General features: G+C 44.5%; 5 protein-coding genes across 5 annotated transcripts; 3 read left to right on the forward strand and 2 right to left on the reverse strand.

The window, feature by feature from the left end:
• Positions 1-6,731: 6,731 nt before the first annotated feature.
• Positions 6,732-17,656, reverse strand: LOC133626819 (cell surface glycoprotein CD200 receptor 1-B-like). Its single transcript, XM_062008138.1, has 7 exons — positions 17,521-17,656; positions 11,722-12,030; positions 10,712-10,963; positions 10,412-10,507; positions 9,305-9,474; positions 8,543-8,569; positions 6,732-6,773 (listed from the first exon to the last, which is right to left on the reverse strand). Exons 1-7 carry the CDS (start codon positions 17,654-17,656, stop codon positions 6,732-6,734), a joined length of 1,032 nt encoding a protein of 343 aa, XP_061864122.1.
• Positions 17,657-25,052: 7,396 nt separating this feature from the next.
• Positions 25,053-30,050, forward strand: GTPBP8 (GTP binding protein 8 (putative)). The gene is made up of 7 exons (XM_010206614.2): positions 25,053-25,404; positions 26,096-26,194; positions 26,698-26,828; positions 27,122-27,221; positions 27,644-27,762; positions 28,210-28,336; positions 28,928-30,050. The coding sequence occupies exons 1-6, from the start codon at positions 25,096-25,098 to the stop codon at positions 28,292-28,294; spliced, it is 843 nt and encodes a 280-aa protein (XP_010204916.2). The 5' UTR covers positions 25,053-25,095; the 3' UTR covers positions 28,295-28,336; positions 28,928-30,050.
• Positions 30,051-33,496: 3,446 nt separating this feature from the next.
• On the forward strand, positions 33,497-36,126 carry TAF13 (TATA-box binding protein associated factor 13). The gene is made up of 4 exons (XM_061988705.1): positions 33,497-33,652; positions 33,843-33,921; positions 34,435-34,532; positions 35,440-36,126. The coding sequence occupies exons 1-4, from the start codon at positions 33,626-33,628 to the stop codon at positions 35,608-35,610; spliced, it is 375 nt and encodes a 124-aa protein (XP_061844689.1). The 5' UTR covers positions 33,497-33,625; the 3' UTR covers positions 35,611-36,126.
• Positions 36,127-37,032: 906 nt separating this feature from the next.
• Positions 37,033-41,953, reverse strand: NEPRO (nucleolus and neural progenitor protein). The gene is made up of 9 exons (XM_061988706.1): positions 41,862-41,953; positions 41,517-41,671; positions 40,768-40,844; positions 40,529-40,660; positions 40,112-40,189; positions 38,854-39,215; positions 38,424-38,485; positions 37,904-38,154; positions 37,033-37,427 (listed from the first exon to the last, which is right to left on the reverse strand). Exons 1-9 carry the CDS (start codon positions 41,950-41,952, stop codon positions 37,052-37,054), a joined length of 1,584 nt encoding a protein of 527 aa, XP_061844690.1. The 5' UTR covers position 41,953; the 3' UTR covers positions 37,033-37,051.
• Positions 41,954-44,194: 2,241 nt separating this feature from the next.
• Positions 44,195-60,705, forward strand: LOC104552499 (protein spire homolog 1). Its single transcript, XM_062008272.1, has 16 exons — positions 44,195-44,435; positions 45,207-45,238; positions 45,686-45,850; positions 46,581-46,706; positions 46,992-47,057; positions 49,821-49,982; positions 52,034-52,102; positions 52,691-52,820; positions 53,260-53,384; positions 54,717-54,792; positions 55,180-55,331; positions 56,458-56,589; positions 57,920-57,984; positions 58,803-58,830; positions 59,236-59,378; positions 60,449-60,705. The coding sequence occupies exons 1-16, from the start codon at positions 44,195-44,197 to the stop codon at positions 60,618-60,620; spliced, it is 1,884 nt and encodes a 627-aa protein (XP_061864256.1). The 3' UTR covers positions 60,621-60,705.
• Positions 60,706-60,948: the final 243 nt, after the last annotated feature.

The following is a 60,948-nucleotide window of genomic DNA, read 5'->3' on the forward strand; positions in this document are numbered from 1 at the left end:
GGTGCTGAATAATCATGCATCCAGATGAATGTGAGGGGAAAAGTGCTCTTCCCTTCACCTCTAGACTTTGCGATGATTCAAATGTGGACTGAAAGTGCTATTTCTCGTACATTCCCTGGGAATACATTTATTGACATGAATCCAGATTTTTTTAACTGGTTATTCATATCCTGGTGCATGAGACTATGTGGGCTTGATAATGGTCTTTCTGGTGTGTTTAATGTGTAAAAACCAAGGTAACGGTTCTAAAAGATACTATCTGCTCTTTAATCTCCATCTCGTGTGTTAAGCAAGTCATAACACATTTTAGGGTGGAAGGGGTTTGAACAGTAAAACAGTAAATGAGTTTTAACTAAGCCAAAACAACACTTGATTAATTGTGGGGATTTTTTCGTGTTGTTAGACTTCAGGGAAGACTTTAATCTGAATGTTGAATCTGAATATTTGATTCTAAGGCATTTTATCTGAAGCAAGTTGAAGCATTCAAAAATAATCAATCATAAACATATTGCCAGCTTTGCCTTTGTTACAGGATTCTTTTCTGGTCTCCTCTGCACTGTGTTTTCAGTTTTAACCCTGGATAAGTTTGAAGTGGATGAATAGCTGCTTTCTCTGATGCCCTGAGTTTGTGCACAAAGATGGAGCATTGCAACAGATTTATCAGCATTGCTGTGGAAACCACAGTGCACCCAGCTTCTTTTTAGCCAGTCTCTTCAAAACACAGGAACAATCCAGCTCCTAAACATGTGAGATTTGGTGGTGGATTCTTTTTTTTTGTTACTGTTTGGAAGTCACAGTGACCAGTAGTGTTTTAAATGCTTCAGGGAAGGTAATGAGATACTCTTTTGGATGTCTATAGTTAGCTGCTCCAAAGCATGAAAGGGAATTATGACGGAAGGCATACATATAGTTGCTCTTAAAGGCAGTGGTGATTGGTGTCCTCAGCTTACCAAAGGTAAAAGGCATCTCATTTGCAATGAAGCAGAGAAGTGCTACCAAGATGACCCATGAAGGCCTTTCTTAGTTGTGTTCTTTTTTCTAAACACTGTTTGGTGCTTTTGGGGACCTGTTCTTATTCTGGAAAGAAAGAATGCTACTGTGCACTCCATTAGTAATGCCATCAAAAAAATATCAGGTGGAATTTCTTCTTCTCCATCACCAATTAAGCATAATGCTTAGATTCAACCTTTACTGCCCACACAATGTAAGATGCTCACATCAGTGGTATCCAAGAACTCTTATGCTGTGTCAGACTTGACAAGACAGGGAAAACTGTTCTTTTCCTTGATCTACTGTTGCTGGCTTTTCTGCCTCCTTTTAATATCTTGCAACTGAATGGGTTCACTAACCTTATCTCAATTGAGCCTTCTCTTCTCCAGTCTAAGTAGTCTTAGCTCTCTCAGCCTCTTATAATAAGAAAGATGCTCTGGTCTCCAAATCATCTTTGTGGACTGCTGCTAGACTCCCATCATTAAGTCCATATCTTGCTTGTACTGCAGAGCCCAACACTGAACACAGCACTGCAGACATGGCCTCACCAGGACTGATTAAAGAGGAAGGATCACCTTCCTCAACCTTTTGGCAATGTTCCCTTTAATGCAGTTCAGGATGCTGTTGGCCTTCTTTGTCCTGTGGGTGCCTTGCTGACTCATGGTCAGCTTGGCATCCACCAGAATCCCAAAGTCCCTCTAGAGCAGCTTTCCAGTTGATGGGCACCTTGTCTGTACTGGTGCAGGGAGTTATTCCTACCCAGATGCAGGACTTTGCATTTGCCCATGTTGAACTTCATGAGATTCACGAGATTCACCTCATCCTAATTCTGCAGCCTGTCAAGGTCGCTCCTGAATGACAGTACAATTCTCTAGACTGTCAGCCACTCCTCTCAGTTTTGCATTGTCTTCAAGTTTGCCAAGGGTGCACTCTGTCCCATTGTCAAGGCCATTAATGAAATGGGAACAATCACTGAGGCACACAGCTAGAAACTTACCTCTAACTAGCCATTGTGCCACTGATCACTCAAAGCAATATTAAACCCATGTCACTGTGCACTTATCTTGTTCATACTTTTTCAGCTTGTCTATAAGAATGTTATAGGATACCATGCCAAAAGTCTTGAAATCAAGGTACACAATGTCCACTGCTCTCCCTGCTGCCCTGAGCAGGTCTAGGCCCTACCTTGGTTACACGCTCACTGCCAAAGCATATGTTGTCACTAGTGAATGTGCTGCAGTGAAAGCATGAAACACTAAATAAAGCTCATGGCAATAAACTCAGTTGAACTTCAGGAGTGCACAATTGTCCTCACTTACAATGTGTGTCTTGTGTTCTGCAGAAAATGCTTTTATTTTTTTGGATGATGTCCAACTCTAGTATGCATTGCTGAGAGAATGTGCCTTGATGGCTGTGTCTTGAGCTGTGCATCAATGGGCAGAGGCCTCGTGGCCACTTGGATCTGCAGTCTGCTCCAAAGTAATTGCCTGTCCTCAGTCTTACACATCAGTAAGAAGCACAGTTTCATGCAGATTCCTCTAAGTAGGTTCAGTTGTAAACTTTTCATAAAATGATGTTTCCCTAAAATATTTTGATTTAAAATCTCTTCGTTTTTTGACAAAAATATTTTCATGAATTTGATTATCTCAAACACAAAAAATTCCCGCAAAAGCAGCTGGCACTTGTTGATATGTAGTTGGAAATCTCTAGTTCATGGTTTTCCTAACAAAAACTGAACCTTTTCCTAAGCTGCTCCCTACCATCTCCCTCTCAAACACCTCCTCCCCAAAAGGCAAACCCCCACAACATTCACTTCTTTTTCCTTCTCTTTCTATCTAGCAGTGGACCAGCAAAGCTCATTCTGATGCTTCCCCTGCTGTGCGTTTGCTGTGTGGCTTTATGATAAAGAAATCTCTGGAGCAACCACCTCCCTGATCCTGTTCTTCAGGAAGACTTTCAACTTTTGGAGAACACAGGCAAATGTAATCCACCTGTAGTGGATTTTCTTCCTTCATTTTTCCATCCAGCTGATGATTAGCACTCTGTTCCTGATGTGAGCGTGGTACTTAGCCATATGTACAGCAAAGCTAAGAATCAATTAGTGCATGTTGCCCTGACCTCCAGCTTTGACAGCTACTTGTTCCTAAAGGGTAATCTGCCTTGACCGTTGCTCAAATAGCTTCACAAAGGCTCATACAACCCTTCCAACAAAAGTCTTGCCAATACCACTTGATTTTACTGCTCAAGTGTCTGTCTTGCTCTGCTGAGGAAAGTCTTGTTACTATGTTCTTAGCAGTCAGCATTGCTATTTGCTGTGCCAGTTCACCCTGACCTGCCTGTTGCTGAATGATTAGCTTCTTGGAGCTGGAGATCCCTCTTCACAGCACCAAGCTTCCTGTGCTCCATCTGTTTCCTGTGGAAATAGAGCGACTATGCCTCTTTTGTTTTTTTCACTTCTCACAGCTGTGTGAAGATAATTTTTACATTACATGTTAGAGAACTAGAGGAAACATGTTCTACCTGCAGTACGGACAGTATTAGCACTGCCCAGGCATGACCCCGCCTTTTCCCTCAAAAACCTAGGACTCTTCCTTTAACTGCCAATGCCTAAACATGTCTAGGATACAAAAGTAACAACAAGGGCTCCAAGCCTGCTTTTGCAGAAAATTGCTGTGCCAGCATGGGGAAAACAGTGAACAACAAGGTTAAATAGAAATGTCTGGTTTTTATCCATCTTGAGACACAAATATGCCCTTAACATTGAGTATCTATCTTCCCTTGTATGCTCTATGGTTTCTCTCCCACCATAAAGAGGTATGGTCTCTAACTGGAACACAACCCTGCTCTCATACCAGATCACCATCATCATTTCAGAGAGGACTAAGCAGGCACTACTGTTTAAGCAGATATCAAGACCTGTCCTGTCCCTGTCTGTTTCCTTCCACCCTTGTGATCCTCTCTGTCTTATGGTAGTTTTGTGGTAAATCAGACCACAAAGCTTACTCATTCTTGCCTACTGAGTTCCCTGTCTCCATTCAGAGAGTAGCCACACAAACCTGTGCCAATGTCAGTAACAGAGATGTCACAGATGCGGGAATAAGCTGCTAGCAGTGAGGAGTACTTTGAGGACAGTTTCTGGTGGTACAAAATGCCCATGGAGCAACAGTGTTTGGTTATGCGTGAATCATGCTGATATAACAAGCTATAGATCAAGGATGGGACTTTCCTCTCCAGCTCTGGCTGCTGCACTACCGTTTTCCTCTGAACCACCCCATTACTTTAAAGCAAGGATTTGTGCCAGCCACCTTGCAAGAAAAACTGGCATTGAGGGACATAGAAGCAAAAGGATGCAAACTCTTTGTAAGGGTTTCTGGAGTAATCCAGTCTTATTCTAATTAGAGCAGGTAGATTTTGGGAAACAAATATGTACCGCTTTCTGCAACTTTGTCCATGTGTTTGCATACATGAAATGAGAAGTCATTGTGAGGAACACATTTTCCTGTTCATTTTCTCTTACTGTTTCCACTTGTATGAATCATAGTATACAGAAAAGCAGGATGCTCTACAGGTTGGTGTCATAGCTTGCCAGTGAGACAACATGGGTTTTTATCCTGTACCAAGATTCAGAAATACGCTGTGAAGTGAAAGCATCTTTCAGTGTTCCCATTCACCATATTCAAACGGTAGTAGTATGGCTAATGAAGAGACTGGTGCTAGCGACTTGTAACACTGAAATAGTGGTGACATGGAAGAGATACAGCTGGACATGCTGAAGTGGCCTTTCTGAGATCATTCTGCAAGTGAACAGGAAATGAGAGGAGGTTTATGTAATTCTTTGGGGCAGGCTCACCAAGTGACACAAAGAAAAAGTCTGTGGTCAGCCTGCAGTCTCTGGCTTGTGCGTGCACGCTGGGGAAGGATCGAAACTTAAACAAGTCAGTCTCTTGAATTTGTTAGAACTTTTTTCCCTAATTTGAGTTTGTATTTTTTTTTCTTTGACAAGGTGAACAATAGTTTATAACTAGTACATTTTTAAAGAAGAATCCCATAAAATGGTAAAAGGGCAAGCAATCTGCCCCCACTCCCCCCAGTGGGATGGGGAAGGGAATCAGAAAGGTAGAAGTGAGAAAACACTTAAGTTGAGATAACACTTTAATAGATAAAGCAAAAGCCACATGCATAAGCAAAAGGAGATAAAGAATAAATTTGCTAATTCCTATGGCAGGCATATGTTCAGCCATCACCAGGAAAACAGGGCTCCATCACACATAATGGGTACTTGGGAAGACAAATGCCATCTCTCTGAATGCAACACCCCTCCTGCTTACTCCATCTTCCCCTAGCTGTATATGCTGCACATGTTTTCATATGGTCTGGAATATCTCTTTGGTCATTTGAGGGTCAGCTGTGTGGGCTGTGTCCCGTCTCAACTCCTTGCACACCCCCAGCCTCCTCACTGATGGAGTGGTGTGAGGAGTAGAAAAAGCCTTGACACTGTGCAAGCCCTGAACAGCAGTAACTAAAACATCCCTGTGTTATCAAACATAAATGTTCACCAAGTTCATTTAGTCTATGCCTTTGGACTACATCTGTTCTTAACACAGGAGAGATGGTGTGCTGTGTGGAGTTATTGGGCACCAAAGCCATCTCAGTTTGGGTCACTGCTGCAGCTGCTCTGCATCTTGAAAGGCTCATCCTCAATTTGTTCATGTTATTCCTTCTCTATTACTTCCTATAACATGCAACCAAATCATGGGTTAGAAAAATTTACAGGTATACCCACTACAATTTCAACCTCTGTTCTCTTTGAACAAGAACATCAGGTTTATAACTGCAATGAACTTCCCTTTCCTCTCTTCCATCTCAGACCTATTAATGGCCCACAGTCCATTACAGGTGTACCTGCTCCAAGTGGAGCTTTATCTATGAACCTGTCTCTTCAAGACTATACCTGCTGTGGCATTATCCATGTTGATGTAGGTGAAGTTTTGGCCCTCAGCTGGTTCAGGTGTGAAATGAGGCTCAAGAAGCTTCTGATGCCTGTGGCCAGTGGAGTTCCACAGGCATCTGGGGCCAGACTTGTTCAATATCTTCATCAATGACTTGGATGAGGGGACAGAGTGTACCCTCAGCAAGTTCCCTGATGACACCAAACTGGGAGGACTGGCTGATTCCCCAGAAGGCTGTGCTGCCATTCAGCAGGATCTCAACTGGCTTGAGAGTTGGGCAGAGAGGAACCTCATGAGGTTCAACAAGGACAAGTGCAGAGTCCTGCATCTGGGAAGGAACAACCCCATGCACCAGTACAGGCTGGAGGTGACCTGCTGGAGAGCAGCTCTGCCGAGAGAGACCTGGGAGTCCTGGTTGACAATAAACTAACCATGAGCCAGCAATGTGCCCTTGTGGCCAAGAAGGCCAATGGCATTCTGGGATGCATCAAGAAGAGTGTGGCCAGCAGGTCAAGGGAGGTTCTTCTCCCCCTCTACTCTGCCCTGGTGAGGCTTCATCTGGAGTCCTGTGTCCAGTTCTGGGCTCCTCAGCTCAAGAGGGACAGGGAACTACTGGAGAGAGTCCAGTGCAGGGCCACCAAGATGGTCAGGGGACTGGAGCATCTTCCTTATGAGGAAAGGCTGTGGGAACTAGGGCTGTTTAGTCTGGAGAAGAGGAGATTGAGAAGAGATCTCATTAATATTTACAAATATCTAAATGGTAGATGTCAGGAGGTTAGGGCATTCCATTTTTCAATGGTAGCTAGCAATAGCATAAGGGGTAATGGAATGAAGCTGGAACACAAAAAGTTCCATTTAAACATAAGAAAAAGCTATTTCACTGTGAGGGTGACAGAGCAGTGGCACAGGCTGCCCAGAGGGGTGTGGAGTCTCCTTCCTTGGAGGTCTTCAAGACCCACGTGGACATGTTCCTGTGTGACCTGATCTAGTTGGACCTGCTTCTGCAGGGGGATTGGACTAGATGATCTCTAAAGGTCCCTTCCAACCCCTGCCATTATATGATTCTATGGTGGGGTCAGTTATGGGTAGAAGCAGTGAATGAACAGCAAAGGTCAGGATGATGTTCTGGCTTTGTGGAAGTTGGGAAGTTCCCTGTTCCCTACTTTCTCCTCCTGGCTGCACCTGTAATGCTGTCTAACTCAGCCATAAACAGATAATATTCTTCTGGCCTGGGGGTCTGGGCAATTGCCTCATCAGCCTTAAATCTGGTCTGTATCCATATTCACTGATGCCATCAGAACAGCTGAGGTTTGTGGACACTCACACGAGCCTGCCCCCTTCAAAGAGCTCCCCATGCCCAGAGGAATTCAGTACCTTAGTTTCTGTGTTTAACCTTCTCTGTAACATATTAGTGCCCAAATTTAAGCCCAACTTGCTGGCTGAGAACTAGAGATCCCTGTAACTGATACCCTCAAACAATTAAATACTGTAACAGCTAATGGACAAAAGGAAAAAAAAAAAAAAGAAGGAAAAAAAAAAACAGTCTGGGACTGGAAAGATTGTGAAGAGTATAGAAAGGCCTAACAGCTCTGTTACCTGGGCATGTGGAATGCACAAATGCAGGATGACATGCGTAGCAAGTCAAAAAGGTCTCCAACTGTTTTGCATTTTGAAACTGAGTCTTCTGAACAGTAACAACAACGAGATACTGTGCATGGAGAAGTGAGGTGACTCCTTTGAAATTTTGCATGCACAGCAATATTCAGCTCCAGTCATGTCTATTCTGAATAGAAGTCAAGAAGTGGTGAAGAGGTACAGCTGTGTTTAGAGGCTTAGTAGTAGCAGTATGCCATTGAATGAAAGATCAAACTCAGGGATTCCCTTGTGGTAGAATGAGTAAGATGCTTTTAAATAAATTAATAAGAGAGCTGTGTTCTATGGCTCCTTGGACTGTGCAAAGAGGTAAATGAGTGTGAGTTTTAGATCCCAAGATCATAATAATTTTTATGCTTCGTTAGGGATAACTGCTCAAGCCCAAATATAGCCTCTCTTTTTTTGTAGCTGTTGGTGAGACACTTCAAAATTCCTACAGTGAAAATGAGAGCTGCTCAAATTTAGCTTCAGTCCTTTGTGATCAACCTGGGAAGGTTGCTGCTCATTAGTATGCAAGAAAATTTCTTCTGATTTATTTTATCCTCTAAGACATGGTACTTAAATACTGGGATACAATGTTTCTGAAATGCAGTGTCCTCCTTTTATACAACATTAATTAATTTCCTACTGCATAGATTATAGATTTGGTTTTATTAAAAAAAAGAGTTTGACACTTGCAGGTGTGATAGCAGCATCTATAGTTGCACTACAGAGATGATGGAAGATAGAGCTGACAAGGGTCAGGTGGGATCTGTCCTGCATCTGCATCTGTTTCTGCACTGTTACTCTGGCTGCATTGCAGGTGTTTCATTCTTCCTTCTGAACACTTGGTACTGGTGAGTCCCTGTTGCATGTCACACTGCTGATGGGGGCATACTGTGAGTTTCTTCCATCTCTGATCAGGTACTGAGTTAGAAATGGGCCCAGACAACCCTGCAGATGGAAGATACCTTGGCTTGTCCTGGTTTCTCATTGACCTAGGAAACAAGATATCAATACTGTAAGTGTGAGGATAAGGCTGTTTCAGGAATGAAATTTTAGGCTCTAGGAACTCAAGAACAGAATTCTTCCCTTGTATTTGACAGAGAAACAAAAGAACATAAGGCTTTATGTCTGTAATCTCACATAAGCATGACCAGAGCTGGCTATGCTCCAGCCAGCACCAGAGAGCCGCCAAGAGCTCCAGCAAAGCGTGGAGCTCAAGTGAGTTGAACACAGTCATTAGTTCTGCCTCTGTAGCGTTTGTGCTGTAATTCTGGGCAGCAATTGCACCTTGTGACAGAGAAGCTAGCTCAGATAATCAGCCAAATTGACAGACTGCTGCCAGAACTCCTGAGCAATTACAACAGCAGACCTCTTCTGCTCTCATGCAATACCTCCTGCATTTCTACATTGGCCCTGTCTTCCCTGGATTCCTTTGAGTAGGACAAAAGGGACCAAAGGTCTGGTGCAAGCTGACTCCTTAATCTTCATAGCCTGGAGATCTTTGTTCAGGTTCCTCCACTGGGTGGAAAAAATAACCATTCCCTTTGAATTTATGCTTTTGAAAGATGTATGGCAGCAGGAAGAAAGTCTTCAACACTAATGTGTGGACTCCCTCCCTCTCTGTCCCAGCTGTGGTATTACAGACCCTGGACAAACGTCCATGAACATGTGCTGAAGTGGCATGTTTATGACACACTGAGGTGACAGCATATGGCATGAATTAGTACCAGAAGTCCTTCTAAACTCCTCCAAGACTGTGCAAAGGGAGTTGTGTGTATCCTGTCCCATACATACCTGCTATGACAGAAGATGTAGAGATGAAGAACTGCAAACAGGAACAGCAGGCCCAGGAGACTAGCGACACTGATGACACAGTGAGTAAACCAGGTAAAATTCTCTAAAGAGAAATAGGTACTCTTTTAGGTACATCTTAGGCTGTCTGTTTACCCTGTGCCTCTATCAAGGTGAAATCTTCTACACAATGCTCTCTTTGTTCCGTACTTCAGAGGATGACCTAAGATACCTGGAATAAGGATGAGCACAGAACTGGGGCTAAGCCACATCCCCCATGTCCTTGATGGAGAAGCCTTGTCTTTTGCCATATGGACACTGACTGGATCTCCCTCCTCACCACTTCCCACAGTCCAGATGCAGGCCTTGCTTGTGCATCCCAGCCGACTTCATCTCTGATTCTCTTCCAACTGACTATATCTGTGGAATGTATATGGTTGCATACAGCTTCCCAGCAACACCTTCAACTTTAATACCTAAAGCCTTCATGTATCAGCCAGTCTTTGGAAGCTCTAAGTTGTCCTGCAGTTCTCTTGTCTTAACCTATGTGTAACCCAACAATTAACAAGAAGATCAGGGGACTGGAACATCTTTCACACGTGGAAAGGCTGTGGGAACTGTGGCTGTTTAGTCTAGAAAAGAGGAGTCTGAGGGGAGATCTTATTAACATTTACAAGTATCTAAATGATGGATGTCAGGAGGTTGGAACATCCCTTTTTTCTATAGTAGCTAGCAACAGGATAAGGGGTAATGGGATGAAGCTGGAACACAAAATGTTCCATTTAAACATAAGGAAAAACTATTTCACTGTTCAAGTGATGGAGCCCTGGCACAGGCTGCCCAGAGGGGTTGTGGAGTCTCCTTCCTTGGAGGTCTTCAAGACCCACCTGGACATGTTCCTATGCAACCTGATCTAGGTGAACCTGCTTCTGCAGGGGGGTTGGACTAGATAATCTCTAAAGGTCCCTTCCAACCCCTACCAGTCTATGATTCTATGATAATGGTACCACTGGATTACAATGCATAGATCTTCATGGTCATACCATTGACATCTTTGTGCATCATGAACTTCTGAATAATCCTGCCTTTCCATTCAGCCTTGTTGACGGAAAGGAAGTCCACTACATTAATCACCTCTCCTAGAATTTCAGAAAGGACTTGACAGTTCTAACAACACTTTTGTTTATCCTTACCCCTCCTGACAAATTTCTCCCTGGAAACCTCTGCTCAGCTGCCATAGTTGCTGCTGCTGAAATCCTACCAGTGTCATTGCTTTTGTCTAAGTGCATGAACAGAGGACTAAAATGGGGTTTCAAATGCCAAAGGCACAAAAGGAAGCTTACTTGAGGGCCCACAGGCTATGGACTTGCTCTGGTTCCCAGCTGGGTGGGATACAATGCAGGTTGTGTAAGTCATGTTGGTGCTGGATGCTGTGAACATGCTGACAACAGTCACTGTCCCATCAACATGGCCTTCTTCCCTGGAGGTGGAGTTGTTCTGTGGGACCCAGGAGATCTGAGCAGGTGGCTTCCCTGCTACTGCCTCGCACACGGGGCTCCCATGGCCGGCACAGTACAGGGTCAGCCTCGGGGGAACTGCAAAGCATCAGGAATGGAAGATGCATAGGGTTAGTATGCCACAGATTGGACAGGATGTTCTTGTTCTCTACCCAAAACGAAAGCCGTGAAAAGAGATTACAACTGGAGGTGCCATCCCATTACAGCAACGTGGGCCAGAGTCACAAGAGACAAAGACCATTCCTCTGTTTTCCTTTTGGACAATTCTCCCCCTTGCAGGTGAGTGACCACAGCCAAGTACCATTAGAGGAAGTATCCCTGGACATTGCAGTAGGGAGTTATCCCAAATACAGGCCTGAATTAGGCTTCTGTCCTAAGCAGCCACCTCACACATGATTTAAAAGGTATTTGAATGCCATCCTAAGAGGAAGTGGGTTCATTTTTACTATCTGAATAAAAACGTACTGTGCTTGATCGAACATCTCAGCATTCTCTCACATGCTTTAGATCTATTAAGCTAGTATATTAATGATGGATTCTACAAGGTAACCACAAGCACATGCAGAATCCTCTCTTAGTATATTAGAAACTGCTTCACACATCATTTCCATCTAGGCAGTAGAAAAGCGAGCAGCAGAAGGGAGAAGAAGGGAGATTTTTGGGAGATAAGGAGAAGGCAGAAACAGAGCTCCTATCAACGAAATGCAGGACACCTTATCCCAGCAAGAAAGCTTCTTACTGCACACTTTCCCTGGTGCTTGCAGTGAGGAGCTTTGTACATGCAGGCCCAGACATGATCCTTGGGAGACCAGTAAAACAAGGAAGGAGTCCCTTACCCTGCACAGTCAGGTGGTGGGTCTTGCCAAAATTCCCTTCTTTTGCTGCTACTTCACAGGTGTAAATTCCCTCATGGGCTCTTCCCACTTGCCGTATCTCAAGGGCAGGATCTCGGTCTGGTCTGAATTTCCAGTTCATGTTGTCACTGCAGTTTGTTCTGTCTGTCTTGTTCAGATCAGCCCTGTATCCCAAGGTGCAGGAGCCTCCAGCCTTGGGGTTTATTTTCCATGTTACCATAGTTATATTTGTTTTGGGAGAGCAAGTGAGCACAGAGCTGTTGCCTACAGTCACAAGCACTTCGTTGTTCCCTGGAAGAGAGAAAGAAGGAGAAGAATGTGTGAGAAGGTTCCCAGGGATGTCACTCATAGCTTTGGAGTCTGTGCTTGACAGAGAAATGTCTGTACTGTTATATGACAGGGTAAGGCCCTGCTGGTGCATGGCCCAGCCCTGTGTGGGCAGCAGCACTCCCCATGCCCCCACCTGAACCTGCCTTCTAATCCATTACACCATTCAAGGCAAAGCTCTTCTTTCTTGTTTGATATCTTGTTTTGCTTTTTTTGACTAGTCTTTGCTTCTGATTACCTTGAAACTTGGAGACAGAAAAACATGTCACCTTGTCATCTGGGTTAGCCTATTTATTGCCTCTCAGCAAATCTTTACTCTTTTGCTCAGTGGAGTTTGTACCATCCCGGCAATACTGGGATTTTCACAATTTTCTAAAAGTAAGTTAAAAACCCATTTAGTTGAAAACAAATTAAAGTGTGGACAACAAAGAAGCAGTTCAGATGTCAGTTCCTGGGCTGATTTCTTGCTGCCTTCCTTTAGATACTCTTAAGCTACTTCTGAAACAGGAATGGAGGTTTTCATAGTATTAAAAACACTTGCTCAAGGCTCAGAGTCCAGACAGGTAAAATAGCTTTGCCAAACACACCAGCATAGACAGCTTATGACCAGTGTCTATGGTTACAGTGGTTTCACTTGAACATCAATACAACTTCCTCTGAAAAGTGTTCCCAAGGTACTTTAATATGTTTTTCTCAGGTGCTGGTTGATGAATTCAGTGCTGTCAGGAAAGTAAACCATCTGGGACCTCACTTGGAGGTGATAGCTAGCTAGCTAGCTACGAGATGCTTCATAAGTAATTACAGGTATCTCTGCAGAGTAACATCTTCCATGAGGAAATTATTTGTTTAAAGTAGAAAGCAAACAGCTTTCTGCAACAGCTGAAGGCAAGTTTTAAAAACTATTAGATTTTTATATTTACTGAAATGTCAGAAAAGTGTTAATGGAAGCTGCAATGCCTCTCAAGTAGAACATCTGAGTTTCAGATCACTTTACTCACTACCTCCATAATTTCCTATAACTACAAAACATAGCAGGAAAAGAGGTCAAGAAGATACATCTATTCCCTGAACCACCTAGTGCACATGTGATGACTCAGCACTTTGGAGGCAGGAATCACTTCTGTCCATAAAAGAAGCCATTGGACTCTTCACACACCCTCCTTGGAGGTAACAGCAGGGTCTTCTCCCCACATCACATTTTGGTGTCCAGGAGACAGGCTCTCCAGGCTGATGTGTCAAACACAATGCAGTAGCCTAGCTCTGAGCTAGTGTGGAAATTCCTCCTACCAAGCAGAAGGAACTATGCAAGAATCACAAAGGGGAAGAGAGCATGGAGGAGGACAGAAGGACAGAGTTTGAAGGAAGGGTCACTGTAGTTAATATAGGAGAGAACGTCCGCCTTGAGCAGTCTGAACCACCACTCTGCCCAGAAAGTGTGATGCCTAACAAATGTGCAGGGTCTTCCTAAGAAATGTCCACAGAGGAAAGAAAAGCACCAGCTATCACCAGGCAGAGAGTAGTTAAACTGTAAGTCTCTGCATGCAGTTGAAGAGGACACAGCCCACTATGCTGGGTTAGGAAGGACCTGAGACTGCAGAAAATCCGTTATCTAAATAGTCCTAGTCAAATCACACTCTTGGCTCCCCACTTGTGACCAATGGGAAGCCATACACAGTGATTGACACTCATGTGAACGAGGACTGTTTTCATCCCTTTCTTCACAGTCCTCAGGATTATCTCTATCATGTGTAAGGATAAGTCCTTGGTACTGTGATCTAAACTTAAGCCAGGTGAAATGAAAAGCAGACAAATGCACCCAAAACATTTGCAGGAAGGGATAGAAGAGTTCATACCCAACATATCACCCAATGCCTTGCAGTTCATCTCTTACTGGAGAAGGACTACATCACTAAAGATAATGGCTCTGATTTAAGTGCGTCTCACTGCTCTGAGCCATGGAGAATATTGTGCCCACTGATCTTCTTGTATTATTCAGTCTTTTCCCTCCCTCCCAAGAATGCACTCTATCCCAATTTTTTTTTTAAAGCCTTTCAAATCACTACCCACTCTTTCCTACCATATGGGGCAATATACTTTTTGTTTCATTTAGCTACATGGTGGACCAACTTTGCATTTGAACTGCAAAACATCTCTGGGCAGTAATAGCTTCTTGACAGAGAAGAACATAATTTTCCATCCTCCTGGCCATACAGACCCACTCTCTCCTCACCTTATACATCGCTGCAGGGCCTCATGATTCTCATTCCCACCTTGTCCTCATTTGGGTGTGAGCTACTTAAAACTAGCAAACCAGAAGATCTTCTATTTGTATTAAAATCTCAGACAGATCTCAGAGTTAATGGGGAACTCCTGAGCAGCAGGACAGCTTTGTGCATACTGTACAGCAGTGTCATGGTTGAGCCCAGTGAAATACTCCAACAATGGCACAGTGTCTGGGCTCAGGGAGGTCACATCTCGTTCAGGCTAGGGTCATTGACTCAGGAGTAAACATAGGCCCCCACTCACTGCCTGCACTCACCACCACTATGCTCCCAAAAGTCACCGAATGCTGATGCACCTCCATCAAGCAAAGACACAAGGCCCTCCAAATCGTACCTCCAAATGACAAAAACCACCTCTCAGTAGACCATGCAGACAGGAACACAGCAGCTCCTGGGACCTTCTAAGGCCTTGCCACAAGCTCACCCTGCAGTGACACAGGATCAGCTTGCACACCCCTGGCACAGATCCTTGGCAGGGCTGAAAGTCCCTCCTTCCATGTGGAAAAGCCTCAGGTGGTCAGTCCCTGCAGAGCCACATGTCCTCACCAGCCCTGACAGCAATGTACAGCTGCAGCCTGCTAGACTGTACCTAACACCTAGTAGGAATTGTACTGTCAGATATTCATAGAACCATAGAATGGTAGGGGTTGGAGGGGACCTTTAGAGATCATCTATTCCGACCCCCCTGCAGAAGCAGGTTCACCTAGATCAGGTCACATAGAAACATGTCCAGGCAGGTCTTGAAGACCTCCAAGGAAGGTCTGAAATGCAGAGAACCAGATCTACAAAGGAATGGCTACTTAATTAGGGTTTCTGAATTCTGAAAGTGTTGAGTAGGATATTCTACCTGACCTGTCTTTGTGCTTCTGAAAATGTCACATCAGAGCAACCAAGGCAGTAATCATTATAACTACTCTGATACTATGAGCATTTAGAACTGTGCATAAACAGCATTTCTTCTGAACGCCTCCTTTTGCTCTACAGGGAAAATTAAGTTGTAAAAAACACTTTACTTTCATCCTGCTGTACTATGTTAGTTTTATTGACCTTTATTTGTGGTAACATTCTGTCGGTACATTACTGTCAGAAAGCTGACTTCTAAAATTGACAGTTATCTTCCTTGTTTTCTCTAAGGATTTTACAACCAGAGGCCTCTTTTCAGAAAGTATATATGGGATCCTGTAACCCATGGCATTGGGACAGACTTCAGCCAATATCTTCACTCACTGGCTCTTTTGTGCTTCACACCACCAACTGAGAAACCTTTACGGTGTGATAAGAGTAGTTAGTGAGATACATCCACACAGCAGGCATTTAAGTATCACTGCTTGATAGAGTTGTAAGGTAGCTAAGCTGTAGGTATAGTTCTACGTCTCTCTGTATCACTCTGGTTGCGTTTCTGTATCACGAAAAAATCCAAACAGGACAGCAGCCTTTTGTTCCAGGAAAGCACATGCAACACTGAAACAGAGCTCATGCCATTTTACTGGGAAGCAAAGATGTCACTGCCCAGAGCTGCACTGGCCCATGAATGTCTATTGATGTTAAAACAACATGCAAGCAGGAAATGTGAATTATTTTTCACACTGTTTTTCTCTCTAAAATGTGTCTGCTGGCCAGTAAAAAGGTTAATTGTAGCCCAAACCAAAAAGTTGTATCAGTATAACTACTCTAGGTAAACCTCTTACACTTTGAAATTTGGAACAAAACTAGAATTGTAGGCAACATTTCATTAAAGGTTTCCCAATTTTCCCAACACAGTAAGTTTTGCAGATGTAAAAGTGGATCTTTTCCCAATTTCAGGCATACTCATAAACTCATCTTCAACAGAAAGTTCCTCTGATACATCTAAACATTCAGTTTTCTGAAGACAGGATATGGCATTCACTGGCTCAAAAAAAAGAGTAATTTTTCTGTAAAAGCACATAATATTTTTTAAATATATTGGAGTAACAAACAAGAAACAAAACAACACTTTGTGCCAGCCTAGGTTTTTGGCTGAAGCAGTCATACAGGCAAAAGAATGCCAGCAAGAGCCCTACTCTGTTTGCCTTGGCCAGCGAGACAAAGCCCTCCATCACTTTCCCCAGGAGGAGAGCCAGAGCCCTGTGCCTCTTGCCCAGGCAGATAGCCAGGAGCTGCAGAGCCCACTTGTATGGGGAGATCCTGGTTCCTGTGCCACCTGATCTAGGTGGACCAGCTTTAGCACAGGGGTTAGACTAGATGATCTTCCAGCTCCTACCATTCTGTGATTCTGTGGTGTGATCTCTCAGGTCATTTTTTCCCTCAGCATCACTGCCTGGTACAGCAGAAGAAAAAAAAAAAGGAGTGTTTAAAAACATTCACTCCACTTTTGTGCTGGATCTAAGCAACTCTCCTAGTTAGGTCAAGTTCAGGTGGCAATTTCTGCTCTGCCACTCCAAGGCTCATATGAACCTTGATTATAGCAGTGACAGATTGAATAGTAGAGGAGTATGACATTTAACTGGAAGGAAAACGCATCCCTGTTGCTGTTAGATTCTTGATAGACTCGAAGATCTGCCTTGTGACCTGCCTCACCTATCCTAACATAAATAAACAAGAAAAACAAACAGGAAGTTGCATAATTTATGTAGAGTAGGGGGGAGAAGGATTATAGCTCCATTTTCAGATCCCACATCTTTTTTATTAGTTTTTATAAGTATTTAACTGAGTTTGGAAAGGGGAAAGAATCTTCTCATTAAGTCTTACTAAAACTTTCACCTGAATCTAGTGTCACAAAATCCCAGTACGATTCATTTGTCAGGGCAAGTCACTTTAAGAGTAAAGCTTGATAGGGTGCTCAGACTCATCAGAAAACCTCCCATCAAACATGTTTTAATAAATCTGTTAATTATGATGAAAAATATCATCAATGTGGAAAATCCTTACCAATCTTCACCAAGTTATTGAAAAGCTCAAGTTCAGCATCTTACTGGTTGACAACTGAAAAGATCTAGTTGCAGCTAGAAATGTTTTGATTTACAGATTATTGATTTTCCATCAAATAAGTCCCTTCAGGAATTTGTAAATATCCCTTTGCTTAGATTTTTTTCTTTCCCAAGGAAGAATTGAGTGTATATCACTCTCGTACATTGCTTTTTCCTCCTCCGCCCTTAACAGAGAGTTGGTACCAAAGTACCATCAGAAGTACCTGTAGCTCCTGTAACTACAGTGATGGTGAGCAGAACAGCAGTGTACACAGTCTTCCTGATAACTTTCAAATTAGCTCTTGCATTTGTAGGTGACGTGAGTTTCTTGCACCATCCAGCTTCCTGTGAGCTCCCCATCACCTCCTGCCGGTGGGGATGCTCAGAGGTGGAAAAATCAGCAAGCTCAGCCAACATACAGACAGAGCACCATGGACACTCCTGGAGGCCAGAAAGCTCAGATCCCCAAAAGTTCTGGGTATTTCAGAGTGTCCCCAGGCAAGTTTTCAGCCAGTAAAGGCTTGCCTTCCTAGGCTCTGAAGTTTGGGAGAAATCTTGAGACTTTCACGCTTTGCTGGTCACAACTCCTCCTGTGCTCCTGAGGACCCCAAAGAGCAGCTACAAAGAGATGGCTCTTCTTCCTAGCCCAAAGCGTCCTGTGACGAAAATCAGTGAACAGGGAGGAAATGGTATTGGTATTGCTTTCAGACCATTGGCCTTCTGTATAGTGTTACTGTGGGAAGATAAACTCTATAGCAGAGCTTGCACAAAGCTGTATGATTTTTCACATCTGGCTCTGATCTCGCAGTGAAAATATTATCATTGGGAACTGAGTGAAGGATATTCTTAGCTTACCACTTAAAGAATCCTCAACATATTGAAAAAAAAAACCTCTTAAAGCAAATTCCTCTTCCTTCCCACTCTGTCTTTCCCCACACACCTCACAGCCTGAGACCTTTTTTTCTAAAATGCACCTGCAGGGTGGGAAGGTAGATAGGTACATTGTACACTCATATCACAGTTCTGTTTCTCTGATAATAGTACATCTACAGTTAGGCCAAAGTTGCTTTTTTTGCAGCACTGTTTTGTTTGTTTTTCAAACTGTTCTGATACTATATTCTCCCCATACATACACAAGTGAACACTGAAGGTCATTCCAGTAGTGAGCTGCAGGATTTTATTTAGCAACAGAAGAGTCCCTTAATTTTTACAAGGTCTTTACAGGCTTTTCCCTAAGCTTTTACTGTCCATCTTCCCACGTGATTAAGACCCTGCTTTCTTACACCAGCAAAGACAGTTTCCCTAACATAAGGTGAACCTCCCTGGAAACTGATGCACTGAATTTCATTTTCTCAGAAAAATGTTAGCCTCTCCAAACTTTGAAGCCACCAAGCTGCAATGACTTGTTGACTATATGCCTCTTCTAAAGAGCAGAAGTCTTCCTCCACAACTATTGTTGCCACAGGTTTATGTATTTCCCTGTCCGTGCCAAAATGTGCCTGAAAGAGCTTCAGCTCTGCGGTCAAATTAGATGCAAGACATCCACAAATGGAGGGAATCAATGGCAGGCAGGCAACCGTGTCTCAGCTCCCTAAATAGTGGGTCCCATTTAACTGAGAAGAGGCATAGCACCCATTAGTAACTAAAAAGAAAATCTATATAAGTTAAAAAATAAAGTGAGGCAACCTGTGTTCACGGTTCTTACACTCAGAAAAGCCAACTGTGGCAATATTATAAAATCTTCATCTCTGCTGACTCTTGTTCCTGCAGTTACACTTTCTAAAAGTCACTTTGTGAAACAATTTCAGACAGCTACCTGCATCTCGGTCAGTGCAGCTTCTGCTTCAGTACTGTGTGGTTTGGTGGTTAAGTGCAACAACAATTTCTCATGTTTAGCGGGAGGTCCAAGATGAAAAGATCACATTCAGATCCCCACAGTGAAAGACATACCATAGTTTCACACAAAGAATCTGTGGGTGACATAGCTCAGCACTAAGTGGCAGAGGCAGCAAGAAATAACGGTCCAAGTCATGAAAATCAGAACTTTTCAGTGTCCTTATCACTTGGGGTTTATTTGGGAGCAAGGCACCCAGATATCTGGAAGAATCTAGGATAGTTTTAGAAAATAAGACAGAATTCCCTACAGCATGTGATGCAACCCAGTCCAGTTATCTTTGGGGTGTAGCCTGATGGTTTGGGGTTTGGTTCATTTGTTTGTTTGCTAAAGATTCTGACAGCAAAGACGATGGCTGGAAAATCACACTCATATTTCTTTAATTAGCCTTTCAGTTTTCAAGTTTCCAGAACACAGCCTGGGCACAGCACAGCACAGCAATTCACTGCAAGACTGTGACAATTGGAAAGGTTGTATATGGGCAGTTTGGCAGGGGGAGGCTTGATGAGTGTTGTTTATTTCTTGGAAGCCCAGTCTCTCAGTCTGGTGCTAGAGCTGGAGCCAGACAGAACGGTAGTATTGTGTCAAGAGCACCACTGCTGTGCCCTAGTGAGCTGATCCAAGCAATGGAGCTCTCTGACCTGGTTGTTCTCCATTTGCCTTCAGCACAGCCCTGGAGCTCGTTTTAAATGTCCTTCAGCCTTAAATTGTTTCCTCCTCCGTTCAGAAAACTTGCTACCTTACTTTTTAAAGCCATAAAGACTCTTGGTGCAGGGCTCTACACATACATCATATCTCTAGCAGGGGGACTTAGCTACCTCCACCTTCCTGTTATGTGCCAGTTTAGCTACCCTCCTGGGTGTTTCAGAGCATGCTGCTATGTCGTTAGTCAATGGTTATTTAGTGGTTCAGCTTCCAGGAGAGTACAGGTTTGCAAACATTGGCTTTGTGCTGCTGCTGTGCAGTCCCTCCCAATCTCCTGCTCAAAGCAAGCAACAGTCTTCACTGCTGCTTTCTAGCGTTGATGTGGCAAGTTTCGGTTAACTTTTAAGTGGAGCTTGCAGTTGGGCCAGATCATTAGAGAATACTGTAATCTGAGTGAATGTGTTGTAGGTCTACAAAGGCCAGAACGAGACCATCACCACCAGCTCTTACAATGTAAGACTAAGATCTATGGGCTACGTGAGCCGTCAGTACCCTTGAACTGTGTCGTGTGACAGCCTTTGGATGCTGTGCCCGCAAAAACTTCAGTATGCTAAAAAGGGTAATCTCAAACTGATGAGGTAGCAAGATTACATTTCTAGATGATTACTATAAACAAAGAAATGATGCTACGTTCTTTTGTAAGCTTGCACTTGCCTTGGAGATTTGTAGCAAGAGTTGTATTTTCTGAGCCTGAGTTTTTTTTCTCTGCATTGTTTCAGCACAGATGTGGACTGCACGAAGGCAGGAGCTCTGCTTATAAAGTTGGTTAGGTCTGTGGAGTACAGAAGTGTCCTCAAATAGTTTTGTTTGATAATCTGAATGTCTCTGCAAAAAAAAAAATCACTATCTGGCACAGAAGCCAGCAAGACTCATGAGTGAACACACCACACCATCTTCCTCCCTCACCAGTTCCTTTGTTTCAAGATTTACCTTCTGTAAATAATAAATCATTAATTTAAATGAAAATAAATAGATTTTATTAAAATTAATTACATTTAATCAAAGTTAATAATTTACCTGTTGTAAATAATAAAATAATTCCTTTATTTCAAGATTTACCATTGTTATAACCATAGCAACCAGTATTAAGGAAACAAAAGGTTCTCTCAAAACAGTTTTTGATGTCACCATTACATGGTTCTCTATCTTTGGCCACAGGAAACTTCTCCATTTGTCAGTGACCTCACCAGTCAGTGTTATTGGCCCTACTTCTACTTTTTCAGCCCAGATTCAATGTGTTTCTAACTGATTTAGCACCAAGGTACAGAATTTCCTCCTCTTCTGCATATACACAGCAATGTTTCCTGTGCTAATGACCAAGCCCAATTCTGAGAAAATGTATGGAGTAGTTCTGCCTTCTGCACTTTGCCTTTCCTTAAAGGCTGGAGTGCAAAAACAAACACTGCAGCAGAGGTCAGACCGGGTACAAATGAAAAAGATCCATCAAATTTGAAATGCATGTGAAAAAGAGAATTTCAGTTCTGTGAAGCCAGTGGAAGCTACTCTTCAGTTAAGACTAGCAATGTTGGTTATCACATTAATAATAATGTCTCTCCCATCACTTTACTAGAGACCTTTTAAAAACCTTTCCCACTAATGAGTACTTACATTTTTTTCTACTTTCTCATTTTCTTTTCATCTTTTTTTTTTTTTTAATTTGATCTAGAATGTCCAGTCCTTGAGAAGTTTGTTGCCTTGAATTCATTCTTGCGGAAAGAGGCACTCCACCCCTCCACCCCCCCAACAGAACAGTTTACACAGAGGAGAACATGGAGCTTCTTAGTATTCTATACAAGTAATTTAGCCTTTAAAACTGTCTAGCCCAGTAATTCTTGTTCCTAAACCACCTTCTAAGTGGAAGGAACAAAAGCTGTATTTTAGGGTAAAGCACAGATTTAGGCACAAGCAGGAGTGCTCTTACTGTCACAAAAAAAAACCCCAGAAATGTCGGTGCACATGCTCTGTCCTTTCTGGCTTGCTTCCTGATGATAGCATTTGGTCTCAGTTCCTCTTCTTGGAAATGGAGCTCAAAAGCCCAGTTGGCTTTGGCTCACAGAACTCAAACCAAGTGTCCCAAAGCACACGGAGCAATCACTGCTCTCTCAGAACCCCACCTCCAGCAGGTCTCACCACTACTCTCCTCCCAGAGGTACCTGAAATTAATGATGGTTTGACCTGTGACACCATGCTGGGATAGATGAGATCAGAACACACAACTAGTGTCACTAATTCATTCCAGCTCCATGTTCTTGACCATCCTTTGGGATTTGGGTCAATTTCAGTGGTTATAGATTGCTCTTTCCTACTCCAGAGGAAAGATTTTTCGGAGTTCTAAATGTGGACTAAATTATTTTTGCAGTCATTCCATAATCTCTGAACTACATAACTCACAAGTGAAAAGAGACATGTGCTGCCACAGACATGAGCCATAGGCAATTTTAGTCCAAATGTTTGGTATTAGTACACAAAATAGAAAGTGGAGTCTTTCAGGAGAGACACAAAGCAGACTCAAACGCTGATATTTTACCAGCTCTGACCACAGTAACTTGCCTCTTCCAGTCACCATAAGGTCTGTCCACAGAGAATCTAAACTGCAGTTTAGTCCAGGTAAAAAACCCAAATGCTTTCCAGTAAAAATATCCAAATACTTTCCACTTAAATGCACAACTCTGATCTACAGGGTTTAGATGTGGGGCCTACTGCATGCTCTTGTCTATCCAACTCTTTGCTAAAATTAAAAGCATTCAGAAAGTCCTGTGCCATTTTGAATTGTTCCTATTGCCTGTATAGGCACATTAAGAAAGGAGACTCAATCAGTGGTAAGGACACTGGCCCATGAGGTAGGTACCTGTGTTCACAACATCACACCTTCAGACATGCTGTGCAACATGTCTCTGGGCCGCTCTGCTGGGAGTTACGTGCCAAAGAACATGTACTGGGTATGGGTAACTAATGCAGGGTGATTTCAAGGAGGCAAATTTGCTGCCAGCAGCAGTGAGTTGCCTGGGATGCTGAGGCAAAAATATCTAAGAGAACTCACTCTGTTTTGTGTGTCATGGTTTGGCACAGAAATGTGAAAATCTGCCTACTGCAAGTGGTTAGGAGCATCATCTCCGGCCACTGTGGTTTTTCTGTTACAGATTTCAATTAAATTAGGTTACTGCATTATCAAAAAAAAAACCACAAAAAACACAAAAAACCAAACCCAATTAGCAGTGTTCCTGAAGTACTTCTTGATAAGTTTATTCTCCTGCTTTTTCTCTCTGCATTTACCTATAGTTATTTACACTACTGGGAGGTGTCAGCAGAGAGGCTTCATCAGCTGGTTTCAAACCGGTTTGGAACAAAATAAAGGTCATTTTTAGATTTCTTGGGGAGCACTCTTCTAAGTATGCACCTAGCAGCCAGCAATTGTGATCTGTCCTGAGCTATGAACATCTCAGCTCTGTCTTGCTGTCAAACAAAGCAGATTTAAAAACCCAAACTTAATTGACAGGACTAAGGTGAAGGTTTATTCCTTTAGGCTTACACTGTTACCCTAACTTTCACCAGTTCTTGCTTTCACTCGTTATAAATTTGAGAAGAAGCTTATGCATTTCAGTAGATGCTTGTCATTACAAAAGATTTGAAGGTATCTCTGAGAAACATGTAGACTGCTGGCTGGACTTTTCCTAGGGGTTAGAAGTTCCTTCCCTACAGCCTTATAACTGGGCTCCACACAAGAAAAGTAGACATCGCATGAAGGGTGAGAGCTTGACATTTGCCTGTTGGAGTTCCTCTCTATGACCTTCAGCAAAAGCAGTTTTGCAAAGTCAAGGGCTAGAATTTGATTTCTGAGAATTTATTAAGGTGACAGATATAACAGATGGGAGATTGCATTGATAAATGCATTTACTGCAGCAGCACTAATAGGTTATAAAAACGCTAGCAATACTTATTGTGGGGATTCTTCACCACAGAGTAAAAAAGCACATTTCTTACTAAGAAGGCATCCCTGTCTTGGTGGAGGAAGAGGAGCACAGACCATTTGACCATCTTGTCTGGGTCTTCACTCTCTTTCTCCCTGTTGCATCTTTCTTGCTTTAAATTGACTTGAGAAGAAGCAGACCAAAAGTGTTCAGAAGGGTAAAAAGCTCTGTCTCATTGGGCCTCTTATACCCTAAACTTGTCTGCCCTCTCCCTCAGATGACATTTAACATGATTTGGGTGGAAAGTTGAGGAACACAGTTATATATATTTAGCACGTACCCCTTTTTGTTCATTATCATTTTTAGGGGTGTCAAAGGCTGTTAACTTTAATATTCATTTCCCAGTTAATGAAGGAATTATCTCACTCTGGGCACCGCAGCATTGCTGAAGCTGTCTGAAGTTCTTTTTCTGCTTGATTCCGCGATTTACAGCCAAAACATGACCATCTTGCCTCCACAAGGCTTCCTCCCTTGGCTGCTTCTCATGCTGATCTCTCAAGCCTCCACCTCTCAGGTCTGCCCGATAAGAGGGCACTGCTACTTTTAACCCTTTGTGTGTGATTCCCACAGTAGGATACCGCCTGTGTTATCTTCTAATGCTCCTTCGTGTGGAGAATAAATAAATAAATCCATTTGTTACATTATTTAAACTCTCCAGACTTTAAACAGGGGACTGTGACTGCAGAAGGAGAATGCATCTCTGACTCAAAGAAAAGGCAGCGTTCCCCAGAACCCTCAGGCTTGCCTGGGTGTCACATCAAACATCAAAACAGCTCTTGGAAAACCGATCATCGCTGCAAAGAGAGGAAGCGTGCTGAAAGGACAGTGTTGCTTTGCCCTGTTCCATGGCCAAACAGGGCTTTGGTGCACAGGGTCCCTGGCAGCTCAGCGATGCTCCTGGGTCTCTAAAGGACCCAAGATAAAACAGAGGGGAAAAAAATAACTAAAAAAAAAGCAAGGCAAAAAGCTAAAACTCGCTGTTCTCTCGAGGCTCGAAGAAGACGAATGGCTGGCAGAAAGACGACCAGCCGTACTCAATGACGGACCTTGACAACAGCCAGCCAGACGAGGGCAGCCGCGGCCCCACACAGTGACCCGCTCCGCCCCGCACCCGGGCCTGCTCCGCCCCAGGCCCAGCTCCGCCCCGCGACCCGCTCCGCCCCGGGTCCCGCTCCGCTCCGCGTCCCTCTTCACCGCCTTCCGGGGCCGGGCCGGCGAGGCCGGGCGCTGTGATGCTGCTGCCGCGGGCGGCGGGCGCGGCGCGGGGCTTGGGCGGAGGTCGGTCGGCGGCGCCGCTGTCCGCGCTGTCGCAGGTGCTGCAGCTGGACCAGAGCCGCCGCACCGCCATCGTGTTCCCGCTGCAGAAGGTGACGCGCTACCTGGCTCCCGGCGTCGACACGGAGTCGTTCCGCCTCTTCCAGCCCGACCTGGCCGCCCTGCAGCGAGCTGAAGTGTTCTTCAGGTCCGGTCGCGACCACACCATCGACTACGTGAGCTCCGCTGTCCGCATGGACCATGTCCCGCCGTTGACTCTGCCCGAGGTCAGGGACCCTTAGCTCCCCGGCCCTGTCCCGTGTCGGTGCTGGGCCGGCGGCTTCCCGCCGTGCCCCCGGGCTGGCCGGAGCTGCTGGGCATGAAGGGGTGTTGGCAGCGTTTACGCAGCTCTAGGAGCGGCGCGGTCAGGCACTGCGTGATGGGGTATTTACTGCTGCTTTTTAAAAATCACAGAAGCATAGAACCGTAGAGTGGTGCGGGTTGGCAGGGACCTCTAGAGATCAACCCCCTGACAAAGCAGGTTCACCTCGATCAGGTCACATAGGAACACTTCAGGGTGGGTTTTGTAAACCTCCAGACAAGGAGACTCCTCACCCTCCCTGGGCAGCTCCCTCACCGGCAAGAGATTTTCCCTTGGGTTTCAGTTGGACCTTTTTGTGTTCCACCTTTTGCTCATTGCCCCTAGACCTGTCACTGGACACTACAGAAAATACCATTCGTTTGATATCACTCCCCCCATGTTGTGCAGTTCGAGCGTCAGGCCTGCCCTGGACAGCAGGATATGGCACAGGACCATGGCACAGCTGTCTCCAGGCATTGGCACCGTGGGGTTAACAGCGGTGGGGCTGACAAGCAAGCAGGATGGCCTGCAGCAGGAGAGGTCGCCCCTGCCCAGGCAGGTTGGATGGCTGCGGGAGGACAGGTATAGCAATGCTCTCTCTGCGTCTCCTACTGCAGGTGTGCTTCATTGGCCGAAGCAACGTGGGGAAATCATCTTTAATCCGGGCCTTGTTTTCACTGTCTCCAGAAGTGGAGGTCAGAGTGTCAAAAACTCCGGTAGGTGATACTTTTCGCTTCCCTCCTTCTTGGTCAAGCTGGTGCCAGCCCAGAGGATAGGGCTAAAGAGAGTGGGAGAAAATAAGTTCTTGGGTAATTTGAAGTGGTGGGAGAACACGCCAGGCGTGGGGGCTGCCAGCTCATGGCTGGCACAGGCCTTGCTGTAGCAAAAAAAAAGGTGGAAAGACCCCAGCTTGGCTCTTCAGTCAGGACTTGCACATGTGTCAGACAGAAGAATCATAGAAGCTGAGTGGACATGCCATAAATCCTCCAGGAAACACCAAGCATAAAGACCCATTAAGGTATTTTTAGTCTGTTTTAAGGATAGAGTCACATAGAATTGCTACAAGGGTAGGAGACTACGCAGCTTAAAGCAACAGCATCACTTTTGCAGGCTTCTCTGGGAGCACAGAGATGTTTTGTGGGGCATCTCCTAGTCTACCACTTCAAGCCACTTTTTAAAACCACTCCCTTCCATCATCTTACTTAAAGTCTCTCCCCAGGGCCACACCAAGAAGATGAATTTCTTCAAAGTAGGGAAGTACTTTACTCTGGTGGATATGCCAGGGTATGGCTACCGTGCCCCGCAAGACTTTGTGGAGATGGTGGAGGCCTATCTGCAGGAACGGCACAAGTAAGGGTCTCAACTAATGAAAGCCAGACACCTGTATACTACTTTCAGTGGTAGTATTGATTCGTTCTGACAGCACTTCCTTGGGAACCTCTGTGATGATGTTTATTCATGCTTAGATCAAAACAGCAGAAAAGACTGAGATGCTCCATGCTGACCCTTAGCTCCTATGCATGGCTTTTCTTCATGCTTCCTCTCTCCAGATCCTTTGTTACTTGTTCTTACTTATAAATTTGTAAGTAGAAGAGCAGGCATGAAATAATGGTGCTGATTACTGTCACTTATATTTCTGGCAGCTTGAAGAGGACTTTTCTATTAGTTGATGGTGTGGTAGGACTCCAGAAAACAGATCATATTGGACTAGAGATGCTGGAAGAGTTTGGGATTCCTTACGTGGTATGTAACATTTTGTTCTTGTGTTGGTTATAAGCTACAGATAATCTATAAAGGTGTGTACCCTCTGCCTGAGCTTACGCAAGTTGTCCTGACTAAGTAGTAACCCCTTCCCATTATTGCTAGTAAAATAAGCCTTAAAATGTGTAGAGGGGGGCAAGTAGAATTTAAGAGATTTTTTTGTTTGTTTGATTTTATTAAATGGACACTTTTGGGTTTTTTCAGTGCTCAACTTCTGGAGCTTGAAAAGGTCCACTCCTTATGTGGGCTATACAAGTTGTTTGGTGAACTGTGTTCCCTCTAGATATGACCCACAGCTTTCAGCCTGCTTTTCAGGATGGTCCAGGACTCTTACAGATATTCCAGGCTAGCAACAAAATCATCTTCTTTTCCTCTTTTAATCCTCCCTTTCTGGATCCATGCAGATGGTGTTAACAAAAATTGACCGAGCTTCCAAGGGACTGTTGTTAAAGAACGTACTGGAGATCCAGCAGTTTGTAAAGGAGAACACTAAGGGATGCTTTCCTCAGCTCTTCCTGGTCAGGTAAAAGTGTTCTACGTTGCTGCTGTTTCCTTTCAGGTGATGATTTCACTAGGGCAAGCTACCTGAAATGGCTCTGTCTAGAGGTGGCACTTCTATGTGTCCCAGGAATGGAGGGTGGGCTGCTGGTGAGGAATGCCCCTGTCCTTCTTCCACCTCCTCTGCAAGTGAGTGGGGTTCAGTTTTCAAGGCTGCTTTTTCCTTTGGCCTTTCTCTGAGGTGGGGCAGCAGTCCCTGACCTGTGTGCTAGTGGCCTTTACCATTCTGTTTAGAGTTGTGTTAACGGTAGCAAGCTGTAACTGCTTGTCACATAGCTGAAGTGCATCCTTTACCAAAGTTGTACTGCTCTGGGGGAGATGCAATTTAATACAGCCAGTGGCTGAGCTTGCTTGTAGTGCTCCAAGACACAGCAGCATCAGGCACTGAACATCCATGCCTTTATTTCCACAGTTCTTTAGAGTTTTCGGGGGTTCACTTGCTAAGATGTTTTGTAGCCCATGTAACTGGAAACCTATCTACCGTGGAAACCAGCTGAAAACACTGGCTTCTGATCAGCTCAGCTCATCCAGAACAAAAGGTACTATCACCAGAGGTCTGGATTCTTTTTGTAAATAACCTGAGGTACTAGAATTTTTTCGTATAAACTTGTACAATTTTTTTTGTAAGTTAAATATCTGTAAGACTAAGCTTTTTTTTTCATTGAATAAAGCAATCAACTCAGGAAGTTTGCACTTCTATAAAACTGTTTTATAAAACCTACGTGATTGTGCGAAGGAGAAAAAAAAGCTCAATGAGAATCTCCAGAGAGAAGCTACATTTTAATACATCTCCTCTCCCTCCAGCTAAGTGTTCAAAAAGCTACCACTGCACTGCCAAGCCCTGCTATATTTAGGATAGTAGAGGCAGTCTTGTAATCTTATTAATAAAAATCCATTTAGTTTAGAAAAGAAGAACTTATTGTTAAGCAAACTGTACTTGCCTTGTTGAATTGAACAATCGCAGAGGTTTGGCTTAGGTAGCAGGGACCAAAAACTAACACCTGTGCAACCTGCCCGCTCTAAGGCGTTCTGGAGTGGAAATAGGCAACACGTTGTCTCTGAAGCATGTTTAGGACTTCTTGAATGAATATTTTTACTTCTATAACTCCTCTGTGTCGTGTGTTCAATAGGTGCCACGTGACAGCACGCGCTGCTTGTGTGCATTGAGCTGTCCCTCTTCCAGGAGGATGAAGGAAAGGACACGTCTTTAACAGCATCTGTTTTTTGATCACTGTTGGCTTGAAATTGAATGGAATAAATGACTGACACCTAGGGGAACTCTCTCCTTATTTTATCATCTGTTGGTGCTGCATCTGCCCTCTGTTTTAAGTCCAGCGTGAAGTTCTGCAGCTGCCAGAGATGAGACACGTTGTCTGTTATCTGCATCTGTTCTACCCTGACAGCTGAAGCACAATACTGATCATCCCCTGCTCTTCAGGGGGCACTGCAACAGCTGGCAGAACCATGTCCCACAACAGCAGTGGCACCTGAACCTGTCCAGCTACAAGGCACAGAATCAGACAAAAGGACCAACATCAGTAGCAGCAGTTGTACAGGAGAACTTAGCTCAAAGCTAGTAAGTGCCTATGTCCAGCTCTGCCACTTGGCCCTGTCATGGCTTACCATTGCCAATTGGAGATATGAAGTTGACAAAATTACTTACATTAAGGGATTAAACCTCAAGAAAGGGCAGTTCTTTTGTAACCCACACTAAAGGTGAGAAGGTGATGTTTCTACTGCTCTCTTAATTATGGAACTTCTTGTAACTCTCAGACTAGACATGAGGTAAGGTCCATTTTCAGCCTATATGTTAGAAGTAGGGGACATGAAGAATGCAGAAGTAGATATCTTAGCAGAGATCAAATCTATAATTCTCTTCATATTTTACCACTAATCCCATAACAGTCCAGCACAAACCAGCCCATGGGATGCTTGATCCTAGAGGAAAGTACAGCAGTATCTAGACGGATGGAAGAGACACAAGTGAACACCTCAGGAATAATCTGTTCTTGGTGTCTTAAAACCAGGATCTTCCAAAAGCATCAGTCTTTCCAAGGCTGTAATTTTGAAAGCCACAGCCTTGGCTGAAGAGCCTCAGAAAATAAGCCTGTATATGTAGAAAAGTGCTGTTCTGTTTTCAGTCCCTCTTTGGAACAAAACCCCTTATAGTGCTAAGAACTCTGTTATTAACCACTGAAATACATTAAGTATGTCTGGTGAAACCATTTGTATAAAAAGTTCTTTGAAATGTCAGCAGGCTGGGATTTGGACCTCACCATCCTTGTGTTTGTGTACAGCTGCCTTGTGGTGCTCTTAGTGGAAGTCACATGGAGCTAGGTCATAGTTTTTCTTACAGCAGTACTAGCAACAGGTAGGTATAGTCTTACCCTGAAGAACCAGCTTTACCTCTGGACACATCTCAGTTTTCTGCTGTGTTGGTCAAAAGATCTTCATTCGCAAGTGCTTCAGGTACTGGAATAGCTCATTTTCCTCAGCCATCTCAGGAGGAAACACCACAGTCTGTTACACTGAAGAATCAGTGCCCTGTGACAGGTAAGGCAGTAAATAAAATCAAGTCTTCTCCTTCACTTAAACATTAAAACTTACATTCAAGTGCCTTTGTGGGAACACGCTTTTGATGAACAGGCATCTGATGGCTCTGGCCAAGTAAAGCAGCATGCTGTGTGGCAGAGTGAGGAACTGCAGTTTCCCAGGCCAGGTACACAAAAGCTCTCCATTCCTTTTCCCCTATTCACTGATGGATGGTGGGCCTGGCAGCATACTGAAGTAGCAGACATCATTTCAGCTTTAAATATTTTTGATGTCTTATAGCTTGTTTGCAGTGTATGCACCACACTGCTGGCACCCAGCATTACCTTGTGTAAAGCTTTGCCTCTTCTGCACCTGTCAGTTCCAGAAAGGATGAGTATAGGCCTCTACAGAAGAGGTTTTACCCTGTGCATCTCTGATCTTCCTGCAGTACTTTCTCTATTTGTCCTCTACTGTGTCTAGCCTCGTCTGTGACCATAACCCTGGCAGTACAAAGCCAATATTTTTGCAACAGTCTCCTAAAGTCACTATGGCATAAAATACATTTTAGTAGGCACTTTGACCAGACACTACAGCAGTAATTCTATGAATTAAGTAATCTAAACAGTTTTCTTGGGTTATAACGTGGGGCAGGACATGATGAGCAGGTAGACATTTTATTTAGCCCTTTTGAGGGATTTACACAGAGAGGCAACACACAGTAAGGCAGAAAGAGCTCTGGTTTTCTGTCACTTTCAAGGTTTTTTCAGTATTGCTGCATTTAACTCTTGCCTAAAGTCTTGCTCCTTGGGCTCAGCATTGTTTTCAGAATCTGATGAGAACTAGGATGTATTGCAGCAGGATCTGTCCGGTATGGTATGAAATAAATTTTGGATGCCAAACAGAACACGCCAAGTGTTGAATACAGACAGTTTGTTCTGCGTGAAGCGGGGTGGCTGCCCATGAGAAGCAAGATGCTGCTACCTCAACTGTTTAAGTTCCTGGCAAGAGAGGAAAAAGAAATTTTAGCAGCAGCTCATGTTTCCAGTGGTGTATCACTGGTAATCCTACTCAACAATGCGATTTAGTACCTACTTTTCCCAGCTATAACACAAGACTGTTCTTTGCAGAGAAAGTGTAGCTGTTTCTGTGCAAGCAGAGAAAGCCAGGGACACATACAGCTGCTTGCATCACTCTCCTGCTTAAGTGTTTTGGCAACAGGGTGAGACCAGAACACATTTATAGAAGAGGCAAAGGAGGGAGGAATAGTTAGTGGTTTTGTCCCACAGTGTGCACAGGACACGAGAGGAAAGAAACAGAACTAAGGAAGGACAACCTGATACATCCCAAAATAAAGATAATAAATTGATGGGCTGTTGGAAGTGAGTTATTGAGAAGCCCTCATTGTGGGATTAACCAAAAGGTTTTATTAAATCATAATTAAATGATAGTTAGACTTACCTCTACAGCCCTCTATATAAAGAACCTACCCTTTCCACTATGCTTTAGCCAGTCCTGCAACTTACTTTTATTCCCATCAGATGTTCACAGCCAGTTGTATCTAAAAACACTACCCATGAAAAGTAAAGTGAGCATCGTTACCTTACCTACACAAGTTTGTTTCCCCAGTGTCGGCACCTAAGCTGCAGTTTTTCCTTCTTCCTCTTGAGCTTCTTCGATAGAAACCTTGGTTCAAACTTAACCTAGCAAGGTATTTATTACACTGGAAACCGGAGCCTCCTACTGGAGAAACAATGAATTACTGCTGACAGCTTTGGACCAGAGCAGCCAGAGTCCAGGTGGCCACGGTAGTTACAACATTTGGACAATTTTTAAAAGCCATTCTAGCAGAAAAATATTCCTTTTATTCCCTCCTCAGTGGCTGCCAAGGCATAATTATGAAAAGTTTGTTCTAAACCTATCATTCTAAAGGAGTACATCTAAGAAATTCACTGAAAATATCGAGTGCAATAAGCAACTTTAAAATAATGCAATAAAATCACAAGAAACATGTTTTTTACAGTAGAAAGCATTTTAATATTAAGTTTTCTTTAAGACATTAAAAAACACAAGCGTCCAAGCTAATGAGGATAAATGTTGTCCAAGCCTTAGATCTTAAATTACAAAGCAAGACAGATCTTGCAGCTGCAGGCAGGCTGTTAAGCACAACTACAAGTTAAATGGCATAGGGCATAGCCACTTTTATAGGCTAGCTGGAAAGTACAGTACTTAAGACCTCTGTCTCTTTCTTTTGTGAGCCCCTCCTCTGACATTTTGGACCTACAGGCTAACAGCAAGAAACTTATTCTAAATGAAACAAAAAAAAATAGAAGTGTAGATGCTACAAAGATGATCAGGGGCTGGAACATCTTTTTTATGAGGAAAGGCTGTGAGACCTGGGGCTTTTTGGCCTGGAGAAGGCTAAGGGGGGACTTCTTCAACAGACAAGGGTGAATGTTAAGAGGATGGGATGACACTTTTTTCTGTAGTGTTCAGTGACAGGACAAAGGAGTGATGGACACAAGCTGGAATACACAAACTTTCCCTTGAACATGAGGAAAAGCTGCTTTTCTGTGGGTGAGGGAGCCCTGGCACAGGCTGCCCAGGGAGGGTGTGGAGTCTCCTCTGGAGGTTTTCAAACCCCATCTGGAAGCATTCCTGTGCAACCTATCTATGTGGACCTGCTTTAGCAGGGCGGTTGGACTGGATGATCTCTAGAGGTCGCTTCCAACCCCTACCATTCTATGATTCTGTGATGCTAACTAAAGTCATTACACAGACTGGAAAAGAGGTATTACATTGTCCTTGTTCTTTGGCTATGGGGAAGCCATTCTGAACTGTGTTTGGCCCCTAACAGCGAGGAGCTAAGGCAGGGAGGATTTCTAGATGCTCGGCCGCGCTAACAAGGACAGCACCACCCCGCGGGCCGGCTGAGGCCGCAGAGTCCGCTCGCCGGCGGAGCAGCCGTCCCCTCAGAGCGACCCAGCACAGCCGGCCTCGCCCCGCGGCGACGGCACCCAAGGGAGGGCGAGCGGTAACGCGGCGAGCCGCGGCCTTCTCCGGCCCCGCCGCTGCTGCTCTGTGCGGGAGCGCCGGGCCGGGCAGCTGGCCTAGTGAGGCGAAGAGCGGATTCCGAGAATCCGCCGTAACCGCAGCGACAGGCAGCTGGGCAGAGCGGAACAGGACGCGCCGCCCCCTGCCCCGCACCACAAAGCCGGCGGCCGCTGTGTGGGGGGCGGTGCTGAGGGAGCGGAAGCTCTCGCGCCCCGCGCGGAAGTGCCGGCTGGGCTCTGGAGGCCATGGCTGACGAGGAGGAGGACGTGCCGGTGAGTGAGGCCGGGAAAGCTGGGCGGGACGCTCCGGCCCACAGCGCACCTGCGGCCGGGGCAGCTCCCGTGTGCGGCGGTGGGGCAGCCGGCGGCCCACGCGTCCCCCTGAGTCGGGGCGGGAGGGTAGCGGGATGGGGTTCCCCCGCTGCCCCGCGCTGACGGCGACTTCTCCCCTCTGCCCGTCTAGTTTGAAGAAGACGCAGAAGAAGCCGGCGGGGGCCTGGACGGCGGGCAGGGCAGGAGGAAGAGGCTGTTCTCCAAAGAACGTGAGTCGAGACTGGCCAGGAAGCCCTGCCCAGCGCTGCCGGGTCGCTCGCTGCAGGGCTCCCTGTAGCTTTTAAGGATGATGCCATAGAATCATGCCCCTAACGCGGCTGAAACTCCGAGGAGGCAGAAATGGAGTTCCAAAATTCAGTTTTTCGGCTTTGACTGAAAGATCACAAAGCTGTTGTGTAGAGCCCCCCAAAAATATTGCCAGTGCGTCCTCTGAACCCGTGACAAGTCAGTCACACCGTCAGGCAGTCAGGTTCGGTATTTGGTTGGCTAAATGCATGTTTAGTCTGTCAGCAGATGTGCATTTCTCTATATACAGCAGAAGATTTTTGTTGGCTTCTGTCTCCCTGCTGATTTCTTGTATGTTTGCACAATAATTGTCCTGCCCAACAGGCAGGAGTGCCACCGTGCTGCATGAATGTGTAGGCTGAGCCCTCACTAGATGCATGCTGCAAACAGTGCTGAATGGATGAAAGAAGCCTCATGCTGAGTGTTTCTTTCTGCAGTAAGATGCATGATGTATGGATTTGGGGATGACCAGAACCCTTACACAGAATCAGTGGACATTCTTGAGGACCTGGTAATAGAGTTTATCACAGAAATGGTAAGTTGTCTTTAGACAGCATGGTCAAAATATCTTCACTGAGACTTTAGTCTTCTGAAGATTAATACACCCAACTCAAATATTGCCTTAACCCAGGCACACACCTCTGATGCTATCAGGAAAAGAGCTAAACTTAGACTTTGGTCTTCTAATATTAAAGCAAAATTCATGCATCTTGCTCCCTGTGAGTTTAAAACAGTGTCTGAAGTCCTTAAGTAACAGATTAAGTACCAAGGGGGGGAAACAAACATCTGATTTGGGGGTTCACTGTGTCATCACTATACATACAGCTGACAAAAGCCAAGGCTCAGCTTTGATAGTCTATTGACTTTTTGTGTTTTCCTAGTGCCCTCACATAGATGAGAACGTAACTTTGCACTACAAAAGAAATGGAAGCTTCAGGGGCCTGAAGGCATTATTCTTCCAGATATTTGGATGCTGTTTGAAAGCTTTGTTGTTTTGTTGTTTTTTTTTAAAGTATTACTACTGTTTGTGGATCCCCTTTCTTCTGAAAGATTGGCTTTGCCTTCCCTCATCAAAATGCCCTAAACTATCCTGTGGTACAGTTATTCACATTGCTTCCAAGTTCTGCCTCATGTTGTTTGTCTTCAAGCACACTCCAGTCTGGGTGTCCTACATGTCACCTGGCTTTAGTTTTCATGCTGTTACTGTTTTGTGTATGTAGTGGTAGGGGCAGGGTCTAAGGGATAGGCAGCTGGGGACAGCAGAGCAATAGTAAATCCACAGTTTACTGGGAAGTTCTCTCATGGTGAGGATGATGGTGCCCACATCCTGCAGTTGCTTACTTTTTGATTACAAAATGACAGGAATGAAGTGGAATTGACAACTTAAAAAAAACCTAAGGGGCAAAGGAACCTTGCTGACTTCCCTCTTTTTCCTCTACCAGACACACAAGGCCATGTCAATTGGGCGGCAGGGTCGTGTACAGGTTGAGGACATTGTGTTTCTAATACGCAAGGATCCCCGTAAGTTTGCCAGAGTTAAAGACCTCCTGACTATGAATGAAGAACTGAAACGAGCCAGAAAGGCCTTTGATGAAGCCAACTATGGATCGTGATTGTGTGTGCAACCTGTACTGGGACATTACTTGGGCACCTGCTGCCCAGAAGGAAGGAACATCCTGTATATTGCTGGGAGGTAGTCAGGATGGAGGCTTCCGCTGGGATGTCTGCCCTCCCTCCCAGCCTTTTCTGAGAAGTATGTGAGCAGCTCAATGTTATCTGCTTGTGGTATAGTTAAGATTTCTATGTCATTCTATGAGTCTAAAGATTCCTGTAATGGCAGGAACTCTGTTTGAAGTAGGACTCTGTTGAATCAGATATCCAGAAGGCTCCTGATGAGTGATTCTCTACAACTATTTCAGTTATCACTGGGCCTTCCTGTAGCAGAAAACCTAGAAATTGGATCTTGGTTAACTGGACAGTCTTCAAGCCCACATTACTATAGAAGTTCTGCTCTCTGCTCTGTACATGCTCTTTAAATATAACATACCAAGTTTGTGCCCACTCCTTGTAACAAAAAGTACATTGATCATTTTAAATGAGGTGTATAATAAAGGGGTTTTAGCACTGAATTGGCTACGGAGGTAATTTTTTACTTCTGCCCCTTGGCCCCAGCTCTTTTGTTTTCTACCACTATTAAGTCTAGGCCATGGAAGTTAACTTGGGCCAGATTTATGTGCACTTAAAGCCTTTCCTTACCCCTCTTACCCTTACCCCTGAATCTGCCCTAAAATAAAGCAGATTCCTGTTCTTCATTTGGTGACATCCTTTTTCTTGTTTTGTGGTGATCCTGATCTTGCTTGCAACTAACTCCATTGCTTGTTCTAACATTATTAATACACATTGTAGTAGCTGTGCCTTATACTGCCAAACAAGCAGAAATTGCACTTACATTAACACATTTTAGAATGGTGAGAAACATGTTCACGAGTTCAGTTTACTGTTGCAGGCCACAGCTGTACTTTTCCCTGGTTCTGGAGCAGCTGACACTGGAGGTTCAGTGAATTCCTTAATTCAGAACAAGGGTAGCAAATGCTGAATAGCAATCATACTGCAGGTCAAGGCTGTCCCCTGTACAAGGGGCACAGAAGGAAGGGTCTAAGACTGCTTCCTCGGGAGAGTCAGCAAGGCCTGTGTCCTCAGCAGCAGTAAGTGATCAGCTGCAGCCTAGTCCCATGGATAGTAATTACATGAACTGTGGATTTGACAGTAGCATTTACATGTGGTTGAGGAAGAGAGATGGGAGACTGAGTAAAGGTAACTCAAAAGTCAGTGTTCCCGAACAAGGCTAGGTAAAAGGATGAAGACTGTGCAATTGTTTGGAACACTCTTCCATAAAAAATACCCAAAATCTGGCTTACAAAACGGTAACACAACAGTTGCTGCTTAGAGGAATTCACAGTGTGAGTTACCAAGACACCATTAGAGTTCTTAAGAGTTTTACTTAAAAAAAAAAAATTGAATTACTTGACTCTTCTCTTCTTTGCAAGTCCAGAGTCAGACACCCATTGTTGCAAAAATAGAATCAATATCCATGTTCTCAGCAGCTTCTTTCCAGAGAGAACCAGGGCTTCCTAGCAGCAGCTGCTTAGGAGTCGCTGCCATGTTCAGTTTGACACAGGATGTATCAGCACTGGAACGTCGTTCCCAACTCAGAGGCCCTTCGTGGTCAGCTGGGAGGATGGGTGATACACTGTTCTCACAGGCCCCAAAAAGCTCAGGTGGGTTTTGCCGAGCAGGCTTTGGAGGTCTCTTCAAGATCCTTCTTCTCCTCTGACAGAGCCGTTCCCTGCAGTACCGCTTTGGCCAATATGACCCATAGAGGAGGTATTTACAGACAGATGTTTTGACACAGCAAAGTTTTTTCTTCAAGCTTAAGGGGAGGAAGGTGCACAAAACATAACTTTTATCAGCTGCTAAAGTATTACTTCATTTGGGTTTTAGAGAGATTTGGTTATTAGCCTTCTCTACCATTTTCCTTGTCATACTAAGGAGATAAAAGAGCACCTTGTGCAATAAGTAGCCCGAGCTACTTTCTTTGTCTTTTCCGAAGAAAGACAACACCTCTTGCATCATATAATCATTACCATTAAACATGCACATGCTTTAATTTGCATTTTCATCCTCCTTCTAAAATACTTACGCATTTGTTGGCCTTTTAAATCCTTTCCAAATGACTGAAGCTAAACAGAACGTTCACGTCTGAGCATCCAGGAACCTGAACTAGTGATCCCATTTGCGTTTAACAAGAATAGACTATACCATTGTGTTTCTCTACACTGTGGCAAAATACTTAGTATTAAAATGTCAAGTGTCAGATCCAGCAACCCCCCAGCCACACAAAATTACCTGCATCCTTGAGCCTCCACATGGTGCAGACGGTTGCTTTTCAACAACTTGTCACGCAGGAAATAAGCTTCTGATTTCAATTTCTTGCCTCTGCACCACAGAATGGCTTTTCTGAGTGCCTCTGACAGCTCCCCAAATGTTGTAGCTGTTTGGACCATCTGTACAAGAGATCCAGTATGCTGCAATTTTGCTATATGAGAGGAAATTGATGCTGACTTTGCTTTAAATGGTGTTGATGCAATGCTTATACTCTGAAAAAAAAGAATAACAGAAATGGTCTCTCAGAAACATGCTATGCCTGATCCCCTCTGCTGGGAGGAGCAGACCACTGCAGGTTTTTTTTCTGTGACAACATTCCTTATTTCCTAAGGAGAAAGTGGAAGAACACTCTAGTTCTACAGAATACAAACAGCACAAACAAGGCAGGGAAAGGGGATGTTTTTGATCACAGATATCATGTTTTGAGTGTCAGAGTCTTTGAAGTTAAAAACAAATTAGTGCAAAGAGATTCTATACAAACCTCTTTTGTTAGAAGTCTGGATGGTCTAAGTAAGCTCTTCACATCAAACCCCAGGTGCTTCCCTAAAAGAGAAAGGACAGTTCCCATTATGAAGGCAGTTTTAAGTCTTTGCATACAGACAGTGAAATGCTTTGACCTGACGAGCTCCCAGAAGAGAGACTTGTATACTGCATTCATTACCTGCTTCTCCCCAGGCTGTATCACATTTAAAACACCAACAAAAAACCCACCAAAACCCCTCTCAATACTGACACTATCCTGAGCTTTATAAAGGCAAAGGTACATGCAGCATTCTCCTCTTCCAAGGACAGGAGAGTTTGTACTTTAACAGCACTCTGCCTGTATTAAGAGTGCTTGGCTCTGCAGGACAGACATTATGGACAGCCTCTGAGACATCAGGAACTAGTGGCAGCATGGCAAAAGGCTTTACCTCTGCTGGCTCTGGGCACCAGAACTGGCTCTCCAATGTCTGCAGGGCATGCAGAGCTACAGGTTTGCACAGCACTCCTGTAGGTCACAGAGTTTCTCTTTTTCCCAGCTTCCGACACAGTCTCTGGCATTGTTGGGAGGAGCTTCTTCAGCCAGCTGGTAGGTTTTTTTGTTGTGAGCATTCTAGGCTTTTGCTTCTTCACCTCAGAAGAAACATTAACTCCAAGGAAGTTACTGATATCAGAAGGGAAGGTAAACTCCTTGATATAAGGCATCTGTTGGGTCTCTGACACAAGACGGAGTGATGTTGACAATACGCTATACAAGGACATGAGGCTCTGCAGTATGCACCTGTACTGAATCCTGAAGAGAGAATACAGAAAGGAATGGAGCCTGCACTAGCAAAACCTTCTGCTCACTGAACAACTACCTTCAGCTCAAGCGAAACAGCTGGCAGAAAAGGACCCAAGCTGCCCTTTCCCTATTCCCCCACAATACAAACTTCTCTTACACTCCATCACCACATTTGCTTTAATATTAGTCTGAGCTTTAAGGAACTGTTCAACATCAGAATGTAGGTGTGACTTGTCTAGTAAATCCCTGATCAACAGCCTCTAGAGCTTTACTGAGTGCCACACCTGGGATTCAGCAGGTTCTCAAGTCACATCTAAATCTTTTGACATGAGGTCTTCCCCCAAAATCACCCCAAACCAACTCAGGACAATGGTGCTGATGCTGTACGATCACCTTGTCTACATTTACTGCAGAGACACATTTCTTGTCCCAAAGAACGTTGTACCAAGTTCTTCTACACAACGCCGTTACTCCTTCAGCTACAGACAGCAGTTACTTTCTTTTACCCAGAGAAACCAGAACACTGACTTCCTTAGAAAACTCGCCAGTATTATAGAACAATTTTACCCCAGGCTTTCCATGTCAGCATGAGGCAGGACTTACTGCTCGCTGCAGAGTATCAGATGTTAGCGTTTGTGACAGGCTGGCATTAACACTGTCATTTTTATTAGTGCTACATAAAGTTTCCTATGAACCAAGAACAAAACCATCCGTAACAGCACGTAAGAAGTCTCTCTCTATAAAACTCTTCGGGTGCTAGAATCGCGTCCAAAAGGATGGAGGGACCTCACTTCCTCCTCCTCCCAAATTAATAAAGCTCACTCAGCAGCAAGGCCTAATTACAAGCCCTTCTCCCTGACGGGCACATCAGACAACAAACAAGACAGACTTTTGAATACACAAACCATAGCCTGCTCAAGAACCCTGAAGCCACAGTATTTAGAAGTATGAATTCTTCCGAGCAGAGATGTTTAATGGACAAGCTGAAGATTACACCAGTTAAGGATAAGAAAATAAACAGCATGTAATGAGACTTGCTGAACACATCAACTAGAGGCAACTCACAGGGCAGTAACCTGAATAATTTGTGAGAGAACAACCAGACTTTGAGTTGCTCAAGGCCAGAACAGCAGCAAGCCAACTGCCTGAGGTTCCTGCATAATAACTTGAAAATAAGATGTTTGGCTGTCAAAGAAATTTCCAAGTCGCACACACGAATTGCACAGTTGAACACATCAGCAACACAGGGCCTACAGCAGTCTTGGCCTCGTGATGTGCTACTGGTAAACTCTAAGGATGCTCTCATGGTGAAAAAAGGATACAGAAAAGCTTTACAGCAGCAGTCCAGTAGACGTAGTATGAGCTTGCAACCTCCTAATACTTTCAGAGCCACTGTTTCCAGCATAGGCTGGCTGGGAACTAAGCACTCTGCATGGCCTTGGGATGCATTTTTCCTGTGTCAATACAAGGATGAGGAGATGGTTATGATCTAGCATTCCCCACCTTTAGCTCCAAAGACTGAGTTCATGGATAGCAAAACATATGGGATCATGACACTTACTTGGGAATCAGTTGTGCCAGAGTTTCAATGCAGCCCACCAAGTCCATTTTCCACAGGCGCTTCAAGCATTGTTCTACCTGGAAAGAAAGAAAACTTCTTTGACTGGTATTCTGAGAAATGGGAGTGCTCTTGTCCAAGAACTATGACTATATTAAGTGACACCTTCCCCTTAACAGTTTAACAGCATAAATTACAAGTGTGTGTAATGGAATGTGCTGGTATGTTCCTGTATCTGCACTATGACAAAAAAGATTCCTTTATCACGCTACTGTGAATGTGGGATTGCGCGAAGGGCTGGAGTGGGATATCGGCATTGGATTTATTTCAAAGCAGTTATTTGAAGACATTGACAATCCCTTTCTATGAAAACTGGAAAGGAGTTCACTTTTCATCTTAAAACAGAAAGCGCCTAAAAGAGTAGTCTCGAACTATCACCCCCCCATTATTACAAATAATTGAGAATGAAATCCATGTGTTACTTGTATATTGGAAGGTGTGCAATTATACCTACTGTAGGTCTCAGCATAAGTATGAGACCGAGTATCGGTTCTACAGGGCTAGAAAGCAGAAATCACACTGTCTGCACAAAGCCAGGAAACTAGCTGAACTAAACTATGAGGAGGCTTAAAGGCGACAAGAAAAGCACGTCTTCCAACATGCTTTTTGCGAGATGCTCCTGGCATCCAGTGTCACCCCCAAGTCCCTTCAGGGCCTAAAGGCTGTGCAGCCCGGCCGGGGCTGCTCCTCACCTGCTGCAGGGCCAGGTAGGAGCGGTGCCGGAGCAGCCTGCTGTGGTACACGTAGAGCACGGCCCGCAGGACGCGTCCCTCGGCGGCCAGGCCTGTCCCCGACAGCCGCTTGCGGGCGATGTCGCACCGCCGCCGCAGCAGCGGCAGCCACCTCACTGCGGGCGGGAACCGGGCATCAACTCAGCGCCCGCCGCCACCCCGCCGCCTCCCCGGGCGCCCCTTCCGCCATCCCGCCTTCCCGCGGCCGCCGACCACCCGCTGACCAACCCGGAGCCACCTAAACCGCCTCCCGGCCCTCCTCAGGCTCCGGCCCGGCCCGGCCCGGCCCCGACCCGTGCCGGGGACCTGCAGGGTGTCCCGCCACCAGCGCCACGGTCGCGCCGCTCGCGGGCCATGGCACGTCCACCCGGTTCCACGCCTCGCCGGGCGCCGCCATCTTGCCCGTACGCGGGCGGTGCAGCGCAGGGCAGGAGGGAGGCCAAGCGCGGGCGGGACCATATGGGCGGGCCGCAGAGGGGGGCGCGAGCTGAACCAAGCGGCAGGGACGGGCCGTGTGAGTGCTGCGGAGTTCAGGGCCTGGCGCGCCCTCACGTGTACCGCGGGCAGCGTGTTGCACAGGGAACGTGCAAGGGAAGTTCCCGGGCTCCCTCAGCCACATGTGCCCGCGGGGAGCTCTGGGCTTCCCACCGGACAGGGCCGAGCCTAGGGGTACAGCCCAGCCCCGATCAGTGGGAAAGACTTAGGAGCCCGGCCAAGTACGGTGGCCAGGCTGACGCCTGGGACAAGGCAAAGGCCATGTGGCAGCCCAGGAAACACCACTCAGCCCTGAATCCTCCAGCTGCTGCTGGATGTGGGGCCCATGAGCACACATTGCATGGTCCAGTGATGCCAAGGCAATCTGGCCTGGACTCCTCTTCCAAGTCCTGGCCCTGATGCACTGCGTTCCTAAAATGTCATGAATGAGAAAGCCTGTTCCAGTGCTGCATCACCCTCACAGTGAAGAATTTTTTCCTTATATTTCTCTGGAACCTCTTATGTTCCAGCTTGTACCCATTGTCCCTTGTCTTGTCATTGGACATCACTGAGAACAGCCTGGCTCCAACCTCCTGACACCCACCCTTTACGTATTTGTAAACATTAATGAGGTCACCCCTCAGTCTCCTCCAAGCTGAAGAGCCCCAGCTCCCTCAGCCTTTCATCATAAGGGAGACGCTCCACTCCATCATCTCTGTGGCCCTGTGCTGAACTGTCTCCAGCAGCTCCCTGTCCTTGAACTAAGGGGCCCAGAACTGGACACAATATTCCTGATGTGGTCTCACGAGGGCAGAGTAGAGGAGGAGGAGGAGAACCTCTCTTGACCTACTGCTGTCCAGATGGGTTGTGGAGTCTCCTGTGGAGACATTCAAAACCCACTTGGATGAGTTGAATTCCTGTGTGACCTACTCTAGGTGGCCCTGCTCTGGCAGGGGGGGTGGATCTTTCGAGGCCCCTTCCAACCCTTAATCTGTGATTCTGTGAGAGCACAAAGAAGGAAAATAATGGGTGTTATTCCCACTTTTTAAACCTCACGATTCTTCAGCAGCTGCCTCAAAAGTTTAGGCTGTTCAGAGCCAACATAGCAGCAGCGGCCGAAGTTCCCCACGATGTGTTGCAGGCACTGCAGCAGCAATGGACTCCCATCACAAGTCATGCGACCAAATCAGCATCCCTGGAGATACTTAAAGGATGCACAGATGAGCTGCTGAGGGATATGGTTTGGTTTGGTTTAGTTTAGTGATGGGCTTGGTAGTGTTAGGTTAGTGGTTGGACTTGATTATCTTAAAGCTCTTTTCCAACTGGAATGCTTCTATGAGGTGCTGAGGGACATGGTTTAGTGGTGGGCTTGGCAGTGCTAGGACACGATGATCTTAAAGGTCTTTTCCAACCAAAAGAATTCTATAACTGTCCCATCACACACATGCAGAGTCCAAAGTGCAAAAAAAAAAAAAAAAAACCAACAACTGAGTTACTTACTTCACCCCAGTGGTGATTTGTATTGCATTTTGACAAAGCTTTGGCCTTACTGGCTTCACCCTGAGTGCCCACCCAGCCTGCCTGGTTCCCACAGGCATTGCTCCCAGCTCTAGCTGTTGCGATTTGCTGTGTTAGAGCTAGGCAGGACTGGGGCCTGTGGTGGATGCAGCTGTACCATGGAATTGATTGTTGTCATGTATTAGTGCTCTCAGACGAATTGCCCATCAAGTGGACTGAATTTTTGTGGTCCTCTGTAAAGTTCTTCTCCCCTGAGTATAAGACATCATTTCCTGTCTCCTTCCTTCACTACCTGAAGTTAAATTACTCTTTTCTTACTTACCTATATGAGTATTCCAATTAGTATATTTGTAAGAAATAATGGAGTTAAATTGAGTATGATTTTTGTACAGTCTTTTCTTTAGATGCCATTTTGTTGTATTCTTTCTATTTTCTTTCAAGGAGTCTCATACAATTACAGGTTAAAGTGGTGTCCTTTTACAAAGATGGAGCAAAATTGGCATTAATGGCTGCACCTGTAGGGAAGAGAGGTAAGAGCAAACCAGGAGGCAGAACTGATAAAAGGCTGCTATAAGCACTTGCCTACCCTGGAAAGGAAGATGTTAAGCTTCCCAGGCTAAGAGTGGAGATGAGAGGTAAAGGTGGAAATGGAGTCTCCACGTTGTGAGCAGAGGATCACAAAGGTCTCTCTAGCTGAGATTCTGAGGTGTTTTGAACATCCTCTAAGCGAAGAGCAAGCCTGGGCTGTTTGCTTTCAATGTTGCTGTAAAATGGAGCAGTTGACTCAGGGGCAGTGCCCACCACTCCATTTTATATTCCTAAAAGGTCTAGGAAGCATCTTCATCCATGCTGATGGTACTGCTTCCTTCAAGACATACCACAAGCCTGGTAAGAGCATAGGTAGATGCTGAAATAACAGGCTGAAATGTTGGGGCGGGGGGGGGCAAAAAAAAGTTTCTTGATGTTTTTTCCATTCTCCTTCTCTGTGCATTGTCATGAGGCTATTTTGCTGCCTATACTTCATTTCAAAAGACTGTTGATGAGTGCTAATACTCATTAGTATGGCCGACTAATTTTTCTAATAGTGCTCTAGTGAGTCATTTGTTTCTAGGAATAGCTGGTATTAAAGTTTATTGCCACTTATTTGAAATAAATATCCCCTCCTCTGTTCCTCTTGCAGTCTATGGTTCCTTCATTACAGTAACTCTCAGAACAGATCTACGATTGACAAGTCCTCTGTTTTGTTACTATGTGTAGCCAGCCAGTGGCAACAGGCCTGTCTTATTCACTGCATGGTTGCACTGCTGCAGAGGTCAAGGCTAGGCTAACTCTTCAGGGACAAGAGTGGGTAATAAAGAATGAAGACAAAGATCTAGTGCTTTCCTTGTGGCTACATATCTATTAGCAAACAAAAATAGCACCGAGCAGCAGTTAACTTGGGGCTAATGCTCACAATAAGAAGAGTATCCGGTGTTGCTTTCCAGCAGTATAGGCCTATTTTCCCCCAGGTGGGACTGACCTTAGTCAGAAGAGTTTGTTTCCTTACAAAGAATTCATCCTGTTTCTCTCTCTTGTCAGGGATTATAAAAGCTGTTTAGCAATGCCTATGCAGTTAATCTTTCTTCCCCTTTCCCTCTGTTTTTTTGTTTTTGCTTTCAGCCATTGGCAGCATTCAGCAGTCAGAGGAAAAGGTAGGCCTATGTTTTCACCTTCGTTATGTGTGCAGCTATAATCCTGCTGTAGTAGGAGAGCTTGGGAGATGCAGATGTCTTTGGAAACTATCAGGGTGCTTAAATTTCCTGTGTCCTGTGAGAGTGGTTCTGTCCCCTGCAACCTGGAAAAATGAAACAAAATGCTAGGACTGAACTCAAGTAAGATAATGGGACTGGGAAATAACATGCGTTACTGTAGAATACCCCACAGTCTTTTTGCCTTAACAGATAAATTACAGGTGCTAGCTAAGGCTTAAAATCTTAAGCTTAAACAAAGGAGTATCTGAGCTCTAACTAAGATAGGCACCTAGCTGCCTTTTGGGCCCTTCTCATGCTGAAAGCTGTATGCATGTGGCTGGGGAGTAAGAGCTGTGAAGTTCTCCATGGGGTTTTGTGCTGCACTGCTTGCTTGGTCTCTGTCTGCAGCTGATGAAGTACTTGGGAGTGGTGATCTATGAAGCCCTGGACTGGGGAATTGACAGTCAAGTGGAGCGAGAACTGAGTGAGCCTTTGGAGAAACTGCTGTGCTTCATGTTGAAGCTGGACGATGAGAGGATGAAGCCAGCAGTCACCCTGCAAGATGTTATCAAGGTTTCCTTCTTCCCACTTACTAAACCATAGAATCATAGAAATGTAGCAAGTGTAGTAAACATAGCAAATGCTGTTGACCAAGGGGCGCGACCATTTCTGGGAAAAAGCTGGGTGGCTTGTTGGAGGACGTAGAGGGAGCATGTGGCTTTCCCATCAGAGGGAAAAGGCAAAAGCATCTTTGGTGCATGCAAGTGCCTGTTGAAAAAAACTAAGAAGGAAGACTAAGCATGGCTCTCCCACAGTTGTGTCTACAAAGTTCTTCTGTACATAGTGTCCAATTTCAGTTTCTATGGATATTGGAAAAAAGTCACTTGTCCGTAGTATTCAGTTTCTCCAAGAGCTGGGATTTGAATGTCTCAAACATAATTTGAAGGTATTGGGAGCTTCCCATACCTCAGACTCATCAGGACAAGTGACTCTACCTGCTGTGGGTTATTTTTGTGCTTTGTTTGCACTGAAGGCTTCCTCTTTCAGGTATTTGTTTCAAGACATGCTTTGTGGAGAACAAGGTATATTACACAGCTACTTAGATTATTGTGCATATAAGATTTGACCTCTTGCTTCTTTATTCCTCTGCATCTACAATAGGGAAAAAAACCCAAAATGTAGAAGGGATCTGTGAGGAAGATGGTTCTTAATCATGAATTGAGAAAAACTGAATCTTTCTTTATTCCATCCTACCATGTTTTTACATTTCAAGATCTCTTTTAAGTTGCTGCATTTCTTTCAGGCCTGTGAGGAGCACTTGTCCAGGCCTTCTGAGGCTACCAGCCATTATGAAATGACCTGTAGGAATCTGTTTACTGAATATATGGAACTTCAGAAGCTTATGGCCATCATCCAGACCTCCAAAGAGGTACATTAGGATTCACCCCTTGGCCGCTATTCCCTCAACCTTCACACACTCACATAGTTCTAAGGTAACCTTCCGATTGTACAAGAAATAGAGTACCTAGCTGAAGGTCTGTTTTCACAATGTGGAAGGCTACTATCTCTGCACCATATTAGTAACTTATTGTAGCTTTTGAAAGCTTGGATGTTAGGGGCTTCTAGGCTTTTCAGATTAATGTTAGTAACACATACTGGCTAGGTAGGGGATCATTGAAGAGTGCAAGGTAATGACCTCATGCCTCCCTCTCAGAGCCTGAGAAAAATGGATGCAGAGGATTTGATGGGAAATGCCCTTCCAAAGGAGAAAAAATACTCGGTAAGGGATTTAATTCCTTCATTGTGGGAGGTTGGGGATTTTGTCTACCTTGGCTCTTCATTGACTCTTCTATGAAAAGCAGAGCTTGAACACAAATGAAACTTCTTAGGCTGTTCAAGAGCTTAAGTATTTAAAGACTTGACTGAAAACAAGCTGGTGAACGAACTTGAAAAGCTATTTTGTGTGTTAACCTCATGTGGACATTTATTCTGTGCAAAGCATTTCTTTGTGGTTCAACCTAAACCACTTCTAAAAATGAAGTTGGAGGCAGTCTTTGGAGTAAGTGTCCACAAGTAGTTATTCAGCCTGTTTCTTCCTGCAAATGAGCCCCAGACTCCAGCTCTTGGCAGGAACTGACACCTGCCAAAAGCAATCTGTTCTTTTCTTGTAGCTGGATTGCATACTCCCAGAAAACTGTTCTGTTGGTGGTAGGACCAAGGTGGACTAGCCTGCTCTGTAGGCTAGTGGGGTCTGTGCTGGTTCAGGGCTGAAGGGGGCCAAAGGCCAGTAGCTCTATCCATTTGGTGGTTGTGCTGCTCTAGTGAAGGAGAGTGGGGTTGGAGATGTAGCTCCTACCTTCTGCTCACTGCCTTTCTCGTCTTTCCATTCTGCCCTTCTGTAGGTCTCAGACTGTGTGTTTGGGTCAGAGAAAGCAACTTATTCTGTTCTTTTCAAGGCTTTACACAGTTAGGGCTCCATCAGAAACAAATAGCTATTTTGGCTGGAGCTCTGCCCAGCATAAACAAATGCACTGTAGTCTGGAGTCTGTGGAGACAAACAGCAAGCCCCAAGAGACTTGTAGACTCACTCCCTTTGTCTAAATAGCACTTGCTTTGAAGCGTGCTCAAACTATTCGTATGAAAATGTTTGTGAAATGTGTGTTTGGGCATATTCTCAATTTTGTGATCTATTAAAATAAACTGGCAAGCTATCTCAAACCACAAACTCATCAACTGCTGTAGCTCTTTTCTGCAGGGAATACATGAATAAATACATGGGCTTTGCCGTGTGGCCTGAAGGCCAGTGTTTTTGGCCTCTGCTCCTTCAGGAGACATGAATTCCGAAAGCAGGATGTCTGGTGCAGATCCTCTGCTTCTAGTTTCCCAGTCCCTAAGCACCAGTTGATTGCATTGCTCTGACAAACTCTTGGGTTTAAAATAACCACGGTGCCAACTTCACTGAGATCCCACAGATTAGAGCTGATGCTCTCTGTGGACCACAATTCTTCGTATCGGTGGCTGTGTTACTCGCTTTCTGAAATGTAGACCACAGCAAGATAATGTGTAAGGTTGTACAGTTTCATCAGAGCTTATCCATATGTATCACAAGACAACCATCACCTTGAAATGTAGCGTTTTGTGCTGCATTGCACAGGTGTGGGAAGTTAATTTGGAGTTTGACAATACATGGTATAGCCCAAGTAAGATAATTTCAGCAATCAATCAGTATGAAAAGAATAATATAGGTGATAATAATGTCACTTTCATCTGAAAAATGGTTTGGGGCATACAAGTAGTTCCAAAATGGCCAGCGGACGGCACTTGTCCTGAAATTAATGTGGTAATATTGCAGTACAGAATTCTCTCTTTGGGGCATATCTTTCAGTCAAAGTCTGTCATCGCAACTCTAGAAAGTGCAAATGGCTCAGGCTAAGCTGTTTCAAAGGTCTCTCGTACTGATCAGTTTGCCCAGAGACTTTTGTGTGTTGTCCCACACAATAATAGTTGTAGCCTAGGAGATATGACTAGTATATGGTCACTCTTTGACAGTTGTAGTCCTCTGGAGTTGAGGTATGATTGCACCAAAGCCAGGCTAAAACAATGCAACAAAAAAAAAAAAATCAGTTTCCTTGAAGCCAGAGCTTGCATAAGATTCTTCTGATGTTAGACCAAGATATCCGAAGGGGTAAGTTGAGAGAAGATGCTTCATACTGCAAGTGGAAAAGGGAGAGGAGTCTAAGTCAGACACTTTGTTCTGAGGCAGTTTTCTAAAATGTTTTGCTTCCCTTTCATTGTTTACAATACAATCACTTGTTCTGACTCAGTTTCTGTTGGGATCCAGATAAGCTGTGTTGACCTAGCACTTCCACTGCAGTGTTGTCTGAACATGCTGTCAAGTTGATTATATTTTTTTCCCCGTCTTTAATTTTTGTCGGGTTTATACTGCATGCCTGAGCAGCCTCGGATCTTAATACAGGAACAGGATGAGCAGATATCAGAGTTATCAGCTTGTGTCTCCAGGCTGAAACTGTTAACACATGCTGCTGTGAAGGTTGAAGTAGGAGATCCCTTTCCCTTTCTTTTCCTGTTTTGTCTGTGGGCCCTTCAACCCTTGGTTTCTGAAATTTCAGCGGATGTTAATAGTAGGAGTTAAGATTTCATTCCCAGTGATCTAACATAATATGAAAAACTCTGTCACCTGAAACACTTGCAGAACATTAGGTATTCAAAAACATCAGTCTAGCTACCTGGCAGCCAAAGCTGGGTTTTACTGAAGTACATTCATAAAAGTTAAGGACAAAATTTGGGAACGAGCCTGGTGAGCTGGCTCCCAGATCCCTAATTGTAAATTAACTTCTGCAAAGAGAAGCAGTTCCCTGCTCCGGTGCTTGATCTCCAAGTGTGTTGGGGAGGGTGTCAAGGACACGCTTCTATGTTTCTGAATAACTTTAGTTGCTAAGTGTGCCCTGTTACATGGAGGGAGGGGATGCTGTTCTGTGCGTTGTGGCCAGCTGTTGACTTGGCCCTGACTGGTTTCCCTGAGGCATCCCTGTGGCCGAACGTCATCGGGGAGCTGCAGAGCGGCGTGAGGCTGCACAAGGCCGCTGAGCGACCACAGTGTCACACACCTCCAAAGGAGCGTATCCTCTCTCCCTACGAACTGCTTCTGGATGATATTCAGCACCAGAGGTATACCCTTCGGAAGGTGAGTGGCTACTCAATGGGCAGCTTTGAAACCACCTCCTCTACTTTGTTTCTAAGCTGTATTTGTTGAGACCCCTTCATCAAATGCCCGTCTTTCTCAAAGGTACTTCCAAGTCCAGAAGTGTCTGAGTCTCCCTCTCAGCTGCAGCTCGATATTAGATCACCCTGTTTGTCTACCTAAGTGCTTCATTTCCAGTAACTTTTTCAGTCAGAGATTGCCACACTTTCATTAAGCTGGATTGTGAACATTTTTCCCTTCCAGGAGTCAGCTGCTCCCCTCCCTGGAGCAATTTTGCGGCTTTGCACACAACTGTTTCCTGAAACAAACCCTTTTCTACCTATGCTTTCCCCTTTGGACCCTTGTGTCCTCCCGGGCTCCTCAAACTGAGCCGTGCCTGGCATCTCTTACTAGTTTCCTTGCCTTTCTGGATGTTGTGGCATGTGTGCAAATGCAAAAAAAGCTTTGAGCAAGTCCTTTGCTCAGCCTCAGGCAGAGGCCACCAGGCAGTGTACACAAGCTACTGCAGGAGTTTAGTCAGCGTAAGAAATGCTGAGCCCCTTCCAAGGGCAGACACTGAGCTGACTTGACTGGTAGGGCTTCCAACAATGTGGATGGCTGGTGAAGATGACCAGATACGAAAGTGTCTGGGGTGACTCTAAAGGCCTGTGATTCTGTTCACTTGCTGCAGCTTGAGCTGGTAACAATGAGCAGATCTAAAACACTGGCATAAGGCTTTGTGGCATTGGCATGCTTCACAAACAGGCGTCTTGGCAGAGGATGAGACACAGCTCTACTTGTAATAGAGGAGTATTTTTGAAAGTGAAATTTTGCATACCACGCTAGACGTTAGCTTTTTCTCCTTGCTAGTGCTACTAGAGTGCAGGGGTTTAAAGGCCTCAGCTAAACCATGCCCCTCTAAAACCCCAGCTCTTGCTTGTTGTGTCTGAAGGCTGGAGCCAGAGTTAAGGCTATGACATTTCCCTTGGGATTGTGCCTTGATTGATAATAAATGAATAGTAATGGAAAGGAGACAGTACATCATAACTACTTGTGTTCCTTGCAATGTACTGTGTATCAATGCACTGTGCAGTACAGAACCATAACTCAAGGTGGCAGAATGAACTGGGTCTTGATTTTCTTTTTTCTGTTTTTCTTGTGGTAGATGAGAAAAACAACCATGTTCAAGAGTGGTACTCAGAAATGCTAGAAGAAAGCATAGACTGCTACTCCTCAGGTCTTTGTGAAGGCTCTTAAACAAGGATTTCCCCATCTGCAGAGCTATTTTAAAGCTTCTCTAGCAAACAGTGGTCTAATTTGCAAATGAATGAAAGTAATGCAAATGAATGTGGGAAGCCCTAGTGTTGTTCTACCTGTACTCCCACGTGTTCTAAAGTTGTACTTGCAGGGTAAGCCTCAAAGTAAGAATAAGTGAACAAGAGAGCTAAAGACATGTGTGTGCAACTTGACTTTTTTTGGCAATTCTCCCCAATGCAGCAAGCACAGAACTTGATGAGGGAGACATTCTGCTTCACATGAACACCTGCCCTGCAATTCTATCTTGCTGTTGTTCCTAGTTTACCGTAGTGGCTCTAAGCCAGTCTCTGGAACTCCAGTTGATGCATACAGCTGCCTGCTGATACAGTTCTTATTACAGTCATGTTAACCCATTCAATTACCTTCTTCCCTGGAGCTGAGTTCTCATTGATGAATGTCATGTGACCATGCTGTTTGTCAGGATCATTCCTACAATGTTTTCCAGTGGCTTTTCAGAGCAGTTTGTGAGCTGCTGGGGATGGATAGAAGGCTGTGTGTTTCTTCTGCAAGCCTCAAAGGGATGTGCAGCACATCCAATTGCCTCTAGTTTGCCTCAGTCAAATATATCTCTACCAAAACCCCATCATTCTGCACTTCCCAATTCAGTTTTGAAGTGTCTTCTCCAACCTCCCCCATTTCCAAGTCCCAACTCGAGCCATTTGCTGTGCCACTGAATGGAAAAGTGTGCCAGGAGTAGAGAAAGAATTATTACTTAAGCATCATTTCTGTTTTTTCAGGTGATCGTCAAGCAAAATCATGGGACTCCCAAAGCTGATGTAGCTGCTCCCAAGCCTCATCTAAAGCCTGTAGGTGACCTGGTGCTGTATATAATGATTCTGATTATTATTATTATTATATAATGATCAATGATTCTGAAACTGACAAAACAATTTCTAGGAGTATAGAACTAGTGTCTTAGCTACTGGTTTGAATTTGTGAGAGAGATCTAGTAAACACACAACGTTTGGGCAGACTCTCCTGACAAAAACATGGGGATAGAAAAATGGGAGATGTCATCTTCATAGGAGAAAGATTATCTATCAGTCTCCCTACTTCTGCTGCTGCTACTTCCATTTGTAATTTTTTATGGTCCTGAACCTGCTTTTGCAGGGGGGTTGGACTAGATGATCTCTAAAGGTCCCTTCCAACCTCTACCATTCTATGGTTCTATGAAAGTAATCCTGGAGTTCTTGGTATCACATTTGAGAGTTGCTGAAGTATTCTGCTGCACATTATCTAAGGATTCTCTTGTTTGTCTGTTGTGTGCAGGGCTTCGTGCCCTCTTGAGTGAGAGACACTTGTAAAACAGTGCCACTGCTGAAGAAGTAGTTCTGTCACCACTGGTCTCCTTGCTCAGTCCACTGTCTCTTTCTGGTGCTATATTTTGCCTGCAGGTGCTGGAGAGGAAGCTGAATGAGTGTGTGCCATCAGAGTCCAGATGGCATCAACAGCTCATGGTAGAAATAAAAGGACCACAGAAGCTTTGGTCATCACAAGCAAAGGAAAATGGGAGCAGGCCCAAAGGTACCTGTTACAAAGTGACCTATCAAGCATGGAAGTGAAGTCAGTGTTGACTAAAAATGATGGATGGCCTTTGAAAAGTTCCTGCTTATCTTTTCCATAGCATGTATAATGCAAGGGAGGTGGGAACGCAAAGGTTGTGTGATAGAGGTGGTATAGTGTAAAAATAGTTCTTTCTAGATAATCTGTTTGTGGCTTATTAAGACTCAAAAGATATTTAAACTTACCCTTTTTTGATGCATGTTCAAATTTGTCTGTCCACTAAGTAACACAACAGGGGTTTTGACATCACCTAAAACTCAAAGATTATATAACTACCAGAACAAAGTCTAGCCAAGTCTCAGATTCTGATGTGTGGGTATCAAATTTGGCATTTTCCTGTCACAGCACGTCTTATCTTGTCTATACGTACAGGGGTTTTTATGCTCCCTATCCCCTGCAGAAATGCTTGTGGCAGCAAATATCACCTTGAAACCTCCAAGCAACAGTTTCTTAACTCTCCAGGACGCCAGTGCTGAGTCAAAAATTGTCAACACTACAACACAGCAGCTGGGACCAGGACTTCAGGTAAGGCTTTAAATGAAATGACTCTGGAGAGGCATTAGACCTGCATACACATAGCCTGGAAGGCCAGGTTCAAATCCTAGTATGGGCAATCTTGTCTCTCAAAAGTGAATGAATGTCATACCATTAAGTTCACTGAAGTCTTTTCCTCTATAGAAGATCATATCATATTTAAACACTTTTTTTGGTGGCATGACTGTAGCCTATAGAAACAAGGTCTGCTTTGGTCTCTTAAAACTAGATCCTGCAGAAGTCTTAATATGTGTAGGAGTTTGGCCAATATGGGACAGAACTATTCACATCCTTACCTCACAGTGAGGCATTTGATGCTGGATGTATTTGTATTTTGCATGATATGTGAGCTTTGTGGAAGACAAACTTGAGGATTTCTTTCAAGGAAGCAACTTCACGGGTGAATTCCCACTCTTTTGCCTGTAGAATAATTTTGAGACCACTGTTCTTCCATAAACCATGATACATAGCCTTTTGGGTTCTTTAGCTCCTGGCTCAATCATGAAAAGCTTGACTGCTTGGTCCTGGCATTCAGTCTGAGCAGATTCAGAAATTCTGTGGAACAGAACATCAATCCTAACACATCATGTCTAGCACAGATGCATTGGCATACAAACAGAAATCTGTTTTCTGTAAACATTTCTGTCTGAAAAGCAGTTGCTTAACTGAAGAAAAACGGATATGAATTAATAAAAGCTGAAAATCTTAGCTATATTTGCACAAGTCTGGGCTACTTGTAGGAATGTTCAGCATTTGAGAACCCTGTGGTTGATGTGTTACTGCTAAACTAGGAGGGCCTTCATATGGAGACTAGCATAATCTAATTTGGTTTGTGCTTTTCTAGAGAAGCTAGAAACAGGGCTGTTGAGATATAGCACTGAGTTTCAGTTGGGTTAGTGGGGCATAGCTTCTTGAATGGTTCTCCACTGTTGCTACATGTGAGCTGATGCCAAGAAAACAGTTTCAAAATTCTCTGTGAGTTTTATAGGGAGGATTTTGTGAAATTGGTTCCTGAACAAATGGAACTTTGAGTCTAGGATATGTATTGAACATGGGCAAGAGAGAACAGATGAACTGGAAATTTCACTAGCTTGACTGGAGCTTCCTAGTTGGGGGGAGAATTAACTTGCTATTATCTCTTGGAATATAAAGTTGCTAAATGTGCCACATTGATTTCTTTCTCCACTCCACTTTTGGCTGAGCCTTGACCATTTCTGGTCAGTCCTGGGGATCCTGGATTTTGTTAAGCAGTGGTACTTCTGAGAAAGTGGTCTTGGCGTCTCTTGTGTGTAGCTTAAGAGTATCCTGTCCTCTGGTCTCCAGGAAACCACTCCCAAGCTGCCTTCCAGCACGTGGCTTCCCTCAACCAGCTCATCAGTAGTATCCTGCAACAGCACAGGTCAGCATACTTCTAGCTGCACATCTAATCCAGGTGACAAAATACAGTCAGTGGCCTGCTGGCTTCCCAAAGCCTTAGCAGGGGCTCACTGTACACTCTGATCATCTGAAGACACTTTACAGGAGAAGCTCCAACATTAAGTAATGAGTCTGGGGAGGTGCCCTTAGAAAACCATTCCTCTGCGGTTAACCGAAACTTGAAATGAGCGCAATTGCTGTAACCTCTGCTTTTTGTGATCTGAGATGATGGAGGTTGAGGGGGAGTGGTGCAAGCCTCACTACCCTCAGAAGGCAATGTAGTGCTCTTCAGTGTTCAGCTTTTGGGGTGAATACTTAGAAGCTGATGGTTGTTTTTTTCTGCACCCTAAAACTCTCTCTTCCTGTCCAGGTCTCACTGCAAATTGCATATGGTCTTCCATGAGGGCATCTCCACTAGGAGACATTAAAGCTAATGGTTTCCTGAATGCTGGCCAACAGCAGATGCCTCCATACAGAGAAAGGTCCAAATCTTTAGAGAGATGCCTTCAAATCAAAGAACTTGTAAGTTTGGTGTGTCAGCTAGGAAGCCTGGTCTGATATATCTGGTAACGACCAGAGTTTGCACCTTGATCCTTGTGCAAGCAGTAAGCATGTTCTGTGGTTTTTACCTTAGGCCATGTTGTATAATGATACTAAGTTGAAATATTATTCTCTCCTTGGAGATGGCTTAAGGGAAGACTGGATGCTGTAGTGTCCTTGAGGAGGCTTCCCAGTTTGAATGATATGAAATAAAATTGTTCCTTGTGTAAGAAGAGAAAAATACCACTGCATTACTTGAAAGTGTCCATCGAGGCATCCTCAAGCAGACTGTAGTTGGCAGTGGGGCTGTCCTGCTTTCTTCATCTCCCCTCATTCTGTCTAGATTCTGATATGTTCACAAACATTCTTTAAGCTGCAGTGGTTTACCAAATGTAGATAGCACAGCATTGGGGACTCCTAAATGTCTGCAGTGTTGAAGTCACCAGACTCTGAATGTGGGAGCAATCCTGGGGTTTGTGTGTTTCTGTGCAACCTTCTGAATCATAGCTTTGTCCTGTTCTGCCTCAACAAGGTGTGCTGTGCCCTGGCCTCCTCATTTCCTTCTGCATCCCTCCCTGCCCCACTCCATGCAAGTCTCTAAACTGACCATAACTCTTTGCTCAGTGAAGTGTGGTGGGGAGTGCAGGTGGGTTGAGCTCCCCACCTGGGGATAAAAGCACCATTGTCTCCTGGTCAACTACCAGACCACAGCTGCCGTTGGTGTGGGGCTCATGAGTCTCAGAAAAGAGAAGGCAAGTGAGTGGTGTGTAATCAAAAAGGATCCTGTACCTAGATGGGACAAGGGGTGCCATCTGTGCTGTGGTGTCTACCAAAGGGTAGGATTCCTCAGAGACTGGCTCTGGAGATGGTATTAATTGCTGCGGTGACCAAGGCACCTGCTTCCCTACTGAGGTGATGGGAAGCTGCTTGAAAACTCTACCACTAAAACCTCTGTAGTAGTATTATTAACTGATACTCCCATCACTGGCAAAACTGAGTTTTGGGGACAAATGCTCCTGAGCCTTTTGAGACCTGTTTTTGAGGATGACCTTCCCAAATACCTGCTTCCTTCAGCTTTCTCTGGTGCTTAACTTCTGTCTTTTGACAGGACTGTCCCTTTACTACCAAGTGGCCATCACCAACCATTGCTGAGCTGATTGGAACCAGATACACAATGATGGTGCTGCAAGGGCAAGGCCCTTTCCAAGGAGGTATTGATGGTGTCTTTCCAAGAGCAAAGGTATGTTTCCTCTCCTCCACTTTGTGCTGTCCTTGCAGTTTCAAAAGGTAGCTGGTTTTATGGCCCTAAGTGCTGAACTGCTGAGGTGCTATCTGTCTCAACTTATCCTGTTTGTACAGGTGATCAGAATGTGGTCCTTTTAATACGTGTTTGGTGATGGCTTCTAATCAGGCTTAAGCTTTGTAAGTTGCCTAGAAAGGAACCCAGCCTTTGCTTGATACTTCTTGCCTGTTAGTCAGCTCTCCTAGCATGGAAGTGCCATGACTACTGGCCAGTTCTGAAATCATGATGTAAGCCATTGAGAAATGGTACCGCTAAACAGGGAAACAAAGGCTCTTAACTCGGGCTCTCACCTGAGTTGTGCTGACTCAAACCATCCTGCTGAGTGGATGCAAATGTTGGGAAGATGACGGGGACAGAGAGTGACCTGCAGCACAGCGCTGTTGGCTGTCTGCTCTGCTTAACTGCCGGCTTATTCACCGAGTCCCCTTTAGAGGTGATGTTGCAACCAGCTGCTCTACAGCACAGATGTCATCAGTCCAAGCCCTCTGCAACACAGATGTGAGGAAGTCCGTGCTACTTGTCTTAGGGGTCAGCATCTTGCCCTAAATTATTTAGCAGTATAGACAGGGAGAAAGGCTTCTACTAGCAGAGCTGTGCTACATCCAAAACGTGTCTGATGCTCCTGAGACTGAAGCCTTGTTTTCTTCTTACCTTACTTACCAACCCTGCTTTAGCTTGCTGTATTCTTGCCTATTCTAAAATGGCTTTCTTACCCTCTTTGTGTTCTCACTGCAGAAGCTGTTTTAGCTTTCTCAGGCTCTGCTTCTCAAGATAATATCACTTCTGACTGCCAGCTGTGTATGAATGTGTTCTTTTTTCATAAAGTTCAAGCGACTCATCAGCTTCCTTATGACTCATTTTTTGCTTCAGGATTGGATTCAAATTTGCCCTGACTTAATCTCTTTGGGATTGCTGCAGTCTACCTCAAAGAATGTCTCTCTTCTTCCCCCTCTCTTAACTAGCTACTGTTACACTCTTGCACAATACAGCTATTGTTTGCTCAAGAGCTCTTTTTTTAAACTCCTGTTGTCTGGCAGCTGCCCCAAACCTCTACATCATAAAAACACTGGCCTACAAGTAAGATTTCTTTGCCTTTTTAGCTTTAAATTCCTGTGTCTCTGCTATCCTTTATTGGACCTCTGTTATTGTATGTGGATCTAAAGCCTTTAGAAGGTTGGTTTACGTGCTTGCTCTTTGGCAGGCTGTGGGTACCACTGGTCAAAAGATATTTCCCTGTTGCATTCACAAGTAACTTTCCTTTCCACAGATCTGTTTCAGCTGCCACAAGCAGATGTTTCTTAAGTGGCCTTACAACTGTTACCTCTGCAGCAGGTGAGCTGGTACAAAGGGACTGAATAAAAGAAAAGAGTGAAAGAACAGTGCTTGAAAATACTCAGAATTTAAACAGTTGTAGTACCAGATAAGAACTGATTGCTGAGCCCTTCAATTTTGCCTTACTGCACAAGCCAGGCTGAAGTGTCTGCAGCTGCAGAGGATGTGGAAAAAAACTTACCTCTCAAGTGATATCTCAATTTTAACTCTTGGTATTAAGCTAGCAGTAACCCATTTTGCTGTGTGAGTATTAGATTCAGTTTATCTGAGATCACTTTCTGCACGTTGCTCTAAAAGTTGGATTTAACTTCAGTCAAGGGCTTGAGCAGATTCTGGGAGAGGCCCTTCACCATAATCTTCTGTTGAGGAGTGAAAAACTGAACTCCAGACCCTGTGACTGAGAAAGGAGTTGGACCTACTTGTATCCACTTATTTGTCAGAGGCTTTCTGTTCGTGGGAGAGGAAAAGAGGAACTTCAGGCTCATTAAGACTCACTTAAATCTGTCTGAAGCAGTGGTGAAGCACTGAATTGTTTACAAGTAAAGAACCACTGGGAAATGAGTAACTGGTAACAGTGCTGGGTGAAAAGTAATGGACACTTGCAGATAAAGCCTGTAAGCTATGGCATTTCAGATGATTTAAACTAGGATAAATAGAAGGTGTAGCAAACTGAATTAGGAGAGTTCTAAGCTTGCTTGCTTTGCCATCAAGTGATTGTGCACAAACTAAGACTTACTGGGGAAAGTCACCCTTAGCTACAATAGGGGTATCTGCTGAGCTGTACTGAAATGATAATGCTGGGAACTTTTTTCTCTTAGTGTTGTCTGCTGTGACTGCTGCATCAAGGCAAGTCTAGTCTTTACAACAGCATATGGGTTTTTTTACGTTTCCTATTTTCCCTGCACCTCACCTAGTCTTAGGAGGCTTTCCTGCATCCCACTGATAACTTCAAATCTTATCCTCTAGCTTGTTTCTAAGAAAACAGAAGAGGGAATATTACGAGGTGCAAAAGCAGCCAGGGTGCCACAGACATCTCCTGCCACACTTGACTAAAACAACTCTGGTTCCCTTTCTTTCATCCTGTGTAAAGTGGTTGGGATTACTCTGTGCTCTATACAAGGGTCAGAAAGTTCACTGCATTAACGTCTGCGTTCTAAGTGCACCAATAAATCAGTTGCATACCATGCAAATTTTCCTGCTAAGAAGGACGTGTTGTCCTGAGAACTCAGGTGACTTGTGTTGTGATTCTAGATGTCCATGCCCTTCAGAACGTGTGTACATATCCCACTTCACTTCCTAAAACTTTTGAGACTCTCCAGAGAGGAGGACCCAGTCACTCAAGAGCAGAAGAGCTCCAAGTTGCTTCATGAAATAGAGCACTGGGAGTACTTTGGGTAAGCTGGGACAGGGATGTTCTGGTTTTTTACCTTGAAAGATGTGACCAGTTGCTTTGTATATGAAAATCTTACAAACATGCAGACAGCCAGATATAGTATTATGCTGGTCATCTGAATGTTGTGCTGAATGATTGGCTTAGCCACTGGTTTCCTTAGTCTATAGTTCCCTGTAAATATTGTGGGGTTTAAGTGACCAAAGGGACACGCAGATGCTCTGTAATCATTTTTGCTTTTTAGGTTTCTGAACACGGATTCAGAAGTAGCCATATTAGCCCAGATATAGAAGGCTCCTTGCGGCAGCTCTGTTTATACAAGAACTTTTAGACCTTGTTACATTCTGTCCCCAACAGCTGGGGGTCTGTCACTACAAGGCAGGACTAGCTCCTTTATTACCTAGAAAGAAAATATGCTAATGGTCTCAGGTAAAAATGACTGAATAGTGATGCCACAATGATTTCTCAGTCCCTCCACACACATACAGACACCCTTTCCTTTTTGACTCTAGGTGGAACAGGCAGACATTGTGGGGTATAAGTGCAACATCTAGGACCAGAAACATACACTGCCTGTTCTGTCCAAATCTGTTATATATTCTACTGCAGGAACAGGTATCTCTCTGAAGCCATTCTTTAATGTAGCCAAAATAAAGTTACAGCAGTTTCTGGTTCAAAGGCTCATACTTAAGTTGCCAAAGTTCAGGGGTAGCGTTCACTACTGAAGTTAACTGAGGCAGTGGTTTGGTCAATCTTGTAATACAAGTGCTGTATCTTAAGTGACTGAATTACTGCCATACTTCAGAGTGGCACAAAAATATATAGTCCTGTAGCATAAGGACTCAGCCATAACCTTGGATCAACCACAGACACCCATTAGACTTTTGGCTGTCAGTGTCTGCAAATGAAGCTGTTCTGGTGCTTAGTAGCCTTCTGAAGTTCTGTTGAACTTGTGCATTTAGCTAACAGCACTTAGCAGTATTCGATCATGCATGCAGGGAGGGAGAATCATGCCCTCTAAAAGAAACCTGGATCAACTTTCATGCTTTCCTTTTTTTCTCTCTCCTGCTGCAGTGTACCTGTTATTTTGGAGCCCCGCTGCCTAGCACACCCTCTGTGCCATTACACAGGGACCATGGCAGACTGGCTGACTGCTGACATCTGTACATGTTGTGAGCAGTATCTGTTGAACATGGCTTCCACTCAACAGCAGAGCATCCCTCTCAGGAGAAATTCCTGGCCCTGAACCAACCTAGAATGACTCTCCCATACATTTCTCCTGCCACTTGTTCTGTACCTGAAGCAAATGAAACAGCTTTATGCACCTATTGACATAAAGCCCTGAATAAAAGACCTCCCTGCTGGCTAGCCTAAGCAGGAAGCACAGTTAGAATTTATGTATTGTGAAGTATTCTAAAGCTTTGTGGGTTTTAGAACTGTTTTAATTCTTTTTATGTGTCTTTTGGGAAAAATAAATGTTGATGCACTATCACGCCTCCAGCATTTCCTCCTTTGCACCTGCAGCTGTCCTCGTTCCGTGGCCCTCTGTGTTCACTGCTGATCAGACTTCAACC

The sequence above is a fragment of the Colius striatus genome, chromosome 1, assembly GCF_028858725.1.
Source record: "Colius striatus isolate bColStr4 chromosome 1, bColStr4.1.hap1, whole genome shotgun sequence".
NCBI classification, from domain to species: domain Eukaryota; kingdom Metazoa; phylum Chordata; class Aves; order Coliiformes; family Coliidae; genus Colius; species Colius striatus.

What these genes read in the sequence shown, in the direction of transcription:
- LOC133626819 (XM_062008138.1), bottom strand. Translation starts at nt 17,656, where the DNA reads ATGGGGAGCTCACAGGAAGCTGGATGGTGCAAGAAACTCACGTCACCT. An exon ending in CATAGCCTGTGGGCCCTCAA is followed by an intron (nt 10,508 to 10,711) that starts GTAAGCTTCCTT and finishes CTGAAATTCTAG; the next exon opens with GAGAGGTGATTAATGTAGTG. An exon ending in GGAGTTTAGAAGGACTTCTG is followed by an intron (nt 8,570 to 9,304) that starts GTACTAATTCAT and finishes CTTGTTTCCTAG; the next exon opens with GTCAATGAGAAACCAGGACA.
- GTPBP8 (XM_010206614.2), top strand. Translation starts at nt 25,096, where the DNA reads ATGCTGCTGCCGCGGGCGGCGGGCGCGGCGCGGGGCTTGGGCGGAGGT. An exon ending in TATCTGCAGGAACGGCACAA is followed by an intron (nt 26,829 to 27,121) that starts GTAAGGGTCTCA and finishes TATTTCTGGCAG; the next exon opens with CTTGAAGAGGACTTTTCTAT. An exon ending in CCTCAGCTCTTCCTGGTCAG is followed by an intron (nt 27,763 to 28,209) that starts GTAAAAGTGTTC and finishes TTATTTCCACAG; the next exon opens with TTCTTTAGAGTTTTCGGGGG.
- TAF13 (XM_061988705.1), top strand. Translation starts at nt 33,626, where the DNA reads ATGGCTGACGAGGAGGAGGACGTGCCG. An exon ending in ACGAGGAGGAGGACGTGCCG is followed by an intron (nt 33,653 to 33,842) that starts GTGAGTGAGGCC and finishes CTGCCCGTCTAG; the next exon opens with TTTGAAGAAGACGCAGAAGA. An exon ending in GAGGCTGTTCTCCAAAGAAC is followed by an intron (nt 33,922 to 34,434) that starts GTGAGTCGAGAC and finishes TTCTTTCTGCAG; the next exon opens with TAAGATGCATGATGTATGGA.
- NEPRO (XM_061988706.1), bottom strand. Translation starts at nt 41,952, where the DNA reads ATGGCGGCGCCCGGCGAGGCGTGGAACCGGGTGGACGTGCCATGGCCC. An exon ending in GGTGGCGGGACACCCTGCAG is followed by an intron (nt 41,672 to 41,861) that starts GTCCCCGGCACG and finishes TCCCGCCCGCAG; the next exon opens with TGAGGTGGCTGCCGCTGCTG. An exon ending in CTGGCACAACTGATTCCCAA is followed by an intron (nt 40,661 to 40,767) that starts GTAAGTGTCATG and finishes GTATTGACACAG; the next exon opens with GAAAAATGCATCCCAAGGCC.
- LOC104552499 (XM_062008272.1), top strand. Translation starts at nt 44,195, where the DNA reads ATGGAGTCTCCACGTTGTGAGCAGAGGATCACAAAGGTCTCTCTAGCT. An exon ending in CAAGACATACCACAAGCCTG is followed by an intron (nt 44,436 to 45,206) that starts GTAAGAGCATAG and finishes TTTTGCTTTCAG; the next exon opens with CCATTGGCAGCATTCAGCAG. An exon ending in GAGCACTGGGAGTACTTTGG is followed by an intron (nt 59,379 to 60,448) that starts GTAAGCTGGGAC and finishes CTCCTGCTGCAG; the next exon opens with TGTACCTGTTATTTTGGAGC.